This window comes from Vombatus ursinus, unplaced genomic scaffold, assembly GCF_900497805.2.
Source record: "Vombatus ursinus unplaced genomic scaffold, bare-nosed wombat genome assembly UNPS02014789.1, whole genome shotgun sequence".
NCBI lineage: Eukaryota > Metazoa > Chordata > Mammalia > Diprotodontia > Vombatidae > Vombatus > Vombatus ursinus.
This window is the reverse complement of record NW_020954567.1, coordinates 7,667,765-7,734,004: the sequence shown is the minus strand read 5'-3', so window position 1 is coordinate 7,734,004 and position 66,240 is coordinate 7,667,765. Positions and strand designations below refer to the sequence as shown.

At 39.3% G+C, this 66,240-nt stretch overlaps 1 protein-coding gene across 1 annotated transcript; it reads left to right on the top strand.

The window, feature by feature from the left end:
- Positions 1-7,041: 7,041 nt before the first annotated feature.
- Positions 7,042-43,915, top strand: DPT (dermatopontin). The gene is made up of 4 exons (XM_027868518.1): positions 7,042-7,383; positions 22,463-22,588; positions 38,697-38,804; positions 42,593-43,915. The coding sequence occupies exons 1-4, from the start codon at positions 7,088-7,090 to the stop codon at positions 42,657-42,659; spliced, it is 597 nt and encodes a 198-aa protein (XP_027724319.1). The 5' UTR covers positions 7,042-7,087; the 3' UTR covers positions 42,660-43,915.
- The last annotated feature ends 22,325 nt before the right edge of the window (positions 43,916-66,240 follow it).

Sequence of the window (66,240 nt, the reverse complement as noted above, 5' to 3'; positions counted from 1 at the left end):
GGGGGGGGGGCAGGGCAGCTAAGTGGTGCAGTGGATAGAGCACCAGCCCTGAAGCCAGGAGGACCTGAGTTCAAATCTGGCCTCAGCCCAAACACTTGACACTTGCTTAGTTGTGTGACCCTGGGCAAATCACTTAACCCCAATTGCTTAAAAATAAAAAAGTAAAATTAAAAAAGTAAAAAAGGGGGCTAGGACTGTGACTGTGTTCTCTTTACCTTGTTTTCCTCCATATGTGAAGATTATATTGATTGACACAATATGAACAATACATTCCTTTTGATGTGCTTTTCTAAGAGTGGTGAGAGACCTACAGCAGTCAACCCATTGGATTTCTACAGCATTTCTGTGAAATATGTATTATTATCACCATCGTCTTACAGATAGTGAAACGGAGGCTGGCAGAGGACAAATGACTTCCCAAAGTTTGCAGAGCTAGTAAGTATCTAGGTCAGGATGTGAAGCCAACTCTTTCTGATTCTAAGTCCAGCATTCTATGCACCGTGCCACAGCAGGACAGTTCTTGCTCTCAAGGAGATTGTATTCTAATGGATGAAGATGTAGTCCATCTCCATTATTTTATAGAAGAGGAGACTAAAGCCCAGAGAGATTAAGAAATGTGCCCAAAGTGGCATGGCTAACAGAGGTGGGATTAAAGTCAAAATTTCTTGCTCAAAAATCCAGTACTCAGGGTACATGTTGTATTCACCCTGTGGGACATAAATTCCTTTTAAAAATATTCATTCATTCGTTTATTTATTTTTAACTTTTTTTTTTATATTTTGAGTCCCAAATTCTCTCCCTCCTTTCTGCCCCTTCCTCACCCATTGAGAAGTCAAGAAAAACCCATTACACAGGAAGATAAACTCCTTGAAGGAAGGGATTGCTTGGTTTTGATCTTTTTATCCCCTGACTCCAGCACAAAGTGCTTAGTCAATGTTGCAGTTGAATTATTAAAGCAAGTAAAGTAGACAAGTGTGATTTGAGGGGCACCTGGGAGAACAAGCAGCAGCAGCAGTAGTATACTAATAGCAGTAGCAACTGTAGTAGCAGTAGCATGTAGTAGTAAGTAGTAAATAGTAGCAGCAGCAGTAACAGTAGTAATAGTAATAGTAATAGTAATAGTAGTAGTAATAGTAATAGTAATAGTAGTAGTAGTAGTAATAGTAATAGTAGTAGTAATAGTAATAGTAATAGTAGTAGTAGTAGTAATAGTAGTAGTAGTGGGTGGTGGTGCTGGTGGTGGTGGTGGTGGTGGTGGTGGTAGCATATATGCCAAACTGGACTACTTAGTTATTCCGACATTCCCCGGATTCTCTACATCCGCACAGATTTATTCATGCTGCTCCTTCCTCATCACATACAGCATTTTCTTATCTCCTCTTTCTCTGTTACTGTTCCTCTCTTTTCAGCTCTTCTTTCTCCTTTATAGTTTTTCCTCCTTCCTTCCTCTCTTCCTAAATCAACCATCATGCACACAAATATTGCTTAGTCCCGGTGGAGGGTCTTTGAGCTGCAAAGGACTAGCCTTAACTAGCCTGCATTGAAAACCCCAAAAGATGTAATATATGCACTCCCTAAGACATCCCAGAAAAGGACTGCTTTATGTCAAGAGTAGCATGGATGAATGGGTAATAATAATGGTGGTAATAATGATAACTAGCATTTACATAGCACCTACTATGTGTCAGGCACTGTGGTAAGTGCTTTAGGAATACTACTTCATTTTCACATGTAATTGAGAAAAAGTAAAATAAAAACAATTCTTTTTTTTTTTTTAAAGAATACTACTTCATTGGATCCTCACCACAACCCTGGAAGGTAGGTGCCATTATTATTCCCCATTTTACAGTTTAGGGAACCGAGGCAAGCAGAAGTTAAATGAATTGCCTAAGGTCACACAGCTAGTAAGTGTCTGAGGCTAGATTTAAGTTCAGACCCTCCTGCCTTTACACCCAACATTCCATCTACTACAAGACCTGCTGCTTGGTGGGCCGCCTACAATGCCCAGATTTACTGTTGGAACAATATATGCTGAGTAGTACATGCTGATCCTGACACAGTATGATATTGTAAGTAAAACTGGGATGGGCTTGGTGAGGAGCGAAGCTCATTCAGATCCTATTTTTGGTCACATGGAACTGCAGCCAAATACTGATCAGCTCATAGAGGCCTTGAATAACAGATCTGAAAGTGATCTTTGAGATTATTGAGTCCATTCCCTTCATGTTATGGATAAAGAAACAGACTTAGAAATGTGAGGTAATTTTCCAAAGGTCACTGAAGCTGGTCCTAGAATCCAGATTTCCAGACTCTAGATCCAATGCTATTTCCTCTGAACCATTTTAGTGAAGACGGAAGTGGGTTACAAAGATCTGTGGGAGTTTTAACAGGGCGAGGGGATTTTCAATTCAGCAAAGTAATTGATTCACTGATTCACAGAGGAGAAGGTGGGAGTTTGCTAACCACTGGGTGGGGATGGAGGTAGAGTACCAATTGAATCCTTCCCCCCCTCCCCACCCTGTAATCTGTTGAGATAACAGAGATTGTCCTCTCCAAACTCCAGAGAGCAGGGAGGGGGTGGAGGTAGGGGAGAGATGGGCTCAAGCATCTGGTTTAGTGAATTCTTGGTAATCATGCCTCTTGGGGCCCTGACAAAACTCACACTCCAGTTTCTTTGCTTCATGCCAGGATGGTAGAGGATGCTATGAATCCAAAGATACCCATATGTAGAATGTGTACTCAGCTATTGATCAGGATTGGGGTTTTAGGGTCTGGACCTAGATGGAGTCCTGAAAACGATAGATGTAAATGCTAGATGGTCACAGAGGGCTGAGCCTTCACTGTTTTCTAAGGCACTCTAAGTGATAACTGTGTAGAGCTGGCTGCATCTTCACAAGTGGCCAGAGGGAGGTACAGCTGGAGACCCACCCTCCCTAGTTCAGGGATGGCAAGGATGGAGATGGCACTCAGCCAGGGGCCTAGGTGTCGATGGAGACCCCAATGACCTGGGCACCCTCTGCTAAAGGAAGGTAAAGCCTGTCTCAGGGCTGTTGTGAAGAATGTGTTTTATAAAGCTGAAAGTTTTATATAAATATGAGTCATTATTAACATCATAGAGTGATGTAAACACTAGGTTAGATGTGGACACCTAGACATAGCTGGGAGCAGGGTAAAGAACATGGTGCTTCCGATTAGAAGGTCTAGATTTGAGTTTTACTTCTACCACTTAATCACTATCACCTGACATCTCTTGGTATCAGTTTCTTGAACTGTAATATAGAGATAATGACCCTGCCCTGCTGTTATAGGACCAATATTGACCAGAGTCTCCCCATGTAGGTTAAGATAGATTTTCCCTAAGGGAAGACAAAGCCAGACTTGTTTAACTCAAAGGATGGGGCAAGGCTCAAATTGTACCTCCCTTGATGGTGAAGCTTCCTGGTGGCCTCTAGTTACATTGACATGGCTTCCTGTTACCTAATACCATAAAAAGTTCCAACCTTATAGGGTCTATGCTCTTTAGACTTGGTGGATGTCCTAAGACCTCATAAGCCACCACACCTTGCCTTCTTGACCACTGTATTTCCATATGGAGATGAAAAGGATTGTATCTACTGAAGCTAAATGCTACTGTACTCTTCTTGAATATTCTTGCTATATTAGGGCTAAGTAAATGGTTCAAGGATCTATGAGGCAATGTTAAACTTGAGCCAGGCCTGCCCCTAAGATTCACCTATGCCCAAAGACTATGAGGTTCAATGGTATAGAATAATTGTAAATAGATGATAGATAGATAACACTATTATTACATACATGTCCACAGAGGAATGGAGGGATAGTATTGGGGTATTTAGGTATTCAATAAATAATTCATGACCTAACTGCCTTCAAGGGATTCACCAGTGAAGCCCCCCCAAAACCACAATCTAATCATGCAAAGTAACACAGAGACTTTGAAACCAAAGACTATAAGAAACTTGGTAATGGGAAGCCCCAGGATTTGATAGAAAAAGGACTAAACTAGAGACCAGAGACCCAGGTTTTATTATTCACGCTCCCACTAACCTCCTATGTGAGCTAGAGCAAACAGCTTCCCTCTCTCTGACCTATAGTGTCCTCATCTATAAAAAGGGTTGGATTAGATTCAGGGACTCATGACCTTTTAATGTTGTGGACTCCTTTGGCAATCTGATAAAGCTCATGGACCCTTCCTTAGAATAATGTTTTTAAATGCAGAAAATACAACACATGGGATTACAATGGAAACCAAAGATTAGTGAAAATAAAGATATCATTTTTTCTATCAAAGTTAACAGACTCCCTCCCCCAAAACAAATGAATCCATGGACACTTTGGAGTAGATAGACCATCAAATTAAAAACTCATTGATCGGATGATCACTAATACTTCATCCAGTTCTTGAGATTCTATAATCTATGAATTCGAGGAAGACACCAGTCTTAAAAGAAATTCAGTTAATTTTGCTCTCCTTTCCACAATCCTTTGGTAAGAGTGAGGAGATTGCTGCCTCAATAATGCCCTTCTCCCTCTCATCTTCAATTTCTTCTTATCTATCGGGGCATTCTGTGCTGCTTACAAGCACGTCCACATTTTTCCTATCCTTAAAAAGAAAACAAAGCAAAAAAACCTATTTCCCTTTGTTTCACCATCCTGCTTTCACTACCTTGAAAATCTGGATTCTACTCCCAACACTCAACTGTAACTGCTCACAGAGTTTACTAAGAAATTTTAACTATTAAATTCAGTGGCATCACCACCTCTACAGCTTTTGACACCATTGAGGAATCTCTCCTAGACCCTCCCTTCTCCTTTGGTTTTTGTAATGTTGCTCTCCCATGATTCTTCTTAGCACAGTGCCTGGCACATAGTAGGCAGGTAGTAAATGCTTGCCTATTGATTGGTTGATTGATTGACTATTACTTCTCAGTCTTTTTACTGATTCATCATACTGCTCTAGCTTCATGAATGCTGGTGGGTCCCAAGGCTTGCCTAAACCTTTCTTTCTCCTTTCTCTATAGTCTCTTGTTTTGTGAACTCATAAACCCCCATGGGTTTCATTACCATTTCTGTGCAGCTAACTGTTGTCTATATATCCAATGCCTATTTCTGTCCTGAACTGTACTCCCACATTACCAACTGCCTGCTGGACATCTGCATCTGAATGTGCCATAGGAATCTCAAAATCAATTATGTCCAAAATGTAACTCATTTTATTTCCTTCAAAACCCATCCCTCCTCAAAACTTCCCTATTTCAGTTGAGGAAACCATAATCCTTCTAGTCACCCAAGTTTATAACCTTGGATTACTGACTCTTCCCTCTCCTTTATCTCCCATATCCTGACAAGTTAGTTGATTCTACTTCCATAGTATCTCTTGCATCCATTCACTTTTCTCTACATATATATATATATGTATGTATATATATATATATATACATAAGTATATATATGATCATGTGTGTATATATATATAAAGATAAATGTGTGTCATGTATACATATATATATGACCATGACATCCCCATACTCAAAAGGCTTCAGGCACTCCATATTTACCTCTAGGATAAAAGGGCAAAATCCTCAATCTAGCATTTAAAGCCTTCCAAAAATGCTCCCATTTACCTTTCCATTCCTTTTTTCTTATTACATAATCACTTCTCACACTTTCTGTTCCAGTCAACCAGGTCTTCCCATTCTATGTGCCTTTGCACAGGTAAGGTTACTCATACCCATAAGGTTACCCAAGAGATAATACACTCTCTCTTTATATATTTATGTATCATAGACTCCATAATTTTTTTCAAGGCCCAGCTGAAGAAGGAGGAGGAGGAGGAGGAAGGGGAAGAGGAGGAGAAGAAGGAGGAGGAGAAGGAAGAGGAGATGATGATGAAGAAGAAGAAGAAGGAGAAGGAGAAGAAGGAGGAGGAGAAGAAGGAGAAGAAGGAGAAGGAGAACAAGAATGAGAACAAGAACAAGAACAAGAAGACCCTGCATTCTTCATAGTCAGTTTTCCCTTTTATGGCACATTAATTTGTCTTCCCTGATTGATCAAATTCTGGACTTGGAGTCTAGAAGACCCGAATTCAAATCCTTCCTGAGACACTTACTTGATGTGTACTCTCAGGCAAGTCACTTAACCCTCATCTGCCTCAGTTTCCTTATTTATGAAATGAGGGAGTTGGATTTGTTATGCCTTCTGGCTTTAAACCCACAACCTTACTTTGCTATGAATACTGCAGTGTACATGGGATCTTTCTATCTCTGACCTTGTAAATACCTGGCAATGGGATATTTGTGTCAAAGCATGTGTTCCATTTGCTGTTGCCCCAGTAGCATGTAAGTTTCTTGAGGGCAGGGACCACTCTGATTTTGTCTATGTATCCATAGCACCTAGCAGAATATCCTGCATTTAGTAACAGTCTGTTGAATTGAATTGATGTTTCCTAGACTGATGTTTCCTAAACTTTTTTGGCCTACCACTCCCTTTTCAAAAAAAAAAAATACTCAACATCCCCCTGGAAATCTACTTTCTTTAACCCTTTAACATTTTTTTTTTTTAAAGTTCGTGTTATTTCAAAAAAAAATACCATCCCCCCTGGATTGTTCCAGCACCCTCAGGGGGTGGTATCACCTACTTTGGGAACTTGTGTCGGGACATCAGCTTTTGGAGGAGATCTATTTGGAGTCATCCCCACCTGGTGATCAGAAGACTAGCTCAAGGCTCTGCCTTTGAGGAAATGAGAGGTGGATGATGACTAAATGCAGATTCTGCAAATGAACGTGCCAGAGGGAGAGGTGGGTTTCTTTGATCTCTCTGCAATGTTGCTCCTCCAGGGTCTGCTCCACATATGTTCTCCTCTAGCTTCTGTTGCTTGGAGAAGTCCACCTTAAAAGTAGCTCGATGTATTTGTGGCCAACACGTCTGAGGCAGGGAGATTTTGTTAAAACAATGACACATTGCAGTTGGATCAAGCTCATCGACATCTGGAAACCACATGTCTGAGGCAGTATAAAGGGGCCAGCCAGACAAACCAAGGCTGAAATTCCATGCCAGGAGCAAAGGCAACATGGACCTCACGCTTCTCTGCCTGCTCCTACCATTGGCGATGGTAGCCAAGGGCCAGTATGGTGACTACCGCTATCAGTATCATGACTATGGTGATGACGGCTGGGTGAATCTGAACCGACAAGGCTTCAGTTTTCAGTGCCCCCACGGGCAGGTGGTGGTGGCTGTGAGAAGCATCTTCAGTAAGAAGGAGGGTTCCGATAGGCAGTGGAACTATGCCTGCCTGCCCACCCCCCAGAGTCTTGGGGAGCCGACAGAATGCTGGTGGGAGGAGATCAACAGGGCTGGAATGGAATGGTAAGATGTAGTCTCCTCTATTTGGGCTAGGGTAATTGCAAAGCTCCCCGTCCTCCCTGGGAGGGACAGGGCAGGTATTTGCCAAAGCCTTCATCAGGCACGCTGAAGGTGGGGTGGTGGACAACAGTCACCATGTTGCACAGCTTATCTAACCAGGATAGGAAATCTTCATTGCCAAATTTACCCATTTGTATGCTGATGTCTTTAAGGAGTTACTATGACTTAGACTCACACATGAATGGCAACAAAGAGGATTAGGCAGGACATGCACTCTGCTTTCCGTGTTTTCAAGCTCCTTCTTCATTTCCAGTATATTCTTTCATCTCTTTCATTTGGGACAAGTTTTGCTGCCCCAGCCCCAAATAATAACGTGCCTTTAGAGACAGTTCCTTCATTATAGCACCCCCTTTCTTCCCTAACTCCCCCAACCTACTTGTTTCATGACTAAGTCATTTTTGAGGAGTGAGTAAAAATCCACAACACATCTCACTTTGGGGCAAGAATGACAGTACTCACTGCAACATGGCAGGAGGCCTACAGCTTTACCATGAGCTTTATCAGAGGGCTTTATCATGAGCAGAATACAAAGAAACTTAGCTTCACAGAGCCAGGGTGCACATATAATGTGGATTTATATTTTGTGATGTCTCATGACCATGGAGGGGCAGGGCTGGTGAGAAAATAATTAACATCTTTGGGTTATGTCTACCTTTCCATGGGTCAGCTCTATCAGACTCCCAGTGCCTGGTGACAAAGCTGACCTCATGATTTCTGCAACCATCCTTGCCAGATGGATGTCTGCTTGGACCCCAGGGCATCAGCCATGGCAGACCTTCATCTCATCACTCCTCTCTCAGCAGCTCATTTCCCGTGGCTGCACTCCCTTTTAAAAATCATTTGCCTATGACTGAGGCTCCCCTCCAGATGCTATCTCTCCAATGAAGCCTCTCTCAGAAGGCTGGCATCTCAAAACTTACACGGAACAATGAAAGAACACAAGTCTGGGACTGAAGGAGATAAAAGAGATCTGGGTTCACATCTTGGCTTGTCATAGGATCATCAAGCCAGAGCTCAGTAAGAATCTAGGAATCCAATAAGAATCCAACCCCATAATTTTACAGAGACTCAAAGTAGTTAAATGATTTGTGCAAGGTCGTACGGACAATAAATATCAGATACAGCAATGTGACCTCAGTGTCTTCTGAGTCCACAGCTAGTGCTCATTTTACTAGTGCTTCCTCTTTATCATGTCCTAGCTGTCTCAAACCTTGAACAAAAGGGATGAGATTCAACATTTATATAGTAATTACTATGTAGTAGGCATTGTGCTATGCATTTCACAAGCATTATCTCATTTGATCTTCACAAAAACTCTTCAAAGTAGGAGCTGATATAACTTCTATTTTATACTCAGGAAACTGAGACAGGTAGAGATAAATGATGTGCTCAGGGTCACATAACTAGTAAGTGTCTAAGGCTGGATTTGAATTCAAGTCCTCCTAACTCCAGGCCCAGTGCTCTATCTACTGTGCCACCTAGCTGCCTCAAAACATGTCTTTTGGACCGTCTGGACCTGTACCTCAAAGTATGTTTGTGTATTGGAGGTGTGGGATCTTTATGGTTCTATGATTCTCCTTGCTCTGGAAAATTCACTTAAATCCCCACCCACCTCGCTTTTTTTTTCCTTTAGTTCTATCCCTGCTAGTCAGATGGAAGCAGTAATCATCTGATTTCTAGCTGCCAGCTTTTGGCTGTTTTTGGCTTCACTCTCAAATCCTTTTTTTTTTTTTTTTCAAAAACCATAGGAGAGAGAAAATGAAGAAACTGCTTTGAAAATGGGACTGGAGTGAAAAGCTGAGAGGAGAAATGTCCCTTATGTCTCCTCATCTTCAGCATTGTAATGGAGGAAGAACTGAGCCTAGCTGGGTGTGGCAAGCCCTTGGGCCTCCTGTCCTCCTTCACATATATCTCCCCCACTTTGCTACTGTTAAAAAAAAAAGGTTCTTTTCAAAGCAGTCTCTGTGGCTTAAAGTGATAGCAGCCCCTCTTTGCATCAGTATTTTGGGAGGTGTTTTTTTACATTGAGCTCAGTTGAAAACTTGAAAAGGAAGGAATTGCCCAAAAATTGGAGACTAGTGATTAAGGTGTCTTGGAGGCTGTGGATTTATTCATCGGCTTGGGGAGGAGGGAGCAGGGGATTGGAGATAGGGAATATTTTTATACTTTTTGGCTGTCTTGCCCAACTGAATTAGGTTTCAGGTTTATTTTAACCGCGGAGAGGACAGAGTTCTAGCAACCGTCGGTATGCAAATGATGTTCCTTGGAGAGCCAGTGCTGGAATGGTGATTCCATTAGGCATGCCTGGCTTGAAACACTGATGTTTACCATGGTTCATCAGTCAAAAGGCCAGTTTGCTGGTATCAGATTCTGAAGCCACTAAACTCCAGCTGGTGGTCTCCAGTTTTAGGGATTACTTGAATTGGCTTCCTCTGCTTTGGAATCACCAAGCTAAGCCTTGCAATTATGGGGCATGATTTCAGCTGTTTCCCTGAAGGCCCTTATGTTTGTAAGGAAAATAATATGAAGGATGAGGTGAAAACTGAATGCCATCCCTGAGGCTGGTAAGCATAGTGTGGTGGAAAGAGCCTTGGAATTTGAAATTGATGGATTTGAATGTTAGTTCCATTTCTATTACAAGTGGGTAGTGGTACAGGGCAATGACGTTAAAGCTCTATGGGCTCAAATCTCACCTCAGACATCACCCATGTGACCTTGGGCGAGTCAATTCTCTGAGCCTCAGTTTCTTCATATGAAAAATGAGAGGTTAGGCTATATTAACTCCGAGGTCCCTTTCAGCCCTCTTGTGAGACCTCAGTCAAACCATTTCAAATCCATAGGCCTCAGTTTCCTCATGTAAAAATGAGGGGCTTGGATACAGTGCTCTCTGTGTCCCTAATAGCTCTAAAAGTTTATGATTCTGGTCAGTCCTGCTTTTCTACTGGATATTAATGACAGCTTTAAAAATGACAACCTGATTTAAATTGACCATTTCAGTATATGGGTTTGCCAATGACAAATCCTTTGGAGGAATGTCTCATAGACTTAAGATAGGAGGGAGAGTAAATTAAGATGAATGGAATGGATAGACACTCAGAGCTTCACATAATCTAATTATAATTAAAATAAGGCACTTGTTATTGTTGTTCGGTCATTTCAGTTGTATCTGACTCTTCCTGTCTCCATTTGGAGTTTTCTTGGCAAAGATACTGGCATAGTTTGCTATTTCCTTCTCTGTCTCATTTCACAGATGAGGAAATTGAGGCAAAAAGAATTAAGTGATTTGCCCACAGTCACATAGCTAATAAGTGTCTGAGACCAGATTTTAACTCAGGAAGATGAGTTTTCCTAACTCCAGGCTCTGTACTCTATCCACTAGTTTCCCGGTAGTGAGACACTATACGTCTGCAATACATTACAGGAAAATCTTCAAATGTTCATAGATAAAGAGCCAAATTAAACAACCAATCCTACAGGCAGTCACAAAATAAAAATACTGTAGTCTCTCTTGGGAAAGGAATATTCAGGTCTCTTTCACACTTAGTTGATATCTCTAATTTATTCAATCCAGATGTATTCTCCCCTGGACTTAGCAACTTATCACTTACTTTAGATGGGTTGGGGTTATTGTCTAAGCTGATACAACCCCCCATCTTTATAATAGCATTATAGATTTAGAGTTGAAAGGGATCTTTGAGATAATTTAGTATAATACCCTCATTTTTAAAGATGGGGAAACTAGAATTTGGAACTCAAAAAATTTTTTAAATATTTAAAAATTGTGTAATTGGGGAAAAATAAAATACTATTTTAAAAAATGAATAAAGGTGGGGAAACAAGCTTACAGAGGTTAAATGGCTTAGCCAAAACCATATAGAGTAAATTACAGAAACAAGATTCGAACCTAGGCTCTGATTCTAAATTCAGCGCTCTCTTAATTAGACTCTTAACATCCATAAAGTTTCCATAAACTCATTTCCAAAACACATAAGGACACAGGAAAATTGAGTGAAGAAGGGGAGTTTCATTTGTAGCACATTCTAAATGTAGGAGCCAAAGGCCATGACAACCAGTTAAATATTTATATGTCTGTGTAGCTACATAACAAATGCCTGCCTTTTTATCTTTGGTAGAGGCATGGTCACTGCCCGGATAAGGGAGAGATTCTTCCCAAACCCTCAACATCATCCCACCCTACCCCATCCTCCCCTCTCCCCTTATTGAATCATTTTCAAATTGAGTTCTACCAAACCTCTCCCATGTGGCCCCTTCTCTTCATTCACAAGGACGCTACCCTAACTCAGACCTTCGTCCCTTAAACTGCTGTTGCTATTGCCACAGCCTTCTCACTGGCCTCCTTCATGCTAGTCTCTCCCTTCTTCAACCCATCATCTGCCTGGCTGCCAAACTAATATTTTTCCAGGTCTGACCACAATGCTTTTCTTCTTAAAAATCTTTAGGGACTTCTTATTACTCCTAGGATGAAATGCAAACTCAGCCTGACATTTAAAGTCCTTCAAATCCTGGCTTCTACCAACCGTTAACACATTTCAGATCACTTTACATCACACACTCTAGGTTCCAATTGAACTGCCCCACTAACTGCTCCCCAAACTCAACATTCCTTCTCCTACCCCATGCTCTTGTGTAGACTATCGTCCATGCCTCCTCTTCACTTTCACCTCTTAGCATCCCCAGCTAAGATGCATTACCTAAAACAGCATGGTTCCTGTCCTTAGGGAGCTCCCACTCTAAAGAGAGATAATATACAAACAACTATGTACAAACAAGACACATGTAATGCAAACAAGAAGGAACCTCAGAGAAAAGATACTGGCAGTGGAAGAGACTTGGAAAGGCATCTTGTAGAAAGTCAGGTTTTAGTTGAGTCTTGAAGGAAGCAAGAGGCAGAGGTGAGGAGGGAGAGCATTCCAGGCTTGAGGAACGGGTAGTGTCAAGTGGGAGGAACAACAAGAAAGCCAGAGAAGCTGAATTGGAGAGAATGAAAAGCAGAATAAAGTATTGGAGAGAAAGTAAAGCAGAGTAAAGAATAAACAAATAAAGTATAAAGATTGGAAAGGTAGGAAGGGATCAGGTTGTGAAAGGCTTCAAAAGCCAAATAAACAACCTTACATTTGATCACCTAGAGGTTTGTGAAAAGGAAGGGATGAGGGGATGGGGGACATACATAGTCAGTGAAGATTATTTTGACTACATACTTTCACCCTCTTCTTTTCTGCTCCCCCAGTTCCCGGTCCCCTAAATCCAGTCGGTTAGCCTTACTTTCTGCCCCACCAGCCACATGTCTAGAAGCTCTTTCATTTTCAAAATAAAAATTCCTTGAGGGTAGGACATGACCTAAGGGCACCTCAACACAACATATAAAGCATAGGGGCTTGGAGTCAGGAGAAGTGGGTCTGAGTCCTCTTTCTGACATTCACTAGCTGTGTTAACATGAGACATGTAATTTAATCTCTCTAGGTCTCAGTTTCCTTAAGAGTGAAGTTAGACTAGAAACCTACTTCCCTAGAAAATAACTTGTGTGAGAATCAAATGAGATCATAATCATAAGGGGCCTGGCACATAGTAAGCACCATATAAATGTTAGTTGTTATCATTATTATCATTATACCTCTTAAGTTCCTTTTAGCTCTGAAATTCTATGCTAAGTATATTCTTTCCTAAGGGTGAGGGAGGAGGTTTCATTCTTCTCCTTCTATACTGTTTGTTTTCTTTGTGCATTTAAAATTTTTAATTAAATTTTATTGTTTTCAATTACCAAACATTTATCATCCTCCCTTCCATATTTCCCCCACACCTGAAAAAGCAAAAACCCTTGCACCATAAGCCTAGTCAAACAAAATAATGGAGGTTGCATTTTAATCACACACAAGAAGGGATCCAGGAAGATAGAAATTTAGGTAAGCCAGTAGGGAAATATTAGGAAGAGGTGGGATGGGGCTAGGGGGAGAAGAGGGCTTTCTCATCCCTGAAGTCCACCATCAGAAAACAGTCACCTTCATCACCAGTGCATAAGGTCTTCTACTTGGAACCTCAACATGCAATATGGTTAGAGATTCTAGCTCCATAACTGTACTCCTCGTCTGGGTGTTTACAGTGACTGAAGAAAGAGTTCATCTCTTGGGTGAGGTTGTATCACAGCTAAATAATTCATCTTCAGGGTTTTTAAGTGCTTTCGGCCAAAATGGTGTCCCCACACCCCCATCTTTCTTTCCCTTTTGTCACTGTTGGAATGAGACCAATGAGGACCAGAGGGAACAACTCCATAGACAAGCTTATAAACAAACTCCAAACAAACCTGAGTTCCAAATTCTTGCCTCACTCTCTCAGCCTGGCTATCTATTCAATGGATACTGGATTTTTTGTCAGAAAAAAAAAAAACAAGGGAGAGGGTCAGAAGACAGAGTAAATTACTTGAAACAGAAGAGGAGTCTCTATGGGGGTATAGTCTTCATTCTCCATGCAGTTAATAGGAATAGGGAATGGTTTTGAATTAGAAACACACTATAGGGAGAGGGAATGAGGAATATTGTATATGAGGAATCAGGAGTCCTTCCTTCTACAATAACTATGATATAAAGTAAGTAAGCCTCCCTGAGCCCCAATTTAACAATCTGTAAATAGAATAATATTTGCGTTATCTATCTCAGGGAGCTAATGTGAAGAAAATTCTTGGTAAAACTGGATACATTCTAAAATTATGAGTTATTAGTAGATAGAGTTAAGGGGTTAATCACAAGGAGAATTTATATAGGTAATGGCATGGAATTGCATCAGATATTTGGAAAGGACTTTAAGAGACTGGGTCCACTTTCCCAGCTTCATGCAATGTTTAAGCTACCCAAAAGATGGTTGCTGTTTTGTTTTGGTTTTTTTCTCTTAATCAATCATGTTTTTATCAATGTGCCTGCTATATTCTAGGCATTGTACTAGGCTCTGGATATATGATTACAAAGAGTGAAACAAACTTTACTGCCCCATTAAATAAAGGCTTCCCCATCAATGCTGGACCTAAGGAAAATTGTAAAGGTCATTGGGTTCTCCTAATCTCCCTCAATCCAATCTTTCCTTCCCCCACCCCCTTTCAGCTTCTCTTTTTTTCCACCAGCTCTTCCTAGACTCCCCACACATACATCCCAATCAGGTTCTCTCTGGATGCTGCCTGTCACTTAGTGGGCTAACTAACTGATAAAGTCATTCACAGGAAGATGTTAAGGCTAAACCACCAGCCATACGGAAGTTGCCTTCTCCTCCCCGCTGTGGGATTCTGAACTACCACAACTAACTTCTCTAATCTTCACACATCCAACCTTTTTATTTTATGTTTCTAAACCTTAAAGTATCAAACACATGTGACTATTATTATTATTCTATTTGCTTCCAGCTAATAGCATAGCTAGGTGGTACAATGGACAAAATGCCTGGCCCAGAATCAAGGAGACCTGAATTCAAATCTGGCCTCAGACACTTACTAGCTGTGTGACCCTGGGCAAGTCACTTAACCCTCTTTGCCTCCATTTCCTCAACTGTAAAATGAACTAGAGAAGAAAATGGCAAACCACTCCAGTATCTTTGCCAAGACAACCCCAAATGAAGGTCACAAAGAGTCAAATACGATTGAAATGACTGAACAACAAAGACAACAAAATTTGCTTCTAGAGACCAGAACCAGGAGTAATGGGAAGAAGTTTCAAAGAAGCAAATTTAATTTTTATATGAGGAAAATCTTCCTAATGATTAGATCCTAAAATGGAATATACTACCTCATGAAAAAATAGATTCCCCATCACTTGAGATCTTTAAACAAAAACTAAATAACCACTTGTTGAGGATAATAATCATAATAACTAGTATTTATATATTGCTTTATAGTTTGCAAAGCACTTTGCAAATATAATCTCATTTGCTCTTCACTACAACCTAGGGAAGTAGGTGCTATTATTAGTTCATTTTATAGATGAGGAAATTTACACAGAGGTTGAGTAATTTGCCTAGGGTCATACAGCTAGTAAGGATCTGAGACAGAATTTGAATTCAGGGCTTCCTGACTCCAGGTCTACCACACTGCATACTATGTCACCTAGCTGAAGGGTTAGGAGGATAATTTTAAGTTATGAGTTGCACTAGATGGACTATGAAATTCAGCGATTCTATTATTTTCTGACCAGCTTCTGTTCATACTTCAGTGATACAAAGGCATAAAGAGTGTGAAGACTGTTCAAGTTGGAGTCTTTTAATCCCTAAATAAAAATGTGCCTTAATTCATTTTTCAAAGCTGATCTTCTAAAATGTTTAGGAATCTGATTTTGAAGATATTAAAACTGGCTTCTTTCATCCCACCATCAGTCCCAAATAAATCTCTCATGTAGTTTTCTTTGAAAAACAGGGAATACGGTTTACTAAAAAGACTTTTTCTTCAACCATTTCAAAATGCGGAATTAATTCTTAGTGACAAAATTTGCCAATAGTTACACAAAAGTACAAAAGCAAAGATGGTCCTCATCTTCAAGAAATTACATCCTAAAGCAACATAAAGGTAAGCAGTGGTTGGCCAAGGAAGGGCATTTTGGTCCAGACAGTTCCAGGTGCATGAGTACATAGAGAAGTGATTGGCACATTCCATCCAGGAACAATGGCAAAAAAGATTTGATCACAGTTCTTATTTCCAAAACTAGGGGTGGAGTGGTGTATGATGGTGGGAGGAAGGAGTAAAGGGGTGAGCCAAGGAACTGATGGCCAGAGAATAAGGACTGTAGTGATGTATAAGGTGACTATGGATTTTCTGAAGTAGTGGTCATAGAATGACAATCATAAATGGATGTGGAGGGAGTCAGGGCAGTACATAAGTAATATAGCCAACATTGTATAATTAATCACTGATAGTTATGAACTGTTTTTTAAAGCCACCTTCTTCTCATATTCTTCAGCTTCCAAGATAATTTTTTTTAAAACTGTTTGAAAAATTTCAAAAGCATCTGCTTTTATTCCTTGGTTTTTCCCCTATTAACATATTAAATACATGTTTTTGAAGGGAAAAATCTACTGCATTTAGTTAGTATTTATACTAAACTAAAATATGACTAAACTATTTTAGGAAGTTTTAGCTAATTATATGAATATATGGCATCTACCAAGATAGCTTCTGTAGATCAAGATGATGCATTTTAATGCTTCTCTTAAAATCATGTCTTACAACACACACTCATACAAGAAGAACAGACTTTGAGTTTTTCCTACAGTCATCTGGGCCCTCTGATTCCCAGCTGTCTGCTACTGTGCTAGCTTCAGGAAGGGTAGGATTTAGCAGTGGCAGGAAGCTGTCAATCAATAGCTGAAACTTGGATAGACATTTTCTGTCTGTTTGGTGATTTTCAGTCATGTCTGACTCTTTGTGGCCCCTTTTTGGAGGGTTTTCTTGGCAAAAATACTGGAGTGGTTTGCCATTTTCCTTCTCCAATTCTTTTTACAAATGAGGAATCTGAGGCAAACAAGGTTAAGTGATTTACCCAGAGTCACATAACTAGTAAGTATCTAAGGCTAGATTTAAGGTCAGGAAGATGAGTTTTACTAACTCTAGGCTAACACCCTATCCACTGCTCCACCTAGCTGCCCCCAATGTTCTCCTCTGCCTCACTGTAAAATGAGGAGGATACTATAGATAACCTCTAAAGTCCCTTCCAACTCTAAAGCTCTGATTCTGAAGCCCAGGTCTTCTGATATCCAAATTCAATCCTCTTTTTCTGTTGTGTATTTATACATTTAGGCATATACATTAAACAAAATTTGAAAATGGGAACAATTTTAAGGACCTCAAGCGGGCAAGGGTCAATGTTGAATGACACCCTTAGGGCAAATTTTGTCATTATTTACTTATAGATCCAGACGTTTTAGAAAATCAGGGCCAGTATAGAGGTTACTACAAGGTAGCCACATGGAAATAAAATTCAGCAGGGAGATGTGTGTGTGTGTGTGTGTGTGTGTGTGTGTGTGTGTGTGTGTGTGTAAATGTGATGTGTGTGTGTGTAAATGTGATGTGTGCCCTTCCCATGAAGGGCAATCACCAACTGGTTGACTAACAGCTGGCAGGAAATTCTTGGAACCGAGATAGCTGGCAAGATCCACGGTAGCCTATTGGATGTATCAGTTTATCTCCCTGTGTTTATTTTTAGTCCAGTGATCTTCCTTCATAGAGTCACAAACTGTTAGTGCCAGAGCATTAGGCCTTTGAGATCACCTGGTCAAGCCACCTGATTTTACTGATGAAGAAACTAAGGCCCAGGGAGAGGAAGTTACTAAGCCAAGGTCATATAGCTGGTAAATGGACAGAACCAGGATTAGAACTCAATTCTCCTGATTCCCAATTCCTGAGCCATACCACAATAGCAGATACCATGCTGGCACCGTGGATATCGCCGGTGATGCCCTAATGGCACAAGAGAAGCCAGGGATGGGAGACCATGGTAAACACAGGGAAAAGAAGTCAATAACGCTTGTCATAGCTTTCTAATTAATCTCTCTGCTTCTGATCTTTCCCCACTCCAGTCCACCCTCCACACCACTGCTAAAGTGATTTTCTAAAAGTCTGAATCTAACCACGTCACTCTCTTCCTCAATAAACTCCACTGCCTCTCTATTACCTCCAGCATCAAACATCAAGTCATATGTTTGGTTCTTCCCAACCTGTCCCCTTCCTACCTTTCCATGTTTTCACACTTTAGTCCCCTCCACATGTCCTGTGGTTCAGCAGCTCTGGCCTGTTTGGTAGTTCATGCACTGGCTGTTCTCCATTCCTGGCAGACCCTCCTTTCTCACCACCACCTTTTGACATCTCTGACCTATTTTCAGACTCAGCTCAAATGGCTCATTCTGAGGTGGGCCTTCCTGAGTGCCCACCCTGCTTCTCAGTCACATGAACCTTCTAAGGTTACCTTCTATGCTCTCTCTGTATATCTTGTAAGCTTCTACTAATTGTCTTGTTGCCTCACCCATTAGTACGTAAGCTCTTTGAAGGCAGGAACTGTTACTGTGTGTCTGCCCTTTCTTTGTATCCCCAAGCACCTAGCCTAGTGCCTGGCCCTAATACGTGCTCAATAAATACTTGTTGATTGCTCAAATGATAAAGTACTTGAGAGTTTGCAAAGCAGATTATTTCAGTTGGGTCTCACACCAGCCCTGTGAGGTAGATCCTACAAGCTATTTTTCTTTCAAGATCAGACTTATGATCTCAGTGGTGAAGGGAGCTCCTTCTGCCAAGCAGATCAACTTCTGCTCTGCCCTTATGGTGTCAGAGAGGTCCACAAGGCACAGAGGGGTTTTGTGACTTCTCTAGGGTCACACAGCCAGGATATTCCAGGGATGTGACATAAACCCAGATTTTCCTGACTTCAAGACCAGCTCTCTATCCACTACACCACACAGCCTCTCTGTAACACATATCATTATCCCCATTTTATAGAGGAGGAAACTGAGGCTGAGAGACGATGAGTATCTTGCCAGGAACAGTATCTGGGGTGGGATTTGGAACCTGCTGAGTACAGGCTGAGTAAGTGCATCAAACCACCATACCTTGCTGAACTCAGATGTGACAAGGGTCAAGAGGTCACTCTCAAAGGAACTTCAGAGGTCATCTGGTCTAACCTCCTCATTTTACTGATGAAGAAACTTTCCCAGAAAGAAGGCCAAAGTTAGCAGGTGGCCAGAGTGAAGACTTAGACTCATGTAGGCTAGTGAGAAGTCTGGAACGCTTTTTCAGGAGGATATTCTGACTCTGACGTGCTAATATTTTTTATAAAATGTAAAGGTATATATACATATGTGTGTATATATGTGCATATCCATATACACACAAACACACATGTACACACAAACAATACACATGTGTGTGCATATAAATATACATATATAATTATACACCACAAATATGATCATTACATGCAATATTGTGTTATATAATCTGTATATTTGTACATGATTATGTATGATTATATATAATGTGCACATATATCCATATTGCATAATCACATATATTACACGTGACTATATAATAATATATAATTAAGTGCTTGTACATAATAATATGTAACAAAATTAATATAAGATTTTATATAATTACATATGAATATATATTACACGTGTGCATGAGTGTGTTTGTGTGTGCGTGTGGCCGTGCCTACCTACAAGCTGAGAAAGATCCTTTGAATGCTTAGGCACTCCCTAAACTATTGCTGCCGCTTCCTAGATTATTTGTGTACTATTTCCCATGTGTGTTGTTGTACACACTTCACCAGCTGCCAGCCTCCCATATTTCATTTGTGTGGAATGAATGACAGAGAGGTGGGAAATTCCTTGTAATCCTAATTTGATTTAACACGTCACCTAGTATCTACTTTCTGTACATCTTGTATGTAATTTCTGAGAGGCATTATAATGTGGCCTGTGGCATGATGGGTAGAGCTGGCGTTTACCCATAGGCGACCAAAGTTCAAGACTGTGTAATCCTAGGTAAGTCACTAATGATTTCTCCAGTCATCCTCATCCATATCTCACCAGTGGACCCAGATGACTCTGGAGGAGAAAGTGAGACTGGTGATTTTGCACAGCTGTCCTTCAATTAAATCCAATTCACTTGCCCGTCACGGCATCACCTCCCTGCTGTCATGGTCCTCTTCGAGAACGAAGGACAAACAACAGTAATGCACTCTTGAGTTGCCAGATCCAAAGGTCTTTTCTCAATCTTTATTCACCTTCACACACACACACACACACACACACACACACACACACAGAGCCTTCCCCTATTAGCATATAAGGTCCTCTTGGGAGAGGGACTATCTTGCTTGCTTACATTTGTATACCCAGTTCTTATCAGAGTGCCTGACACATAGTGAGCACCTAATAAATGTCTTCATACTCATTCATTAATATTTTTGTTTGTTTTGTTTTGTTTTAATTAACAAGCATTTTTCAATTAAATTACTCCCATTAACTCATTCAGCAAATAAAAAAAAAAGTCCCCAACACATAATTTTATATGATCTGGCAAAATAAACTCCCAATTAATTATATCTAAAAATGTATGTCTCTTTCTACATTTTAAGTTCATCAAATCTCAGAAAGTGAACAGCATGTTTTATCTTCATTCTTTTGGGCTCATACTTCAACATTGAATTGATCAGAGTTTTAAAGTCATTCAAAGTTGTTTTCCTCAATAATGTTGTTATCATTATAAAATTGTTCTCCTGGTTCTACTCATTTCACTCTTTATCAGTTCATGATGGTCTTTTGAGATTCCTCTGAAACTTTTCATTTCACCAGTTATCATGGTACAATAGTATTCCATTACATTCATGTACTACACTTTGTTTAGCCATTTCTCAATAGGATTGCCCTCTTAGTTTGCAATTTTGGTTTTGGCTACCACGAAAAGAATCGCTGCAAATATTTTTGTACATATAAATTCTTTTCCTCTTTGATTCCTTTAGGGTATATATAGGCCTAATAGTGGTATAGCCAAGTCAAAGAGTATGCTTAGATTGGTGACTTTCTAGACATAATTCCAAATTGTTTTGGATGACTGGACCAATCCATAGCTCCCCCAATAATGCTCCGGTGTACCTGTTTTTCCACAACCTCTCCATTATCTGTCATTTTCCTCTTTTGTCATCTTTGACAATCTAATAGAAGGGTTATAAAACCTTAAGTTTGCCTTAATTTTCTTGTTTCTAATTATCAGTGATATAAGACTTTTTTTTTCTGATAGTTGATAACATAGCTTTATTTTCTCCTTTGAAAACTGCCCAATGATATTCTTTAACCATTTGTCTATTGAGAAACAGCTCTTAGTCTTATAAATTTGAATCAATTCTTTGAATAGCTTGGATAGGAGACCTTTAATAGAAAAACTTGTTACAAAGATTTTTCTCCAGTTACCTGTTTCTCTGCTAATTTTTTACTATACTCAATTTGTTTGTGCAAAAACTTTTTAATTTTGTATAATCAAAATGGTCCATTTTGTCTTATATGATCCTTTCGATCACTTATTGAGTCATGAACTTTCCCCCTTTCTATAGATCTCAAAAGCAGTCTCTTCCTTGCTAATCTTAGTTGTTTACAACAAATACGATCTTTTATATTTAGGATATATGACCTTTTATATTTAGGTCATATATCCATTTGGAGCTTATCTTTAATGATTACTGCTGTGTAGTACAGTTTGAGATGTGATTCTAATAGACCCCTTTCCTCTCCACTTTTCTTCATCATTATCCTTGAGATTCTTGATCTTCAGTTTCTCCATATGAACTTTTTCTAGGTCTGTATACAGAATATTCTTTTGAGAATTTGATTGGTAAGACCTGAATGAGTAGATTAACGTATGTACCATTGCCAGTTTTATTACATTTGCCCTAACTTCCCATGAGCATTTGTTTCTTCAGCAAGTCCTGTCTTTATATCAGCATAGGAGGTTTTACAGTTAGATCAATCATTCATTCATTCATTTACCTTCTTTGTACTTTATTTTCCTCACCTGATCAACAAAGACGTGGCCTAGGTGGTCTCTAAGGTCCCTTTCACCTCTACATCTAGGATCTTGTGGCCCTGTGTGGTAAATGTGAGTCTTTTTCCTTTTTTAAATCATTTCCCTCCTTCTCCAACCTGATCCCTTCCATGGAATGGAATGTTTCTGTGAGTGATTTATTTGACCAATATCTGCAGTGCATTATCTGATATATAGAACACACTGGGCCCCAACGTCTAGGTAAATGTTTTGCATAATTGCCCATGTATAACCTACATCTTATCACTTGACCTCTCAGGGAGAGGGGAGGGGAGGGGGGAGAGAATTTGGAACTCAAAACTTTAAATAAAAATGTTAAAAAAATTTTGGAAATTAAAAAAAAAACAATGTCTAGATAAAGACCAAATGTGAATCAATCACTAAGAGTGCTAAATGTGAACCCAGACTAATAATTTCTTTGGATTGTGTGTTTTCTTCTCTCAGGTATCAGACATGCTCCAGCAATGGCCTTGTGGCTGGGTTCCAGAGCCGCTACTTTGAATCAGTCCTAGACCGAGAATGGCAATTTTACTGTTGCCGCTACAGAAAGAGGTGCCCATACTCGTGTTGGTAAGTAGTTGTCTGCTAAATCACCCTGTCATGGACTCCCAGGGCTAGCAGGGGGGCTAAGATTTTTTATTATCCTGAGCCCCTGCTATCTTCAAGACAGAACTTCTACACTTGACCTCCACATTGGTAAGAACCTCTTCAGTGCCCAGAAATCTGCAGACAAGGAAATGTTAAACCCTTTCTCAACATACCCTATAATTGAATGAGATTACAGGCTAAAATAAGAGAGGCATAGGCTTCAAAGTAAAGAAAACAACAGTACTACTGCAGTCTACCCTAGTCGGAATCCATCTAATATCATTTTGTTCTGGTCTTAGCAGCACAATATAGTAGTTGAGGAGTCAGTCTTGGAATAAGGAAGATCTGGGTTCAAATTAAATCTCAGACACTTACGAGCTGTTTGACCTGGTGCAAGTCACTTGACCTCTCTAAGTCTCAGTTTCCCCATCTGTACAACGGGGAAAATAATAACTCCTACCTCATGGGATCATAGTGGAGATGAAATAAGGTAATAGAGTGCTTTTGCTATTATCATATAGTTTTAATATATACACAAGGGACTTTGTTAGGATTTTGAAGATTTAATAAATCTGAGACTTTTTGTAGTTATCAAGCAGTAATTTTAGCATGATCTTGTGTTTTCTATAACTTTCATTCAATTGTATGAGGGTATACTATGGAGTATTACTTCAAAGAGCCTTTAATACTCTCATTAAAGATGCCCTCAATGGGTGTTTAGATGACTTTCATAACAGTGTTATATAAAGGCAGTCATTTTGATGACCCCAAGCTTTTCCCTGAAGCAAAGGTCCATCTTTTACAACAGTATTACAGTATGGTTACAAGTCATGAAACATTCCAGTCCATAAAAAACTGGAATTGAAGATTGACCAAGCAGTAAAGGAGAAGTGCATGGTAGGGGGGAGCTATTGGTACCATGTAACAAATAAGGAATGATGAAGGGGAAGAGATATGTAGATTGTCATCAAAGTAATGTATAAGTGCCTGACCACATGAAAAGACCAAGGGATAAATGATGGATAGTCTAGATGTCCCATTAAGATATAGATGTGTGTAGATGTGTATGCACATGCATGTGCTTACACACACATGTATATACACATATATGATATTTATGTGTGTGTGTTATGGAAACACATGCATGTCCATTGTGTGTATGTGTGTGCATGTGTAACCAGTGTAGCATGGTGGGTAGGGTGTCGCCATAAAAGTCAGGAACACCTGAATTTGAGTCTTGACTATGATACACACTGGCCATACGAGCGGGGGCAAACTACAGTCTTTCATTGCTCTTGGCCATTCTCCAAGACTACAGGTTGTAGGGAAGGTGTCCACCTCTATTGGTAGAGGGAATTTCCTCCCTTGTCTTGGTGTTCTCCATAACAATGAAATCATAAGTCTAGTCCCTATCCTGATATATACATATAGTACCTTCCCCCTGACCCTATGGGACCTTTTAGCAGTGGCATATCCACAAATATTCATCAGAAGTTAACTCCTTTCCAAATTTTAGTAGTTCTTCCTTCCTAAGAGAAGCTGGTCAATGAGGCAAGCACCTAGATCCCTATAAAACAAATAAATCCATATCTTCTTCACTTGCTATTTGGTAGGAAGAATTTCCCACCACCACTGTGTTAAATGATGGCATCACTGAACTCTTTAATACTCAATTAACTGCTAGAAAATTAGGGGGTACGGCAGGTAGAGCTCCAGGTATGTAGTCAAGAGCATCTGAGTCCAAATCTGGCCTCAGACATATACTAGATGTATGACCCTAGGCAAGTCATTCAATCTCTATGTGCCTCAGTTTCTTCATCTGTAAAATAGAGATAATAACGGTAGTACCTGCCTCCCAAGATTGTTGAGTGGAACAAATGAAATATGTAAAGTGCTTAGCAAAATACCCGACACATAGTAGGCACTGTATAAATGTTACCTATTATCATTATCATTATTAAATTAGTAGCTTACTTTGATCCTGTGCTAGAATATTGGTCTCAAAAGAAGGATGTAGGAAGATATACTTGCTGCTTGACCCACCCCTTTGCAGGACACTGATGCCGGCCCAGGAAGGGCAGGGCAAGTTTAGGAAAGAGCTCTCAAGTTATTTACAATAGAAACAGGGTAAACCACTTTTTGAATCAAGTAATTTAAAGATTCCGCTCAAAATTCTAGCCCTGGTGATGGCATTTGAAATTTTAAAAAGGTCAGAATTGAAAGGCATTGTAGCATTCATTTGGCTAAACCACTTGCTTGCAGCAAAAATCTTTCCAGTTCTCCACAACGTTGCCATGGAAAGAAAGGTTAGTGAGATGCTAACTACCCCAGTGCCAGTGGGTGCCAGCTATTGTAAGGATAGCTCATCCGCTTCTAATTGTTGTATTTTGAAAAGGGCAATGCTCCCGGCAGTCACTATGGCAGCTACCTTCTTCTCAAAGAACTTTCTCTTTCTGGAGCAATCAACAGTTTCCCTCATGAGTCAGGGTGAACTCTGCCCTTCTTACAATTCTGTTCTCTTCCTCTTAAGTATCTCATTTCCTTTAGTGTTTGCTCCAGTTTTTGTATTGGTATTATATTAGGGGATGAGGAACTTTGTACAACCAATCCTTAAGTAACTTTTATCTGACTGCCTTTTCACTTCAATTTTTTTTAAGTGCCTACTATGTGCAAGGCATTGTCCTGAATAAACACTGGGGATGATAAAACAGAGGAGCTACATTCTGCTCCAGGGAAACGACACGTACACAGATAAGTTGACACAAAATATAACCAAAATAATATGGCCTGTGGCCCTGCAACCATCCTCTCTTTCAGCCCCAAATTCATGTGGACTCGTTCAATCACTGGAGTTTCCTTGGAAGGTCACTTTTTGGTTTATCATTTCCCAATCCAGAGTTTATTCTGGAAAATCCCCAAATGTAGCCTGAGAATAGCTCATGTCTAGGCTTCCACAAATTGAGTAACAACAGGGTCCCCAGACCCTGAACAAGCACTCAAGGTAATAAATGTATATTGCACACAGGATAGTCTTTCACCCCTAAGTAAACACAGAAGTCTCACCAGACTTGTGACTTCTGATAGAGAAATGCAGATGATGTACGTTTATACGTTATAAGATACATAATCAACACAACTTTCTTCTTTTTACCACTGCAAATAAAAAATAGAACCTACGCTTTGAGTGAAGTCCACAATGAAACAATCAGCTTCCAAATTAACTCATCTTTCTAAACCATTCTGTTTTCCCCACTCGTCTCCTTTACCTATTTCCTCACCTTGGTGCTCACAGCCCCCGCTGATGGGAAGATTTTAGTGCTATTATTTTATCAGGTAGACTTCTGACAATGTTCCACATAGGACTGGAAAGTTCTCAAGGTGGCTTCTTACTGCTGAATAAAGCTATTAAAGTTCTAATTCTGTAGCTTTAATTTCCTAGCAGTTACCTACTTTCTTGTTCAAGTATTACCTTCTTTCTCAGCAGACTATCTGAGATTCGATGGTAAAGGACTAAATTTAGAGTCAGAAATCTGAGTTCAAATTTCACTCTTTCAGTTACAACCTATGTGGCCTTGGTAAAGTTGCCTTATTTCTCTAGGCCTCAATTTCCTTTTAGAGCCCCTAAAAATCAACTCAGTTTCTTAATAAGAATACATTTCATTTTGGAAACATGGTATTAATTTACTAAAAGCTTTTGTTCCTTCAAATAAGAAATTGAATCCATCTGCTGATAATCTATTAATTTTTTCAAAATAATTATATATAATATAAATATAATAAATTAATCAATATAACATTTATTTTTAATATGTTAACTAGTAATATAATTAATATAATATAAACTAATATAATAATTATATATAATGCAATTTTATCCATGCTATATCGCTATGAGAAAAATAGGGCAGTTGTTAGCCCTATTTTGCATATTAGAAAACAGGCCCAGAAACCCTGGTTGATCTGACTGCATGTTCATCTAACATTCAACTGCCTCTCTTTCTAATACTTTAAGAGATTGGTGATAACGTCAAGATGAAGATCCATACTGACATGGGTCACACACACCCCCTTCACCAGCTAGACAGCTCTTATCACAAGGCTTATAAAAATTAATCATCTGGTGGCCAAGTTTTGATGCTAAGCCTTCTCAATTTTAGCTAAGCCTGGATATCTTTTCAGACTGGTAGGTCCAGTGCATGCATGCACTACCCTGAAATAGTTTTCAGGATCTCAGAATCATCTCCATTCTATAAGGAGACATGGAGGATGAATTCAGCACTCTGCTTTAAGCTTAATAAACCCTGGATTGACTGATAGATTGATTATTTTCTCAAAGAAAATACAAGTTCCTTGAAGGCAACCAATATCTTCCTTTTGGTCCCCAATGACTAGCATACCAGACACATAATAAATGTTTGTTTGAATGAATTACTGCTTATAGTTAAAACAGTAATAAAAATAGGAATCTACAGAATGATAGGTAGACATAGAGGAGTTAGGGGGAGGAAGGAGATTACCTGATAAGGTTTTAAATCAAAGAACCACAAAATCTATAAGTAGAAAGGATCTTCTAGTCCAGTAATCCCCTCTCTTACATCCCTAACAAATATTTGCCCAACCTTCTTTCCATCCAAGGAAAGGAAAGTCAATATTCTCCCCACCCCATTTTACTTTGAAGCAGCTTTGATTATTGAGAAGTTGTTCCTTACATTGAAATGAAGGACAAACACAACAACTCCAAAGTAACTTCAACAGACTTTCTAAAACAAAGCTTATGTGTGGCTCACATCAAAGGTCCCCTCAAGTCAACAGGGTCACTTCTACAAAAGGTACTCAATACACAATATGGGCATTAGATATAAAACAATTGTTTATTTTCTCTACCAAAGAAATTGCTTAAGGTGCAAAAGGTCCATAGCTACTTATTAATGAACAGAAAACACAAACTTTTCATCATGCTCTCCCTGAAAGGTAAATAAGAGCATTTACACACACATGCACACATACATGCGTGCACACACACACACACACACACACACACACACACCTTTATAAACAAAGGAAATGAACTGAGGTTCATAGGTCCAGAAATAACGAATAGTTTATTCAAGGTCCCAGCTCCTCTGATTCCAAAGCCAGTACATAAAGGCTGGACGGAAGATGGTACTTCCAATGTGTGAAATTCAGGGCTCAAGTGAGCTACCAAGGTGGAACATTGTAGAGAAAATCTGGGAAGAGAGTCAGGAGTGCAGCCTAGAGAGGCATGATACCTGTCTATAGAAAGATATAATCAGTGTGGTAGCATGTATGTGCATGTATTGTTCAGTCATATTCCAGTTATGTCTGACTCTTTGTGACCCTATTTGAGATTTTCTGGGCAGAGATACTGGAGTGGTTTGCCATTTCTTTCTCCAGATCATTTTGCAGTTGAGGAAACCGAGGCAAACAAGGTTAAGTGACTTGCCCAAGGTCACTCAGCTAGTAAGTGTCTGAGGCCAGATTTGAACTCATGACTATGAGTCTGCCTGACTCCAGGCCTCTGTGTGTGATTGTATGTATGTATACAACTATGAGGGTGAATTATATAGAGATATGTAGTTACTGAAATATGTATGCATAGATATCTTTAGCTATAGTTGAACTGGAACTATAATTTCAGTGATATAGGGAACTCCTGAAGAGAAAATTCCCTCTACCCATAGAGTTTGCCACCAGCTCTGTAAGTATTAGTTGCAGAGAGTTGCTGGAGGTATTGAAACTGACCTGCCCAGGGTCACACAAGTATGGGTCAGAGGAAAGACTTGAACCCAGGTCAGTTCTCTCCACTATTCCATCAATGCCCCCTCTCCCTACATGTATGCATGTACACACACATGTGTGTATGCTGTATACCTATGTGTATACAATCACATACATGTGGATAAACACACACCAAGCAAAACTTAGACTTCTCAGCATGATGCTTAGTAAGCCACAACAATGTCTCTAAAGTAGCCACAAGTCTATAGACTGTTGATGATCATTTCCTGTTCTCCAAACAGCTATGATGCTTGCATACCAGATTACTGTTTTCTATCATAACCATGATGCTGTCCAGGTAGTGACTGGCTGTGGATCCAAAAGACTAGAGGCTTGGAAGTGAGTGCCCATTTCCTCCCCCAAGCAAGCCACCAATATCAGCATTTGAGTCAACCTCACATTTTCCAAACTTGTTTAGTTCCAAGAAAAGTCCTCGAGGCAGGTGACGCAGTTGAAAGAGTGTTATACATGGAGTCAGGAAGACCTGACTTCAAATCCCGCCTTAGAAACTTGTTAGCTGTGTGACCCAGGATCATAGCTTTTGAGCTGGAATTTCTGGTATCTGAGAAACTCACTCAAGAAATGATGCTTATTGATGGGGCTGGGCCACCAGGGAATCATCACATGAGAAACTAGGATGAAATTCAGGCAGAGACACTAACCAAATGTGTAAACTGAGGAGCACCAGAGTAACGTCCCTTTCTTATGCTCCATAATTCAGATGGACTTTTTGCCCTGATCAGTGGGAATTTTGCTATTCTCTGAATACTTACAAACCATGGTCTCCAAAGATGTCGAAGGTCAGATCACATCAAAAGATGGATTGCTAAGAGGCCATGCTGTTTAACACATTTTTCCCCCAAATTTCAGATTGCAATGGAGAGTGATTAAGTGATAATAATGAGACTGGAAGAGAGGCTAATGATTTACTCAGGGTCATATAGCTAATGAGTGACCGTGCCAAGATTTGAGTTTAAATCATACTGATGCTAAGACCAGCACTCTATCCACCATGCCGCTCAGTACGATGGAAAGATGACTGGCTCTGGAGTCAGAGAACCTGGGTTCAAATACTGTCAATACCTGTGTGACCTTGAAAAGGCCTTTTGACTTCTCTGAGGTTCCCAATCTGCAAAAAAGAAGGAATAGGCCAGATGGCTTCTAAAGTCCCTTCTGGCTCTAAACTGATGATCCCATAAAGTGATAGAAGTACTTGAACAACTCATTTTACATAGCGCTTTCAACACTTTCCTCGCAACAACCTTGTTAAGTGCTAAACATAGGTTAGGTGACTTGCCTATAGTCTAACACAGATATCTCAAAGGAAGAATTTGAATTCAGGTCTTCTGACTGCAAGCCAAGTGCTCTTCCCAATACACTCCGTGAGTTAGGAATCGTAGCATAATGTTAGGATTCACACCCGTCCAAGATTCCACTTTTCCGTTCTATGCATTCCATTCCTAGTGCTTGCTGGCATTCCAATTCAATATAGGCTCCTTGAGGACAGGAGTCATCTTGTTTTTGTCTTTGTATTCCCTTGAGCACTAAGCATAGTGCTTGGTGTACGGTAAGTACTTAAGAAAGGTTCCTAAATTGAATTGTTGAATCCACAAGCCCAATTTCTGAATACCTGGGATGGAAGGTGAGAATTTATCCCAAATGATCTGAGCATTGAACGCAGGTAGCTCTCATCACAGATATAGAAAATGCTATATATTAAAGGACTAGAAATAGATTGGTGGAGAATTGAAAGAACCTTCAATCAGGTTCTAGGTCCTTTTTTGTTGTTTTGTTTTTTATATTCTTAACATTTCTCTGCCACATGTAAGGAACAAAGCTTCCTACAGATAATAGAGTCTCTGTTCTTAGGTAGAATCAATTGTCCTTTACATCATTCTGACTTACATTCACGTTATCATTCCATATTTATAATTTAGTCATATAACTGCTGCCTAAGGATACACACACACACACACATATACATATATGTATGTATATGCATACACACACATATATCTTCCATTGGGCTTCAAAAACTCAGAGAATCCATGTATTTTCTGGGCTGTCTAAATACCCTTGTTCAGCCAGAGTCTAAATTTACCCAAGGCAGAGCAAGGCACTGAAGCTTAGATTCTGCCTGCCAAAGCATGGCTGCTGAGTGTCCATCCAGCAAATATTTATTGGCTGCTCACTATGCCCAAGAAAGAGCTGGAGAATATAATTCATGGGCCCCACCATGCTGAAGCTTACAATGGGGCTGGAGAGATAAGATTTATAAATATAGAAAGGTAAATAGTAATAAGGGAGAGATGACATACAGGCCATTGTTTAGGTGGGGAGGGGAAACTGTAAGATTCCAGCAAAAGGGCAGTCATACTTTCTGATGGACCATTCCAGGGTGTCCCACTCCACTCTAAGCATCCATCCTTGCCTCAGAAGCAAGCTGATCAATGCTTGGCTTTGCTAGAGTGAGCCAGATTTTCTGGGTACATACTGAAGCTCTGACTGGGAAGTTTTCAAGGATTTTCTCTTTTAAACCAAGAAATGCTCTGGAGAGATGCTGCCCTGTGGTGTTTTCACCCTTCAGGATGAAATGGGAGAGGAACTCAGAAGCAGATCAGAACCATAATCATCTCTTCTAAGGTTATGTCTATCTTTAGGAAAGTGGAATTTTGGTTCCATGGTTTCACCAAAACAACTCAGCCACCATGACTAGAATACTGTACTGATACAAATTTCCCCTAGTCCATTAGTGAGGACAATTGGATTCCTTCTTGGGACAGGCACTTTCTAGTGGATTTAGATTCTACTGAAGAATCAGATTCTCCATTTCCTCATCAGAGAACAAAAACAGAATGTCGTTATCTATAAGATGGGGATAATAATAGCACCTACCTCCTAGGGTTGTTGTCAGGATCACACGAGATATTTGTAAAGTGCTTTGCAAACCTTTAATCACTATAAAAATGTTAGCTATTATTTTTACCACCACCTTTTCTTTTGTCCTGAATTCTTCTCAGAGTAATAGCTATAAATTCTGGCATTTGGGACAGATTGGTGTCTAAGGTATGAATTTAGACTTTTTCCATTCTTGACCCCTCATCTCATTTCAGCTGTGTTTGTTGGAATTACACAGCCTGAGGGCATGCGCAGTGCAAAGTGAGCATGTTTTGTGTTCAGCACCAAAGCTGCAGTGAAGTTGTGAGAAGCAACAGGGTCAAGCCCTGCCAGAAACACCTTGGATTCATTACATGTTTGTTTTTTAACTAATTTTTGGTTGTTGTGCATTCAGAAACCTTTTACTGGTGCCAAGTTGTTCATGACCCTATATGGGGTCTCAACCCACAGTTTAAGAAACACTGATTTAGACCACTCTTGTGCTATGGTCGAGGTTTACTGAAATCAGATATGACTTTGTCCCTGGAATAGTGCTAGGTACTGCAGATAGAAAGACAGAAATGAAATAGACTCTACCTACAAGGAGATGTCATTCTATTAAGGGAGACAACATAGGCATCCCCAAAAATATCTAAATTAATACAACGTAAATCTATAGCGGTGGGGGGGGGGGCCGCGCAGATATTAACATTCAAGGAAATCAAGAAAGGCTTCATATAGAAGGTGGCACCTGAGCAGAGTTTTCAAGGAAACAAGGAATTCTGGAAGTCAGAAATAAGAAGGATAGTACACATAGCATAATAAATGTTTTTCATTCATTCGTAAAAAAAAAAAAAAGAAATTAAATGGGAGTTTATTCTAGGAATGTGAGGACAGTCTATATAAAGGTATAGAGGTGGAAGATAGAGAGTGGTATATGAGAAACAAAAAGGCCAGTATGGTTGGTCCATAGAGTTAAGGAAGAAGAGAGATATAGATAATGAGGTTGGAAAGGTCAGTAGGAGCCACGATGTGAAAGGCTTCCCTGCCAGTGGAGCTTCTATTTAATCCTAGAGGAAATGGCCATTGAGTATGTGACAGGAGAGTAGAGAGGTAACTTGGTCAGACCTATACTTGAGGAAAACCACTTGGGTATCTATGTGGAGGATGGATTCATGTAAGGAAACATTTGAAGCAGGGAGACTAATTAGAAGGCTAATTAGACTAATTAAAAGTACAGAAAAGAGGAGATGAAGGTCTTAACCAGGTGGTAGCTATGCAAATGAACCGAAGAGAACAGATACAAGACATGTTGAAGTAGAAAAAGCAAGATTTAGCAACTAATTAGATATTTGGGGGTTGGGAGAGTAAGGAATCAATAACTAGAAGAATGGTGGCTTTGACACCCATATGTTATGCCTTGAGTATACTGGATGAAAAAAAAAACACCAATCATTCCATCCCTCAATTATAACGTACAAGAGTGGACCTTTCCTTCTTTGATATTTGACCCCTTCAAGGACTGAGGGGGCCAGAGGTGAGGTGAGAAATTGAGAGGATGCCATTTTCCAAATCCTATCCATTTTGTTTTCAACTTGACACTTGGTCAACCTTTATAAATGTATGAATGGTAGATTACTGTTACCATAATTTTTACTGTACTCAGGCACATACTCAGAATAGATGCTAAGAGAGGTATAAGTGAAACAGAATAGAAATGCTTAAATAAGGTAACAAATTTTAATAAACTAAATAAGGGTCACTTCCCTATGTATCTTTTCCATTCCCTTTGACCAGCATGAAGTTTATCTCAATTGGCCTGAAAATCTTTGGTGCCACATGAGAAGATTGAGTGAAAAAATACTTTGTCCAAAGTTTGTCTCATGTTGGCAAAACAGTTTTATGAATATACTAGAATCTTCCTGTCTCCATACGACTGTTCTCCCTAAATGACAGAAATAATAACATACAAAAAGTTATAAAACCCAAGCCTTCTGATCCTTTGCTCAGGCCTTTCTGAGTCTTCTTGGGTGACATACCTCATGACCTGACAGATTATTGTGTCCTTGTCTTGCTTGAGCCCAGGTAGGAAAACTTCACTTCTCTTCCGTTCTCTCTACCAAGGAGGGTAATTTTTCACACTAAGAAGAGCAAAACACAAATAGTTGACTTGCAGATTAATTCCAAGCTAAATGAGATCCTGATTAGAAAGTACCAAGATGCCTTCAAAGAAGTCCAGTTATGAGCCTCAGATGAACCACATCTCTGCATATCAAAGGAACTTGCCATCATGATTGCTGAACCACTGTTGCTGATCTTTAAGAAACCATACAGCAGGAGATGAGTCACAACCCTGGAGACAGTTAAATGCTGCCCAATTTTCAAATAGGGAAGATAGATTTTCCAGACTGTAAGCCAGTGATCTTGACCTCAATTCCTGGCAAAATTCTAGAATTCTACATTCAGGGTGATTCGTAAGCACTTAGAATGGAAAGTATTGATCACTATGAGTCAATACAAATGCAGAAACAAGTCATGCCAGATTAACTTAATTTCATTTTCTTTTTAAACAAGAGAACTAGTTGCTAGATTGGGGAATCAGCACTGTCAGCACATTTTTGTTTGCTTGTTTTAACAAGGCATTAATCAGTCTCAAATCTATGTAGAGGCTCTGTAGAGCTATGGACTAAAAGATCATATGGGCTTTGGAACTGGTTGGAGCATCAGATTCAAAGAGTGGCTTCAATTATTCAATGTTAATTTGAAGGGAGGACTCTAAGGAGGTACCATATGCTCTGTTCTTCATCCTGTTTTATTCAACAAGCTTATCAATGATTTTCTTAAACAGAGAACACACACAACAAATTTGTGGATGAAATAAAACTGAAAGGGAGTATTAATACATTGGATGACTAAACCAGAAGGGAAAGAGACAGGGGAGGGTTGAGTTTGTATTCTACCTCTGACACTTGCTAGCTATGGAACTGGGGACAAATATCTCTGAGCCTCAGTTTCCTCACCACAAAATTGGGAAAAGAATATCTGTGGTAAGGTAGCTAAGTGGATAGAGTGCTGGGCCTGGAGTCAGGAAGACCTGAGTTCAAATCCAGCCTCAGATATTAGCTGAGTAACCCGGGGCAAGTCATTTAACCCTGTTTGCCTGAGTTCTGTCATCTGTAAAATGAGCTGGAGAAAAAAATGGAAAACCACTCCAATATTTTGTCAAGAAAACCCCAAAAGGGGTTACGAAGAGTCAGATATAACTAAAACAACAGAACAATAATAACAACAATATCTGTTGTACTGATTTCATCAAGGTGTTGCAAGGCTATAATAGGATATCGTATGTAATGTGTTCCTTATGTGTCAATTACTATTATGAAGTAAAAGTAGCAGACTTAAAACTGCGTCAGCCAACAGAGCCATAAGAGAGGCCAAAAAGTCATTTTATCATAATCAGTTTTCTCAGAAAGCTAATGTCCAGATGAGGAAGGCTATAGCTGTCACGTAGTATGATTAGACTACATGAGAAAAATATGATGATCAATTTTTGATACCACATTTTTGAAAGATGTGCTTTTTAATGTTGTTATCCTTTTTCTTTTAAGTCAGCTCTTTGCCCCTTTGATTAGTTTTGCTTAATCTATTTTATACAACCCTGTTCACTTAGACTCTTCTCCCACTTCAGCCCATCCTGTTTGTCCTGTTTGTGAACTCTTTCCCTAGTTTTGGAGTTTCACTTAGCTCATTGATTTTTTCTTTCTTTCTTCTATTTAATTATCTAGTTCTCACTCTCCTTTCCCCTTCTTCTCGCTCTCTCAGTCAAGTGGTTAGTTCAAAATCCCTCCCCTGCAATTTCTATTGTTTGCTATTTTTTTTTTCTAGGAAAGATGTCTTTACTTTGTTGCCTTCATGAATTCTCTTCCCCCATGTTCTCAGTTTATGTTTAAAAATCCAAACATAGGACTTTACATTTATTATATTAAATGATGCCTTGTTTAGTTTTGCCCATTGCCCTAAATTGTCAAGGATTTTTTTGGAAGCCCAGTTCTGCAGTGTAACATATTACCTCCAACCTGCAACTTTGATGAGCTTGTCATCTGTCTTCATCCAAGTCCTATTAAAAACAATTGAAAATTATATGGTTGAAGAGCCCCATGTACCATTAGTAGCATCACTCCAGGTTAACCTTAAGTCATCCAGTCCCACCTTTTGCAGCTCAATAATTTAACCAGTCCCTAATCTATTTGAATGTTCAGTCCACACTATTCCATCTTGTTCACAAAGGTATCATGAGGGGCCTTTGCTGAAATCCAAGCCAATCAATCAAAGACCCCCAAAGCATTTATTAAGCTTGTATGCAAGCCTCAATAGTAGGTACTAAGGATATAAAGACAGAATTAAAAATACTTCCTGATGTTAAGAAGCTTTTATTCACTTTACTCTTATCAAATTCCCTTCACCCACCATCTAATAACTATACCCCCCAAAAAGTGAAAACAGGTTATTATGATTAACAATCTTAACCTATCATAGCTAACTCATAGTTATCACTACTTTCTTTGTCAAGAGAAAACTCTCTTTAATAGCACATTCCCAGAGTTTTGCTTAAAATCAGTCATGCTCTCTGACCTAACAATCTGAAGTATTCCACCTTCATTTCCTTTCTGAATATTAGAACATTTGTCTTCCTTCAGTCCTGTAAGAGCTGGCCTAGTGTCCATGACATTTTTAAACAGATCATAGACAGTGACTCAGCAATTATAGTACACTCAAATTCTTTTGATCTGGGCCTCAGGACTTGACCTTGATGAGATCATCCAGGTACTCTTCCTATCTCCTAAATTATATCTGGTTTCAATTCCCAGTTAACCATTTGTTGTTTTTCTTCTAGCCTTCTTGTTCTGAAGTTAATCCCTCTTGATTGAAAAAAAAGGGGGAGGGGGCATTTAACTGCCCCAATGTAGTAAAATTCCTCATTATTTCATACGAAGCTTAATGAAAACCAAGTGCAAAGCCTTAAATAATTATAAACATTTTTCACGAAATACAGACATTTTACTCCTAAACATTTGTAGCAACTTGATTTAGATTAAGGAAATTGTTGCCAAATAGCAGTCTCATTTTGTTAAAGAGAGAATAACATATAAATCACATTAATAGCATTTATGTAAATGGAACTTCTGAAGTGCTCAAAAACAGTTATTTTAGTTGATAATCATCCCCCTTTTAATCTTGTTTACACTTTTCTTGTCTTCTGCATTACCACCACCATCACCAACACAAGCAATATCACCAACATCAAAACCACTACCATCAGCACCACCACCACCACCATTAACATCACCACCACAACCACCACCATCAGCACCACCACTTCCCCCACTCCAGGTAGGTAAACTCTATCCAGCCTCTCTTGGAATTATCAGGGATCATAAAATTAGTAGGGTCTGTTTTAAGGAGCTCTCAATGACCCGCATTTGACATCAAATTCCTATTTCATAAGGCCTGTTGTTTTTCATTAGAAAGAGGAAACCATGTTTAGCTCAGAGCAAACAAAGCCAAACCCCAGAAAGTCTGAGTCCATTTGGAAATGAAAAGATTGAATGGATTTCTGAACTTGGCTGAGCCTAATTTCCCACCATGACCGCAATGAGTAGAAACACATGCAATACATTTCCAGTTGGGCTTGGCTGCCTGACAGGGGGATTGTAATGTCTTAAACAGAGATAAAATGCAAAACAAGAGAGGCATCATGGTGTAGTGGAGAAAGAAAGTCTAAGAGTCAGGAGATCTCAAGTCTAGCTCATTCACTAATCAGCTTTGTGACCTTGAGCAAGTACCTTGATTTCTCTGGGCCTCAACTCATTTTCCTAATCTATGAAATAAGGAGCTTAAATTACATGATATAGGGGCCAGCTAGGTGGCGCAGTGGATAGAGCATCAGCCCTGAAGTCAGGAGGACCTGAGTTCAAATCCAGCCTCAGACCAAACACTTGACACGTACTAGCTGTGTGACCTTGGGCAAGTCACTTCACCCCAATTGCCTTACTTAAAAAAAAGAATTACATGATTTATAAGACGTTACAATTACAGCATTCTATATCTCCAAGATTTCATGTTTTTGTTGCCCAATCAATTAGTTATGTCTGTCCAACTCTTCCTGTCTTCCATGGACTATACCATCCATGGAATTGTTTTGGCAAGGATACTGGAATGGCTTGCCATTTCCTTCTCCAGTGGATTAAAACAAACAGAGGTTAAGTGACTTGCCCAGGGTCACACGACTAATGAATGTCTGAGGCCAGATTTGAAACCAGATCTTCCTGACTTTAAGCCCAGTGTTCTATCCGTAGAGCCATCTAGCTGCCCCTATAGATTTCATAGCCCATCCTTTCAACTAAAGTCAATTGGACCACATAGATAAGATCCTTTATCTCTTTAATGTACAATAGCCTAGTCAGCATGAAACATAAAATTTTTGCCATTCTGGAGGCTAGGTTAGCTTCTGGACAATTTTAGAGTGCAGATACAGATCTTGGGGGTCCAGTTCAATCTATAGGAAACCCTCCAGTCTCTGTCAGCTCTTATCTAAAAGACTCCCAATGAACACACCAAAGATGAGTTGCCCTTGGAGTTGATAACTCTTCAGAGAGGAACTACAGGACTTTGGACCTCAAGCTTTCTCCCTGGATGGATGCATGTGGACTCAGACCCCTAGGATGGGCCTAGAATCAACTTGGCCTTGGGAATCCTATGGACCAGGTGAACTAACCTAGAAAACAAGAAGAAAATTATTAGTGGGCGGGGAAGAATACTTACAATAATAATAACTACATACACTAAACATATGTATAAGTATATTCATACACACATATGTAAAACCTTATATTTTTCAAAGTGATTTACATATATTCTAATAACAACCCTATGAAATAGGTGCTATTATTATCCCTAATTTACACACAAGGAAACTGAAGATGAGAAAGGTAAAGTGACTTGCCCAGAATTACACAGAGAGCAAGTATATTGGGCAGAACTGGAACTCAGGCCTTCCTGATGCCAAGTGCAGAGCTCTATCTACTCTACCACCCAGATACCTATGAGATAAATTATACCTTTTAATTGCACTTCGGTGGGAATGTAGGGAGAAGTTAGTCAGTAGAGTTCTTGGCATCCCTCCTTAACTCTTCTTGGTGCTTTCATGATAATTTGCCAGGCCTATAGTAGGCACACTTTATACCTCTCTCAGCCTATTTCAATGCCTTCATTCCTCTATAAATGGTGTCTACTGGTTTGTCTTGCCAGAATAACCCCCATTTTTTTTCATTCTCTCTCTCTCTCTCTCTCTCTCTCTCTCTCTCTCTCTTTATCTATCTATCTATCTATCTCTCTATCTATCTCCCCCCACCAGGTTGACAACTGAATACCCAGGCCACTATGGTGAGGAGATAGACATGATCTCTTACAATTATGAATACTACATGCGGGGAGCGACCACCACTTTCTCTGCAGTGGAGAGGTAAGTCAGTCTTCCCTTTGAGTTGAGGATGGAGAAGCAGGGAAAGGCTTTGTGGGAATGGCAACATACAGTAACCCTCATTTTACTCTCTTGCCTGGTAGGGGACTTAGCTAGGAACAAATGTTCAGATGAAGCAACTCAGGCAAAAAGAATTAAGTTGTTCTGTTGAACTAATTAATCTAAGGCAGGGCAACTTTAGACCTGGACATCAAATTTCTATCAGTCCTAGTATAGTGATTCTCAAACTTTCATAACAAGTAAAAGTTATCATGACCTTCCTTCTATTTTTGCCAATTACTTTCTCCATTGGTGAGTGGAATTTGTTAGGAAATTAGACCCTAACCATTCTCTGCCCCGAGCAGGCAAAAGTATGGTGCAAAGTTTTTGCACTAAGAAAGACATACTTCACCCATGAGAGCTCCTTTACTCAGAGCCTCTTCACTCTTCTTTTAAACACAATCCTAACAAGTTTGGTTATCTAGTTTCCCAACCCACAGCAACTCCAAAGGCCAAGGGTATATTACCAGAGGCAGGCATACAGATATCAGTAAGAAATGGAAGCTAATAACCTGGTTACATGGTAGAAGTTCAAGATACTGTTTAAAAGCAAATCCAAAGTTAAAAATCTACAGACTAGAACCATTTGGTAGAAAGGAACCTAGTTCCATATACTTCAAAAGCCTCTGAGATCATCACTGCCTTATAATCCAATGTAATAACTAATGAAGTACATTGGCATGAACACTGGATTTAAAATCAGAACACTAGAGTTCCAATCCTATCTCTATGGATAACTACCTGTGTGACCTTGAGAAAACTACCAAGCTTCTCTGAAACTCAGTTTCCTCCTTTATAAATGAGGGTTAGGACTAGATGACCTATAAGATCCCCTCCAGCTTTAAATCTAGGAGCCAAGTCAACAAGCATTGTTAAGTGCTTACAATATATCAGGCACTATGCTAAGTGCTGAAGATACAAAGAAAAGCAAAAAGCATCTCTACTCTCAAGGAGCTTACAATCTAATAAGAAAGTGGGAGATATCATGTAAACAACCATATGCAAATAAGATACATACAAGATAAATGAGAGATTAAACTCAGAGGAAAGGCACTGATATTAAGGAGGACTGGGAAAGACTTTTGAAGACAGTGGCATTTTTGCTGAGAATTGAAGGAAGATAAAAAGGGAGAACGTTCCACGCATGGGGATTAGCCATTGCAAATACTTAGTGTCAGGAGATGGAGATCTTCAGAGAAGAACAGCAAGGAGGATGGAGTTACTAAATCCAGGATCTTATCCTCTTAATGAAGACCCTGATTCATAAAGAAAAAAGTTAGTTTCTTTTTGTTTAAGAAAGCAGGTAGTATATGATTATATTTCGGAAAGATTTCCATTGTAAGTGGTTAAAGAAAAGAAATGTTTTGTCATTTAATGGAGTGAACTTCAATTAAGATTTCCTGTCTGGTGTTGAATACGTGAGATATGATGACATTGGGTCTGCTTACAATGAGGCTTACCCATACCCCGAAGTTTACTGCTGCACCCACAAATCAAGATTTGGAATTTTACCATTTTATTCCCTGTACCCCCTATTACAATCTTCCAGAAACTCCAAGTTGAGAAATACTTCCTAAATGTAGTGCACTTGGCATATTCTTGCCCTCTAAATGAAAACTGCTCCTTTTTTCCCTTTAGAGAGGCACTGGGAACAGAGCCCCTGGAATGCCTTTTCAAACTGCCTCTGAACATTGCCCAACACAAATTAACAGCCTATTGAAGCAGTAGTATGAATGCCCTGACTTGGGACCTTATTTGTTTATAACTTTTGGTATCCCAGATACCTACCATCCTAACACAACCATGTCTGATAAATGCACATACCACCAACTGGTTACTCTCCAACCAGATACAAGTCATTCCTTGTACTGATATTTGCAGGAGCCAAGACCAGTCAAGAGTAGTTGGCCACCCAGGCTCTCAAAAACTTTTGCCTGGTCTCCAAATTGTTCTAAATGGGTAACCTTGGAGCAGGGGGAGGAATGAGGAAGACTGCTGTGGGCCATCTGTACAATTTATACAAAGGCTACAGGGATATTGACAGTGGTCCCACCCACTTTCCCATTCATAGGATGATAGGAGGGGCCTTTAGAAGTAAGGCTCAGGAGTCCCATCTAGGGAAGAAAGATAGATGGTTCTTGTAGAGCAAGCACCCTCTGCAGACTGAAGAGAGAGAGGGGCAGTACCAGAGTTGAACATCCACCCCACAGAACAGTAGAACATTTCCTTGGTGGTATGTAGAGCAATCTGAATTTTTATTATTTTTCCTTAACTTTGGGGAGGGAGCGGTAATAGCCAACCTCCTGGGAACTCTCCCCCAAACTGCTTTTTTGAGGTTATCATGCATAGAATAACACTAACAGAAGTTGTGCCAGGGTTACAAGTGCCAGTATTCCATAGGCTACATCTGTGGTAGGACCAACCATTATAGCCAGTAGGCTTTAAATGATATTCTGTGCTGAATTAGAAGGGGTAGCAAGATCTTGTTTGAGGGGAGTAGAAAAAGAGAATACAGTTCTGCTAAGGTAAATAATAATAGTTCATATATATCCAGCACTTTAAAGTGAGCAAAGTTTTAGTGAAATAGATTCTCCTATTGCCGCTACCCCAGAGGGAGAAAGTGAGGCTCAATGACTCTCCCAGGGTCACACAGCCAATTAAGTATTTGAGGTGGAATTTGAATCCAGGTTTTCCTGTTGCCAGGTCACTCTTCTCTTCATTACACCCTGCTTTTTGTCTTAGAAAACACATGTATCTCATTAGTAGATATAAAACACTCTTGGGAAACTAGGCTGAATTTTAAAAGGTTGGGCAATCGTGTCCACTCTCTATCTCCAACACAAACAAATATCTCAGTATGATTTCTGCTTGACCCACAAGAGTCTCTTGAAACACTGGCATACATAGTGATCACCTATGGATGTGTCAGCACACTCTAGGGCAAGTGTTACAGTTGACCAGAAGTCTGACCATCTATACCCACCACCCAATGCTTTGGGGTTCTTCTTAATTCCCTTCCTCATTTCATGATTCTCATATATTGCTCCATTTATCTCAACCAATATAGGGTTATTTAAATGAAACTGTCAATGCATTGAGGGCCATGCTATTTTAAAAAATGGATTAAATGCCTTCTTTTCCCAGATTTTATCCTTAATCTTGGGAGACTTCTTTTAGTTCACTGTGATGAATTGGTCCCTGTTGGTAGCCATACATAGCTAGAGACTTGGATATCTAGTTGTCCATTAACAACCTAAACAGAGGGAAGTAAGGTCCAAAACTACCAGGTTCACCAGCAGTGATCTTTAGTCCTCTAGGGCACTGACTATCACAGCCCTCTAAAAACTGGGTATTTTAAAGCTATGATCCATAGATTTTTGTATAGACTTTGCTCTTCAGTTTAGTAGCTATGTGCCTTGGGCAAGTCATGTTTTGGGTTCTGTGAACCTCAGTTGTGACTCAGGCTCTGTAAGCCTCAATTTCCCATCACGTAATATAATACTTGCACTATCTAGCTTAAAGGGTAACCTTGAAGTTCAAAAGTGCTCTAAAATTGCTACATAAAGTAACCTGTTAACTGTTACTGTCTCTCCAAACTCTCCTTTCTCTGACTAGCAGGTCAGTCATACACTGGCTCCTGAGGAATTTGTCTTCATTTCATTTGCCCTGTTTGCGAAGCAGCCTACCATGTCTTTGACATCACCCTTCTGTCCTTTTCTCTCTCCCCACAGGGATCGTCAGTGGAAGTTCATAATGTGTCGGATGACAGACTATGACTGTGAATTTGAAAATGTTTAGAATGTCACATACCAAAGCTGGTTGGAGAGTCTGGGGATTGGGGAGAGAACTAAAGCCATCTCTATTCATCACCAGACCAGCAGGACCTCCTGCAGAAGGAGCCGGTCTTCTCTCTTTCCCTCCCTGAGTTATTGACTGCCACATCAGCCCATTTGGCCTTTCTTCCTAGCACCACCATTCTAATTAAACCCATAGGTTTCATTAAATCTCCTTTCTCATTGTTGATGCTTCGGTTAGAGACCATCTTATATGTCTGTCAATGGCTTCCTGTATTATATCATGTATGTATTACACCTGTTCCCTATGCTACAAGAGAATCTAGTTTTGTGAAGGGCCTATCATAGATGTGCCATTACTAGCAAACAACTAATATTAAGAAATATATAATAAGCTGAAGGCAGGGGCAGAGGGCTCTAGGTGGAGAAAGATGAAGAACACATCTAGTTGTTATGTATTTGAATCAAACTTTTTTTGTCATTCTACCTTAACCAGGAATGTCTTCTTTCCATGCAGCGCCACATGGGGAGTATTTGAATTTTGTACTCTGGTAGTGATGGGGTAGGAAGGAAATCAAGGGGAGGTTCAAGGGTTTGAAGAGAGGAAGAGACCATAGTTGGCTAAAATAATTTCCTGTCTTTAAGAGAGAGATATGAATCATTATGCCTGCTGATGAAAGTGGTGTGTGCATTTGTGTATGCTTGTTTGTGTGTATGTGTATGCATGTGTGTGTATTGAAAGGACAAAAAAGGGAGAAAAAAGATATAGTTGTTTAAGATAATGTACAGGGAAAAGAAATAAAAGAGAGAGAACTCGACAATTGTGATCAGCTGAGAATTCTGGGATGAGAAGCAGGGGAGTTCTGACCACTACCACTGCCTGAGGTCACTCCACTGAGGTTCTGATCTGGGAAGGTGGAAGGTAAGATGTGAATAGTCAACAGGACATGAGAGGGGCACACAGTCAGGAGATATTCCTATGACAGCTGCCTTACTAAATTGTTTCCCTGGGAAACTCTTCTGTTATTTGGATGTATCCATATACTCTCTGGTTATGGTTGGGAAATGGGCCTTCGGAACAGGACCCTCTCCCTCTTGAGTTTAGGATCCTTTGACAAAAGAAAGGCAGTAGATGTGGGAAACATGTTAACAGTCCTCCACCTCCACCCCAACCCCACCCCATGACACCTTCAGTCCCTATCACTTGGCACAAGACCATAAACAGAATAAACAAACTACTAAATAAAAAATCCACTATTTTATAACTGTCAGTGTCTTTTTTCCCTCTTTTCTCAAACACTCTCCTTCCCAGTCTTAACTCATTCTTTTTTCCAGTTTAACTCTGTCTTTTTGGCATCTTCTTCCACTTTTCCCAAAGGCCTTTCCCCTTACTTTTGCCAGGGAGTCCCATTTGTTTTTGTTTTTTGTCTTGGCCCTGCTCTGTTCTTTCCTCTTTCCCTTTCCCAAAGGTTCCAGAAGAAGGATGGAAATAAGTGCAAAAGTCACAGAAATCTGCCATCATCCTGTGTGCCTTCTATAAAATAAGACATTGAGCTTCTGATCAAATTTTCAGAGGAAAAAGGCCACGGTATCCCACTGCATCCAGGACCTTCTGCAGTTGTCCTGATATATATCCTGCCACTCGACCCAGATAGCTCTGAAGGAGAAAGTGAGGCTGGTGGCCTTGCGTGGCCCTCCTTCACTTAAATCCAATTCACCTGCAAACATGGCATCATCTTCCTGATGTCATGGTCCTCTTCGAGAATGAAAGACAAACAACAAGATTTTCAGAGAAGCCTGAAAAATCCAATCCACAAGGACTCTAATGGGGAGGCTCTGACATAATTTATTTGTTGTAAGAATGGAAACTCTAGGGGCAGCTAGGTGGTACAGTAGATAGAGCACCCACCCTGGAGTCAGGAGGACCTGAGTTCAAATCTGACCTCAGACACTTGACACTTACGAGCTATGTGACCCCGGGAAAGTCACTTAAACCCATAGCTTAACCCAAAAACAAACAAACAAAAAAAAGAATGTAAGCTCTTTGAGGGCAAGAACTTTCACATTTGCATCCCTATCGCATAATCATTGTAATAAGCATTAATAATAATACTAGCTAACATTTATATAGCACTTTTAGGTTTGCAAAGTACTTTATGTTAAAACCTTTGATTCTATATAGTGTCTAACATAGTGGGTACTTAGTAAATGCTCATTGAGTTATTAATTATTATTATATTAATTATTATTAGTTAAGTGCTTGATTAGTTTTAACTTTAGGCTCCCAAGGCTTCAACTGGGGCATCTTTTTAGAATGAACCAGAGTAATTGGGAAAAAAGACTTCTCCACCCCATTCTTCCCTTTCCTCCTGCTGGAGATTTTAATTTGCGACAAAAGGACTCAGTGTGTTGTCCTTTACAAAAGAAACCATTAATATTTCAGAAACTGCAGCACTGGTTCAGTCCCAGATCCAGGAAATGGCCCCATATCGGGGGGTGGGGGGGACCCAGCTGGAGACGGAGACAAATAATACTGATTGGCTGACTTGACAGTCCCCATGAAAAGGCGAGGCTAATGAAAAATGCTGGAGCACACAGCTGGAGAGAGCCTGGCAGAGCTTGTACAAGAAGGCTCGTGGCAGGAAAGGACAGCTAAAGCCCCATGACAAGAGGCACCTAGTAAAGGAGGAAATGCCTTCCTGAAGTATAATGGTGCTCCACAAAGAGGATGATGAAGGTGAAGCTAAGAACCAGATGACTACTTGGTTGGAAGCTTATGTCCTTCCTTATATATCTACCTCAACAGATAAGTAATGAATACTTAATGTGAGCAGAACCCATTCTACAAAGTACTTGCCGGTCCTTTGTTACTTGTTGAGGTGTTGGTGCCCAGAAGTGAACTGTGAGGCTGGAACTTAGGAGATCTGGGTTCTAATCTTGGATCTTCCTGCAACAAATGAGTAACCTTACTAAGCCAATCCTCTCTGGGTCAAAGTTTCTTGCCTTACCTGCCTCATACCATCATTATGAGGATATAGTGAAAAGCAAAGGGTTTCTAGAAAATTAAAAGCAACTTGTAAACATTATTCCATGCAATAGCCTTGTGAGGTTGGGCTATGTTCTCCTACCTCCACAAACCTAGAAACGAGCATTTGAATTCTTACTATGTACAAAGCTAGAGGGAAAAGTGGCTTAGGAGATACAAAACCAGACTCGGAGTCAGGAAAACCCGGGTTCAAGTCTTGTTTCTGACACATACTGACTGTGGGACCCTGGAAAAGTCATTTTACTATTCAGTGCTCCCAGGCAATTCTCTTAGACAAGGATTCTTAAGCTTTTTTCTTATTTTTGTCTTGGACCCCTTTGGCAGTCTAGTGAAGTCTATGGACCCCCCTTTCAGAATAGTACTTTTAAAAGAATACAGTAAAATATATAGAATTTTAAAGAAAACCAATTAAAAGGAAACACATTTATCAAAGTGTATTGCTTAAGCTTTTTATGTCTTCTCCTCCTTTAGGTTGTGAGCTCCTCAAGGGTAGAGAATGTCTTTTCTTTTTCTCTGTATATCCAGAACTTAACTCAGTGCCTGGCCCATAGCAAGCACTTCCTGTTTATTGACTGACTGACAAGAATTTTTAAAGGGTCAATGGACCCCGAGTTAAGAATGTCTGTTGGAAGTCCATGCTACAAATTTCTGATACGATGAAGAGAATTTCCACACCAAGTTCTCTAATAAAAATGAAATTATAGGACTTCTTCCTGCTCCCAGATGAGCAAAAGCACTATTGTAAGCACTAATAACGTAAAGATGAAAGACAACACAGGACCGGCTCTCAAAGAAATTGCAGTCTATTGATTTACAAATAATGAAATTGGGCCCAAACGGTTCAGCAGTTTATTGGCAGTGATTAAAATATGACTAGCAGGTTCTCAGCCCCAGCTGTGGGACAACTGCCACCATCCTTAATGAAATTAAGGCTGAATGGGTGTGGAGAAGAGGACAGCCAACAGAGGAAGAATCCAGATCTATTTCCTTCTGGCATTCTGTGAGGACCATACTAAAAAGATGACTCCTGCAGCTCTAGCCTTTCCTTTTGAAAGGAAATAATTCAATTATTTACTGAGCATCTTCTCTTGGCCCAACATTGTGCAAGTCATTGTAGAAAAGTAAAAAAAAAAAGTTTCAGGTGCCATTTTCACTACTGAAGAACTTACTGTCTACCTAGGAAGACCAACTTGCATGAAACAATTGGAGAACAATCCAGGAAGCTACAGTACCATTAATATTGTACATCCTGTGATAGCAGCTACATGCACAGGAGGCAACACTTACCCTCACCCCAACAGATGTGCTCATCCCTGGACAAGTTAAGAATATGGAGCATGTCCAAACATTTCCTTCTCACCCCACCCCCACCCTTCTCCAAGGGACACTTTAAGTCCTGCCAGGAAGGAAAGGAGAAGGTTGGGGTCAGAGGCTGGCCATTTTGCTCTCCTCAGAGAGAAGGGGTACCAGGCTACAATTATGTCAATGTGTTCCCTTAAATATTCTTAGTCTAAGGGAAATAATTTTAAGGTTCAAGCAAAACCTGATCATTACTCATTAATGGGGAAGTTAAATGGGGAGGGGGAGGGAGACAAATTCTATATCCAAGGTTTGACCCCTTTCCCATCAGATGTCTCTTCTACAATGAACACATACAACAAATAGCAAAGTAACCCATTTATCAAAGTCAATGGCAAAATTGAAATCAGAGAAAGGATAAGTAGGGGAATATATACCAGATGGTACAGATTGAAGGAGCTCTCTCATTGGGAGCAAGATAGCTCAGTTCAACCAAGAGAGATTATCATAGATTTCACCCAAGGGGAAATCCCTTGAAGTCTCTAATAAAGCAAAAACTAGAGTTAGGAACATTAGAGATTGCCTGCTCCTCTCATGACAATTTCTTCCCAAAATCTTTCTCTCCCTTCAGTAACTTGAAAAGAGGTTGGCATTGAACATATTTCAAAGCAGGAAGCTAGAAGAACCTGGGATTTCTGTCCTCTCTTGCTCTCGTCAAATCCAACCCATTCCTCAAGAATTCCTGCCAGACGTTGATCTCCATCAGTGAGGAGACACTCACGTACCAGTGGGCTTCAGTACTTGGATTACAAATATAATATCCATAATTCCAATTAGATGTTGTTCTTCTTGTTCAGCCATTTCAGTCATGTCTAACTCTTTCTGACCCCATATGGGGTTTTCTTGGCAGAGATACTTGGCAGAGATTCTTTTCTGGTTTTAGCAATATGTAAATATGTTGCTGAGCTAGGAGAGGATGAAGGTGAGGAGCTTGATCAGATAAATGTCATCCAGGTTCTAGATTTGTGAGTCTGAGGGCTTAGGGGTAATAATGAAAGGAAAGCTTTATATAAGTGGTGTGTGTGGGGGGGTGGAAATATGAAGAAATATGCCACCTCTCAGAGAAACTGGGGCAAATAGAGCTTGAATAGCTAAAAGAAGTGGCCATTAGAAAAACTTTGAAAACTGGATGACAGAAGAAAAGTAGGCATGTTGGGGTAACTGAGTGAGACCTATGTGCCCAGGGAAGAGAGAAATTTCTGTGAGTAGGAGACCAGGGAATATTACTGACTGGGTCAGGCAGGGCTTACAGAACTGAAGACATAGCAAATTTGAATTTGAACTAATAGGTAGGACTGGAAAATACAAGTATAAAGGGCTTTGGATCCTCAATGACTAAGGGACCTGAGAGACAGATAACTCTAACTTGAACTAGGAGTATAAGAAAAAGTAGAAGCAAATATAATAGGCATTTGCATTGAATTTTAACTAATGCAAAAGGACCAAAAGGACCCTTAGTATTAGAATTAAAGGTATGAGTCAGCCCAATACACACTGAAACTTCTAAGGGCTTGGTTAATAAATTATCTAGTTCACATAATGAAAGCCTGAAGCTAAATACCCTGTTTAAAGTGTGCATCCCCAGACCTCTTCCTAAAATAGCACCTTTTTACTCTTACTAGATGACCAAGGCTATGTTAGCTGGAGAGCAAAAAGCAGGGATAGAAGCACAAAGGGAAAGGCCACAGGCCAGAGCAGTCTCTTTGGTAGAGAATATCCCCCTCTCCGTTTTCTGGGTAGTTAGTAAGAACAATGCCTAGACACCCATCTGCTTATGTTCTGGGCCCAAGGCATCAGTGTACAATAGGACTTCAGTGAAAGGAGAGAGCTATAGCTGGTGAAGAAGGCCTCATGGAGGAAGTGAGTCTTGATGTGGGCCTCAAAGGAGAGGTAGAATTTTAAAGGAGCTGGAGGAGAATCCCAGATGGAGACCTACAAGAAAAAGGAGATAGAAACAGGAAGAGAGAAGCAAGAACCTGGGGAAAGCAGAGGATTCCTATGAAAGATCAGGCCTGAAGAGTACTCTATTACTAATAATAGCTATCTTTCATATGGCACTTTAAAGTTGACAAAGCACTTTTACAGCATCTCATTTGATCCTCACAACAACCCTGGGAGGTAGGTGCTATTATTACCTTTATTATGCAGATACAGAAACTGAGGCAAACAGAAGTTAAGTAATTTCCCAGGGGTCACATAGCTAGTAAGTGTCTGAGGTTGGATTTGAACTCAGGTCTTCTTGATTATAAGCCCAGCACTCTATCCCCTGCACTACCTAGCTACCTCAAAATATTGCTTGGCTAACTCTGTAATCCCTGGACCACCACAAAATGGTTGTTGTCCTTCATTCTTGAAGAGGACCAAAATGACATCATTATGTTGGGGTCAAGGTACAGTGTGTCTGACTGTTGCTTATTGGACCTGTATGAGATTGGAAGGTTCTACTAAAGGTAAGGCACAAATAGCCCATACAAACATTTGGAGTAGAGATATCTCTAAATTTGTAATCTCACATTTCTTTTGAACTACTGCAATTCTGCTTTGCTCAGAAAGCACAGTGCCTCCTTTGATTCAGGCATGCCATAATGCATAAGTGGAAGCTGGGACAATCACTGCAAGTATTACTACTACTACTACTACTACTACTACTACTGCTTACTACTACTACTACTACTACTACTACTACTACTCCTACTACTACTCCTACTACTACTACTACTACTACTACTACTACTACTACTTTAAGCAACTACCATATTCTAATGGGTTTGATCATTTATGACTGAATTGACTGGCTAATTTAGACAAACAACCTCTCTGCCAATTCATTTCCATTAAACATAAAATTAAATCAGTCATTTGACAGATGTGGACTGATGTTGGCATTGCTGTTAAAGGTAATTTCTGCTCAAATGTGGGTTAGATTGGAACAAGAATTGTTAATCCAAGCTTTTTGGTTGGTGGTCTCCTGTGCCTGGAGTACTCTACCTTCTCATTTCCACTTCTTGGCTTCCCTGGCTTCCTTCAAGTCCCAACTAAGATTCCATCTTCTACAAAAAGCCTTTCCCAACTCTTTTTAATTGTAGTGCCTTCCCTCTTTTAATTATCACCTACTTGTCCTCTGTAGAGCTTGTTTATGCACAGTTGTTTGCATTGGAATGGGAATTCTTTGAGAATTGGGACTATCTTCTATCATTCTTTGTATCCCTCATCACTTAGCATAGTGCCTGGCACATAGTTGGTGTTAAATAAATGTTTATCGACTAGATTGACTGTTGATAGATTTCAGGAGGTCCAAAAACTTGGATGGAGAAAAAAAATCTTGGTTTTCAATAACCTCTAACTAAAATTTGACATTTTTCCCAATGATGAATGTAGACAACAAACATGATTTTAAGAAGGAGCCCATAGGCTTCACCAGATTGCCAAAGGGATCCATGATGCAAAGAGGAAGAACCTGTGGATCTCCAAATTCTCCTCCAACTCTGAGTTTGTACGAGTCTATAACTGAATTCCATCTTTAAAAAAAAAAGATCTTCCCAGTCAGTTTCATGTGTAGACACAGCTCAATAATGAGGATATTAAGAAATATTTTGTAGATGAATCCTAATGTGTTTGAGATATATACACTGGATATTCTGATCTGGTAGGAATTGGGTTTCTTCTTCCTAAGACAATTTAAGGATACTCATTTCTCTTATTGTAGAGTGAGCTATTGAACTCAGCAGCAGGTATCAGGGAAGAAAGGAATTTCTGCATGGTGAGGGCCAAGGGTCTAATGTTTTCGCAGTCCTGCTCCCAATTACAATCAGAGGCCTGTAAGAGGCAGAGGAGATGTCAGACAGTGACCATTGGGTAGAGGGTTTGAGTTTGTAACCACCAACTTCCTCTGAATCCTAAGGTAACAATCAGCCCAATCTAAGGCAAATATGGTCTAGAAGTAAAGCAATCAAAGGCCCAGCCCTCCAGGCTGGAGTTGCCAAAAAGCCATATACGTCAAAGTCATCATTACCCAGAAAACACAAACACACACCTTCTGCTAAGCTGCCCAGTGCTGGGATTGTGTTCCAGAGGAAAAGATGAACAGATGGTGACTCCATGGAGAGAGAAGAGATCATTAAACTGGGGCCATCATTTAAATGTCTGCAGGCTGAGTGCTAATTTAATATGCAGAATGACCTGCTCTCTTCAGAGTCACTCCCACACACAACAGGCAATCAAACAAGTGTCAAGTCTAACATCTGGTCAGTTGGGGAAGTGACGTGTTAAGGGAATACCAATGAAGCAGGCAAAGCCATGAGAGAAAAAGTCAGGGCCATATCTCAGCAGTAGAGGCAAGGCCCCTCCTTTCCCAATGTACAAAGAACCTCCCCTTACTCTTTGTCATCAAGGATGTTTGTACTGAGTGGAACCTTCTTTCAAGGCATTTCAAAGAGCAAATACACTCAGAGGTAAATAATTATCCCACTACATAGTTCATGCCCCTCCATGGAAATTCTCAGTGGCCCCTTATTGCCTGTAGCTTAAAATATAAACTCCTTAGAATGGCATTTAAAGCATTCAACAATCTTGCCCCAACCCACTTTTCTAACTTTATATGAAACTGCTCCCCTTCATGTAATTCATGTTGCAACCAAAATGGCCTACCAGATGCTCACCAATCTCATCTTGCCCTATCTAGGTCTCATGGATTCCCATAGGCTATTCCCTATACCTGGAACATATTCCCTCTTCAACTGTTCTCTTCTGTCAAGGCCCAGCTCAAGGGTCACTTTGTCTACCATCTGCACCTCCTAAGCTTTCCTCTTGCAGTAATAAAACCATATACTAAGAGTGCTGGACTTGGCATTAGGAGGACCCGAGTTCAAATCTTGCCTCAGATACTTACTAGTTGTGTGACCCTGTGCAAATCTATAAAATGAGATGATATAATAGCATCTATATCACCATTTGTTGTGAGGACCAAATGAGGCCAATATGTAAAACATGTTGTAAACCTTAAAGTGCTATATCAACGTTAGCTAGCCATTTTACATGACACTTTAAAGTTAGCAAAGAGCTTCACACACACATATACATATTTGATCCCCACAACAACTCTGTGTAATTACTATCTTAATTTTACAGATAAGGAAACTGAGCCTAAGAGAAATTAAGTAACATGCACAGGATCACACAGCTTGCGAGCATCTGAGGTAGGACTCAGTCAGGATTCAAAGCCTGACTCCAAGTTAGCAGTCTATCTACCATGCCACCTACAGCAGTTGCCACTAAGTGCTTTGAAAGGTCTAAGATCATTCACAGATATCTAGGCTGAAGATAGCAATGACATCATTCTTCCTTAGCATGCCCTCTCCAGCCTGGCTGTGTCTCCATTAGGACCGATCTTATAAAGAGCCACCTTCCTAGGGTGAAACATGTTTCATACTGAGTTTCAAGCAGAGATTCTTAAACTTTTGTGCATCATGGACACTTTTGGAAGTCAAGTGAAGCCTATAGAAGATCCCTTCTCAGAATAAAGTTTTTAAATAATTAAAGGAAATGCTAAAATTCAAGGTTAGTGAAAAAATTGATTTTTCCCATTAAGTTCATTTATCCTCTGAAATCTATATTCAAACCCCTTGGGAGCCTGTGGACCTCAGGTTAAGAACCTCTGGTTTGAAAGAACATAGATAAGTCCATGAGTATTGACTGAGGGCAGGTATACATGAAACCCTGCCCTCGAATACTGATTTGCATCATGTGGTTTCTTATGAAGAATAGTCAATGGTCTGAGTAGTAAGAGGAGGAGAGTAGGTTAGCAAAAGATTTTATAAAACAGTAAAGTTGCTTGCATTGACTTTTCAACGATAAGTAGAACCTTCTGGTACAAGCTGCCTGGGAGTTGGCTATAGTACTTTAAAAGTTCAGTGGGTGCAGTGGATAGAGCACCAGCCCTGGAGTTAGCAGGACCTGAGTTCTAATCTGGTCTCAGACACTTACTAGCTATGTGACTCTGTGCAAGTCACTTAACCCCAATTCCCTCAAAAAAGACGACTTCAGGGGATCTATGATTCTATCAATATGGGTACTCCCTCACAATCCATAGCAGATCATAACCTATCAATGCTTTCTCATCCTGTGAGACTTTTGGTGTTTTCTTACAAATCCTCCACAATGGGGAGGCTACCCAATATGGCAGCTTTCTACCCAATCTCCTGACATCGGATGAATACTGATGGAACACCTAGGCTGTTTACTGATCATCCCTCCTCACTGCATGACCAGTTCACCTCTTCAGACAATTACACATGTCTCTAATGATAACGTTTATTCTGCTTCTCCTCAATTTCTTTTTGTTGGTAATATATAACAACCTGCTCATACCCACCATTTACCATTTTATTGCTCACAGACTTAATTTCAGATTCTATGTTATTTCCTGGTGAGGCCAGAATATTGATGTTAGAAAGATAAACTTTTGTTTCAGGGAGACACTTGGGGATCCTTAAAACCACCACATAATTTCCCAAAGGCTACCCAGCCTACACTGCTCCTCCTATTAAATTCTGGGCCCAGTTTATTGTTTTTTAAATTGTCTGTCCAAGGTATATGTAATAAGAGATTAGCTCAATGGGCTATTCATTCAACTGCATGTCAAAATCTGGACAATGTATATTCCTCATCCACTTTGACTCTCCTGTACTAATAGTTAAGCCAAACTTTTTTGAATGATTATGAATCTCATCCAGGAGACCCTGCAGTGTTCCAGGTTTGGTGCTATCAACACAATGTCAATTACCCAAAAGAACATGTAGAGGACCTCCTCCTCTAGATGGGAATTTTCCATACTGGGAATTCTTCTTCCATTGGACTTTATATCAAACATCCTCCATGAAAATGGCAAACACTTATGAGCATGAGTCTCTCTGTTTTATAGCTGTAATTGGTACTCTGAAGGTCATAGAATAAAACTGTTTTTCAAGAGCTTGTTTGATTTTAACAATACCTAGATGGAGGGAATTCTTTTTGGTAGAATTTTGTCTTACTGAATTAAGTGTTTTATTGTTGTTGTTTTTAAATATGGTCAACAAACAAACACGGTGAGATCTTATATCCTTTATGCCTTTCAGCCAATTACATGACTACAAACATACGGTCTCCCATCAAATAAAATTTAGAAAAAGTTTACCTTTTCAATATTTATCAAGGGTATCTTTGACACCTGCATATATCATCCTCATGAGGGTTTTATAAACATGGAAAATTAGGCTTATGGGTCAGTAGTTATTGCTATTTTCTCAACTGCTTTATTTCGGGAAAAATGCTATTTAAATGTACCCTTTCTTTTTTTCTTTTTTAAAACTTTATTAATTTATTTTAAACTTCAATACACAATAAGAAAAAAATAAACTTAAACACTGAAACTTAAATACAAAATAAGAAAAGGGGGGGAAGCATTGTCATGTGTACAGCAGAACGTAAGAGAGGATTCAAAATATACAGCACTGAATTTCCATTTCAAGAAAGCCTATATAATACTACACACTTTGTTCAGAGCTGTCCATCTTTTCTTTGCTTCCTTGTAAGTTTTCTTTTGTTCTAAATGTAGTCTTTCTTGCCAGGTTCTGTCCTTGTCCATCTTTTCTTCTCTCTCTACATTCATTCTCTTGGTGATATTTTCTTCCATGACTTCAATTATGTCTCTCCGCAGATGCCTACTAAATCCTCACTTCTATTCTCATCTTTTTCCATAGTATTCCAGTCCTGAATTCCACCCATCTGGAGATTTCATCAATATCTGAAACTCAACATGCTCCAAACAGAAGTCATTTTCCCCTCCAAAATGACTTCCTTTTTTATTAAATGACCATTCCCCTAATCACTCCTCTTGAAAAACTAGGAGTCAGCTTTAAATCTTCCTCTACCTCACTCCTCATCTGATCAACTGACAAATTCTACCAATGTTAGCTCCAAAAAATCTCTTACCTCCATCTCCTCCGTTCTTTTTTTGATTATTACCACTTAGTTTAAGTTCATGTCCTCTCAAGTGAACTACTATAATAATCCCCCGATTGGTTTCTCTGACTTCAATCTGTCCTTGATCAACTCCATCCTTCACACAACTGTGAAAATATTTTCACTAGTGCACAACTTTGATCACTTTTTCCACTCAAAAGCTGTTAGGAGCATCTTACCTCCTAACAGCTCCTTCTACCAGCTCTTGAGAGCTGATGGTTATATTTGCAGTGAAGCATTAATATCTCATAAATCAGCAAATGCAATCATGGATTAATTTCTGGTTTTGTTGATTTTCTAGACTTAAGAAAGTGATGGAGAAAATGGTGATGATGCCGATTATATTTAAAAGTGTGTCATGCATTTTTGGAGAGCTGGTTGTTAAACATTTACTAATACACTACTGCTCATATACCACCCTTCATTTCTGTAATAGATTTCACCATCTGTACCAGTTAAAATCCTTTCCTTTTTCTCAAGGTTTCATTGTGTGCCACTTGCTCTGAGTCTTTTTCTGATCCCCACCTCCATCCCCAAGTAAAAATGATTTCTTTCTCCTAAAATTTTAGATCTTACCTATTCCCTTATTTTCTAATTCATTCTACCATTATTTCTATCTATCTATATCCATCTATCTATCTATCTATAGTCTATCTACCTATCCATCTATCTATGTATCTATTGTGTATGTCTGTATATATGTATATCTATATATACATATGTGTGTATAAAATCTTTACTATTAAACATCATTAGGCATAAAGACTGCATCCTATTTAATCTTTGTTTCTCCCACAAAGTTTGATATGTCTCAATATGTTTTATATACAGAAGAGGAGTTTTTAAATGTCTCTTGAAATATTTTGATGTGAAACTATGGATGTTAATACCAATCCATCAACATGCATTTTCTAAACTCTTATTAGGTACTAGGCACTGGGGATACAGAGTCTAAAATTTAACAGTTCCTGTCCTAAAGGAGGTTATATTTTATCAAGGAAAAGAATATGTATACACACATGTGCACACACATATATGATGTGCAAAAAAGTAAATACAAGGTTGGTTTTTGGTGGTATGAGATACTTTGCTCTTAATGAAGAAGGGCAAGACTCAGTCTGACTAGTTTTCTGTTAACCTGTAGCAATGACTGCTTGTGATGCTTGTTCCTAGACAAGAAATAAATTGGTTCTCATGTGTATCATAGTGTAGGTAGTACTTATAAACAGTGCTTCTGTCCCTCTGAGTCCCTTCTTACTTTAACTGTTGGGTTTCAGCCAAACCAAGTGTCCTAGTGGAAATCTATTGTTGACAGATTCAAAAATTGAACTAATTAGGCAGTACCCCATGGAAAAATGCTCTGGGAAATCAAAACTTCTCTGAGTCACCCAGCTGCCCCTTGTGGTTTCAGTACAATGGGGCACAAATTGGTTCCGCTGTGGGCTTCTGCACAAATGATACTGAAAACCTCTCAGAACATGAAACAATCCAGTCGGAGTCAGCAAAGATGAAAGTCTTGGAGAAACACATAATGTGAGACAAATGGAATACAGTACACACAGCCAATGCATTGCTTATTAAGTATCTATTACATGCAGAGTATTTTAGATGAGGAGAGGAAGAAGAGATGGAAGAAAGAGGAAGGTAAACTGGGATATGTAAACAAAAAGCTATAATGAGAAATAAGAAAGTAACTGCATGAGAGGTATAAACAACAGGCATCGTAAGACCTTAGGGGAAGAAGGTCAACACTAACTGGGGATGGGGTGGGCTGGGATGGAGAGGAGCCATGGCTGGAGGAGGTCACAAGTTAGGTTTTGAAGGCTAGGTCAGAATTCAGCAGGTAAGAGTAATGGAGGACCTTCCCAGCATGATGAACAACTCAAGCAAAATCAGGGAAGTATGGGGTGTGCATGGCAGATAGTGAGTAGTTTATGGGTGGTAGAGCATAAAATATGTAGAATGGGATAATGTCATACAAGTCTGGAAAAGCAGAGCACTCCAGATTGTGGAGAGCCTCTTGTTACGCAAAAGAAAGGAAAATACCCAGTTGTCTGAAGAAATAAATTAAAAAGAGATGGCAAAAGATCACATGGTGTGATGGTAAGGGATCAATGTCTGTGGAATGGCATCACTATGTTGAAGTGAATAGAAAGATGGATTAGGTTCAAGAGGATCTGAGTTTAAATTCAGGCTCAGTCACTTAGTAGTTATAACCCTGGGCAAATCACTTAACCTTTGTCTGCCTCCATTTCTTCATCTGTAAAATATGGATAATAATAGGACCCACCTCCTAGGGTTATTGTGAAGATAACATTCACAACATACTTTGTAAACACTAAAGTGCTATATAAATGCTAGTTATTAATTATTATTATGTCTTCCTATATTAGGATGTAAGTTCTTGAGGATATAGACTGTGCTGTTTGTTTGTAATGTATCCCTAGCTCTTAGTACAGTGCCTGACACATAGGAAGTACTTAACAAATTCATTATTTATCTAACAAGATACTCTCCAAGTTCATTGCTCCATCCACTATATTACATAAAGGGGTGATGAAATGAGGAAAGAGAAGAAATGAGGAAAAGATACCTCCTAGAGCCACATAAAAGAGACAATAGGAATTGACCTGGTGGCCTGATTCCTGGCTACATAAGGTGAAATCCTCACCTACCAAAATAAAGGGGAAATAGGAGTGGATACCTCATCTAGGAGGAAAGGATGGTCAACAGTTCCAAATGTTGCATAGAGGGCAATCAGGATGAAGATTAAACAACAATGATACTGATGGTGATGAAAAAAGAGCATTAGATTTGTCCATCGAGATATTTTTGTTGACTTTGAAAGGCCAGTTTTGGGTGAGTGATGAGGTCAGAGGACAACTTGCAAAGTTTTAAGAAGAGAAGTAGAAGGGTAGTAACAGCCTTTTGTTTTTGTTTGCTTATTTTCCCCTAGGATTTTGATTGTGAAAGGAAGTAAAAAATATAGAATGATACCTTGAAGGAATAGTAGGGATTTTTAAGGTGGGGGAAGACTTTGGTATATTTGTAGGCAATAGAAAATGAGCCAGAAGACAGTAGTAGATTGGAAAGGAGGATGAGGTGATAGTAGGAGTAATATTCTAGAGGAGAAAATAAGGGATGACATTATTAATGGACCAAATAGAAATCAATGATTCCATGGGAGAGCAAGAAATATTAAATGAAGTCAAAAGATTGAAAAAATAGAAGAAAATGTAAGCTGTCACACATCAAAAAAACAATTGATCTGGAAAATATATCAAGGAGAGGTAATTTAGGAATCGTTAGATTATTTGAAATAAGTGACCAAAAAGATTTAATATTTTAGATATTATATTTTAAGAAATGATGAAAGAAAACTGCCCAGATATCTTAGTATCAGAAGGGAATGAAAGAAAGGTTAAGAACCTGTGACTTGGGCCTGGGTGAGGAGAAGAGGGACAAGGGAGTAGAAGCTGTTTGCAACAAGTATAGTTTTGGTGCTGAGCACACTGCTATTCTACATCCATCTTCTATGTAAAAAGAGGGCAGAGAGCAAAGAGAGAAAAAAGTATAAGAACATAGACTAGAGAGAGGTACATAATTCTTTTTTGACAAACAAATCCAGTGCAGCTAGGATGAGAAGGGAAACAGTTAATTTGAGGAAAGCAATCTTTGCAGCAAGGTTCTTGGATAAAGAAAGGTCTTATTTCCAAGATCTATAAGGAGTTTATATATATATATATATTATATATATATATATATACACACACACATATACATATGTATGTATGTGTGTGTGTATACATATATATACATATATATATATGAATAAAAGCCATCCCCTAATTTAATTGATAGTCTAAGCATAAGAATAGGCAGCTCTCAATCAAGGACAGCTCAGCTACTTATAGCCATATAAAATACTCCAAATGCAAACTAATGCAACTCTGAGGTTTTACCTCCTACCCATAAATTGATATCATGAAAAAAAGAAAAATGACGAATGTTGGAGGGACTATAGGAAAACAGGCACATTGATGCACTATTAGTGGGTCTGTGAATTTGTCTAGTCATCCTGGAAAGCAATGTGGAACTATGCCCACACAGTAACTGAGTTGTGTATATCCTTTGATCTAACTATATCACCAGTAGGCTACACTCTAAGGAGATCAAAGAAAAAGGAAATATTTATCGCAGCCCTTTTTGTGGTAGCAAAAAACTGAAAACTAAGGGGGTACCCATCGATTGGGGAATGTCTGAAAAAATTATGGTGTGTGAGTGTAATGGAATGCTTTTGTGCTGTAAGAAATAAACAATGATACAGTGTCAGAGAAACCCAGAAAGATACATGTGGAGCGGAGCTAATTGAAGTGAGCAGAACCAGGAGAGCAACTGATACTATAAAATCAACACTGTAAAAATGAACAATTTTGGAAGACCTAAGAATGCTGATCAATAAAATGATCAATCATGATTCCAGAAGAATGCTGCCTACTTTTTGACACAGAAGTGATAGATGAATATGCAAAATGAGACATACATTTTTGCACAGCGTCAATATGGGAATTTATTTGGCTTTACTATGCTTATTTGTTTAAAGGGTTTTTTTTTCTTTTTTTTTCCATTGGGGAAATAGTTTGGAGGGAAAATATATATGCTTGGTAATTGAAAAACAATTTTTTTAAAAAGATACTCTTTACCGCCTCATTCTCTTACATACTTTTTCTTCTCTTGGCTTCTGTGAAGGAAGGAAAGGAAAGAAACAAGCAATTTTATTAAAAGCCTACAATCTGCCAGCTACTATATCAAGTGTTTTTTAAATATTATTTTATTTGATCTCACAACAACCCTAGGAGGTAGGTACTATTATCCCCATTTTATAAATAAAGAAACTGAGGCAGAGTTGAAGCATTTTGCCCATAGTTCCACTGTTGATAAATGGTTCTCTACTGCACCACCTGTTACACAACTCTCCTGCTTTTCTTTTTAACTAAGTGACCACTCCACTTCAACCTCTTTTCCTGAACCATCATTCACATTTTTCCACTTTATCACAAGTCTTTCTCAGCTCCCTGATCTGGGTCATCTTCTCTTCTATTTCCACACTCTCATTTGTAGATTGAAACAAATCCCAAAGGCTTAGGTATCATTGCTATGCGAAAAAAAATTGCTGAATCCACACATCCTAATTTCTTCCTTGAACTTTAGTCATGCATCATCAAGTGTCTGCTGGATATCTCCTCCAGAAAATGAGTCACTCTCAATGAATTAGAGAATATGAATGTATTCCCTGGAAATTAGGAGGAGCTTGAATAGTCCCAGGGTGATTGCTTAGAGCAAAACACACATACTCACAATACAAGGGAGAGGTAGAGCTGGCCACTGGCCACAGTAGGGTCAGAAGTCCTTGGCCAGCAGCTACCACACATGCTCACTAGAACTGTCTTGCACAATACCCATTAAATCTGGGAAATAGTCAAGGGCAAGTAGGATGCAAGAGATTGACATAATGAGTATTACAGCCACAGGGAGGAGAGTTGTTTCTGGATATGTAAGGGCTAGTTGTCCTCTTGGCACATCCGGTTATTAATTGCTTTTGGTAATGAGGTGGTGCCATAGAGAGAGGGCTGGATCTGGAGTCCAGAAGACCAGAGTTCAGATCCTGCCTAGATGTGTGACCCTAGGCAAATCTGTTTCAGTTTCTTCATTTATAAAATGGGAACAATAATTGCACCTCCTCCCCATCAGGGATTCTTGTGAGAATAAAAAAGACATAATATTTGTAAACCATTTATTAGTTCTTCCTTTGAAAACTACTTGGTCATTTTTCTTGACCATAACAAGGAATGATTTATTCTTTATACATTTGAATCTGTTCCTTCTGTATCTTGAATATGAGTCCATTATCAGAGACACTTAATGCAAAGATTTTCCCCAGTTACCTGTTACTCTTCTGATTTTCATAACAATGTTTTTTTTTCTGTGCAAAAACTTTTAAATTTTATAGAATCAAAATTTTCCATTTTCTCCATCATCATTCTCTATCATCATATTCTCTTTTTGGGATCCTCTCTATTGCTTTTTGGTCACAAACTCTTCCATTTTGCATAGAGACCGAGGGTCATTACTTCTTCATGTCTCTAATTTGCTTATGACATCATCCTTTTTTGTATCAGTCTTATATTCTTTTGAAATTAATCATGATGCATACTGGTGTAAGATGTTGGTCTAGATCTAATTCCTGCCACACTGCTTTCCAATTTTTCCAGTTTTCTTTGTTAAATAGGAACTACACTACAAGTAACTGGGATTTGGGGTTTATTGCATACCGTGCTACTTTGTTCATTTCTATAGGCACATCTAAAGTTATATGGGATCACTAACTGTGACCTGCCTTCCCTGAATCTCTTCAAGGATTCAACAAGGCAGTCTAGGATTGTGACAGCTCCACATTGGTGACAACTTGGCCTTTATCCTAGTGTCATTGGAGGTGGTAGTGATTGGAATAATGATAAAAAACAATTATAACAATAGCTAGCATTTACATAGTGTTTTAAGGTTACAAAGTGCTTTAAATACATTGGAGTAAAGATGCATTTTTTTTTCTTTCAGATTTAAGTGGACCTCAAATTCCTCCTCAGATGATCCTACCACACTTTGTCTGGGGTTCTCCTTTGCCCTTCCTTACCTCGTTCTCCTTTTTCTCCTTCTTATTTTTATGTATGTTCTATGCCCACCATTATATCATAACTTCCTAAGGACAAGGAATATTTTCAATGTCTAGCCTTATATTTGTAAAGCGTTTAGCATAGTGCTTTGCACATAGTAGATACTTAATAAATGCTTATGCCCTTGTCTACATAAAGTACATATTCGATAAATATTTCTTTCTTTGAATCATCACTATTATTATCTATTTTCCATTTTCAAGAAACTCTGCTTAGAATGATTTCTACGAACTTAGGCAAAATTAAGCACAACAAATAAAGAATATATACAATGACTAACACAATATATGTATGCAGTTTGTATTGGAATAATTTGACCACTGTCCAGGATTCATTGTTCACACTGACTAGGGCCTAGCTATAAATTTAAAAACAGCAAAACAAATAAAACTGAATGCTGTGAATATAGAGTAACTATGCTTGGCCCAGAATAAGAGATATAGAAGCCTTTGCAAAGGTGGGAAATGTGAATGTAGAACATTTCATGCAAGTAATATCAGCTCTTTTCAGTGCATTGATTATTTTACTGAACTTGTTTTCTCTTCTTTGTCCTTTGTTATGTGAGATGACCTCTGAGAGGGAGAGGTGTGTGGAAAACATTCAGAAATGTAAATGATTTAAAAACTAAAGATATTAATAAGATATGCTTTTAAAATCTTCTACTTATGTGGTAGACACTGCAAAGGAACACTTTCAGAAATGATCCCAGAACAAGGAATTGCAGGTTCATTAAAAGGTGTTTAACTTGGGTCTGCAGAACCATTCTGTTCATTGAGATGATAGCTGACTTTAGCTCACCCCTTGCTCTCCAGATTTGTTTTAGCTTCCCCACCAGAGCCATGTCTTGTTTATCTTGCCTGCGGATGTTCCTGGGATGTTTCTGCTTAGCAGGACAGCAGTATCAATAAGCTCCACTGTTTTATTCAGTTTATAAAACACCAGGATATCTGGTCTACTGGCCAGAATGTACTGTGTTGTTATCACAGTTCTGTCCCAAAACATCTCATGGAGTGATTTTGACAATATTCCTTGGTTTCTGAAGGTAGCACAGGGTAGGGGAAACAATACTGGACTTGGAATATGGTCTGCCTGGAGGGAGCGCTGATTCTCTCAACACAATAGCTCTGTCATTAGGGGCCAGCCATCTGGTTTCTCTGAGCCTCAGTTTTCTCATCTTTAGAGATGTATGGGGTGTTCAGGGAGGACTAGCATGTCTGGTGTGGGGGTCTGCTGAGCCCTTTTCAGGTCTGCTCATCCACCTTTGGTATCCACCATCAATCACCTCTCATCTGTGGCTCAAAGAGGAGTCCTCTTCAAAACTAAGGACAAATAATAAAACGCAGATAGGAATATTTGTACTACCTACCCCTATCATCAGGCAAACCTTAAAGCACTCTACAATTGTAAGTTATTAGTCTTATAAACCTGTGGGACTTAAAAATTGATTCATTAAGTAGGATTCATTAAATTAGTACAGTATTATAGTAGCCACACATGGGTAAAACCATCTCAGCATATGGGTTAAACCAGGTTGAGAGTAACTGATAGGCTTCAAGCCCATTGGTGAGTTAGGGGGACGTCTACCTCAAGTATGTGAAGACTTCCCATGGTAGAATGGGCAAATGAGAACAATTTGCTCCAATGGCCATGAGGGCAGCTGAAGCAGGAACTATAGAACACTTGGTCAGACATTGAAGACACCAAGGTCATCCACTGAATCCTGAGACATCACCAATAATCTTGACTTTTGTCTTGCCACTGGACTTCAATGACTCTGGAAGAGAGAGTAAGGCTGACAACTTTGTGCAACTCTGCCTCATTTAAATCCAATTCACACGCAAGTTAAGACATCATCCCATGATGTCACTGGTCCTCTTCAAAACTAAGGACAAACAACAAAATATAGATAAGAATATTTGTACTACCCACCACGTGGTTTTATCATGAGGCAAATCTTAAAGCATTCTATAATTGTAAGTTATTAGTCATATAAACCTGTGGAACTTTCAAGTAAAAAATTGATTCATTAAGTAAGATTCATTAAATAAGATTTTCATTACCTGAAGCTTTGTGGGGACCATATAAAGAAACATAAGACATGAGGTCCAATCTTAGAGGAGTTTACAAACTATTGGAGGCAGGCCTTACACCCATGAAACAGGGGGGAATAACTGAGAATGTGCAGAGTACATATAAGTACAGAACGAGGGAGGTGATAATATTTCTATAGTTCTGATTAGATCACATATGGAGGATTGTGTTCCTCTCTGTGTCCTCATTTTAGCAAAGACATTGGCTAGTTGGAGAACATCCAGAGGAAAGTGAACAGGTTGGTGAGGGACCTTGAGACCACATTAAGGAGGAGTTGAAGGAGTAAGGAATGTTCAGCCTAAAGAAGAGAAGTCTTAAGTGGAAAATAATATGTCTTCAAGTATTTGAAGGGCCCTCATCTGAAAGAGAGAATTATGCTTGTTCTATCTCATACCAGGGGCCAGAACGAGGATCAGTGGGGGAGAAGTTGAAACAACAAAATTCAGCTCACACAGAGGCAAGAGTTTGGATCAGATGAGTTCTGAGGAGTTTTACAACTTGTAAATGTGATTCATATTAAGTACCATTGGAATCTAGGGGAAGATACATCAATAAGTATTAGAATGTTGCCAGAAGGTTTTATGGAAAAGGTAGGACTTCAGTTATACCTTGAAGAACTAAGACAGAATGAGAAGTATGCACACACAGGGAGGAGGCTGAAAGGGGAAGAGTATTGAATGTCACTAAAAGTTCTTGTGTTCATTTCCAATCCCAGGCATCATGCTATCCTGGTATTATTACAGTGAGCTCTCTGGACCTCCCACATTAGGAGCCTTATTTGCATTATTGTCAGACCTAGATCCATTTCTACCTACAATGATATGGACAACACTTTAGGGTTTTTTAATCCAGATTTGCTATTGTAGCATCCGTACACATTCTCCTATCCTCTTCTCAAGCCATAATTACATATAAGAAGAGTTACATCTAGGTTTCCAGATCCAACACAGCTTTTCTACACCTGAACCTAGAACTTGAGTCATAGTTCCAATCCTGAATGGGGAAAAGTAGACTTCAACAAGTTCAGCAAACATAATAATAATAATAATTATGTGACAATTACACATTACTTTGAGGTTTTAATAATACTTTTGCATGTACTTTGAGTATATTACAATCAGATTTATTATCTCACTTGAGCCCCAAAACAACCCTCTGAGTGTTGTTATATGGTGAGATAGTTGTAAACTATTATTATGTCCATTTTACGGTTGGGAAGTTGAGGGTCCAGTTGGTTAAAGGACTTGTCCAGGGTCACATACCTAATAAGTGTCAGAGGCAAGAGTTGAATTCAAGCCTCTTTTGTCTCCACTTAATGATTTTTTTGTCTTTATACAGACACTTACTGTGTGCTGAGCACTGTATTAGGTACTGGGGCTACAAAATTTAGACAAAACATGGCCTGCCTTCATGGAGTTTGCAGTCTAGTATGAGAGGATAGAACACATAACCATTATAGATAGTGTTAAATGATAAGAGCATTAAAGAATTTTTTAAAAAGTACAATATAACTTCTGAGGAGGAAAATCATTACTGGTATTGGAGGCTGGATGAAATCAGGTCAAGTTTCAAGATCTCCCTCAGAAGAGTGTAAACTCATCAAAAACAAGTATTATTTTGTGTTTTATCTTCATATCTTTTACACAATAGTCACTTAATAAGTGCTTTGGGGTCCATATTTTGTGGGATGGGATAGGATAGGATGGGATAGGATCGGGTAGGGTAGGGTAGGAGAAGACAAAAGGATAAAGGAAGTAGAATTTGAGATGGATAAGTCAATAGTCAGAGAGGACGGGGAGAGGGAAGAGGATTTCCTGCCCTCTTATTGAAACTATAGAGTTTGAAGGGAAAAGAGGGGAAAATAACTGTCACTATATTTTATGACTAAAGTTTGTGCAAGTTGACTGTGTGGAAAAACCAAAATATCACACATTCACACATACACACACACACACACACACACAATAAAAGTCCATTAAGGTTTCATTGTTATGCAGAGTGTATCAAAGAACTCATTACAAACATATAATCCACAACCTGAGATGATTGCTTCAATTTAATTCAGCACCAAGCATTTATTAAGCATCTGCTCTATGCCAGGTCTGTACTAGGTGCTAGTATACAAAAAGAAACAATGAAACAATCTCTACTCTCAAGGAGTTTACATTATAGGATGGAAGATAGCTAGTACATAGCTAAGTATGTATAGAATAAATATAAGTTAATGCTAGGTAGTCAAATTCAAGCTAATGGGGGGGGGAGGGACAACTAGCATTTAGGATGACCAAGAAAAGTTCCATGCAGAATGAGATTATTGGTCTGTCTGAATTCTATGAGGCAGAGATGTCAAGGGAATTGAT

Excerpts from the sequence above, each read along its gene's own strand:
- DPT (XM_027868518.1), top strand. The coding sequence starts at position 7,088 with ATGGACCTCACGCTTCTCTGCCTGCTCCTACCATTGGCGATGGTAGCC. Across the intron at positions 7,384-22,462 it reads AACAGGGCTGGAATGGAATG|GTATCAGACATGCTCCAGCA; the intron begins GTAAGATGTAGT and ends TTCTTCTCTCAG. Across the intron at positions 38,805-42,592 it reads ACTTTCTCTGCAGTGGAGAG|GGATCGTCAGTGGAAGTTCA; the intron begins GTAAGTCAGTCT and ends CTCTCCCCACAG.